The 61,685-nt window shown below is 43.2% G+C and overlaps 1 protein-coding gene across 1 annotated transcript; it reads right to left on the minus strand.

Moving 5' to 3' along the window:
* Nucleotides 1-1,326: 1,326 nt before the first annotated feature.
* On the minus strand, nucleotides 1,327-44,616 carry LOC120056266 (kinesin-like protein KIF1A). Its single transcript, XM_039004516.1, has 45 exons — nucleotides 44,511-44,616; nucleotides 42,218-42,291; nucleotides 41,899-42,081; nucleotides 40,929-40,997; nucleotides 40,119-40,297; nucleotides 39,871-39,982; nucleotides 39,180-39,257; nucleotides 38,896-38,961; nucleotides 38,770-38,787; nucleotides 38,514-38,592; nucleotides 37,885-37,963; nucleotides 32,301-32,443; nucleotides 30,869-30,999; nucleotides 30,500-30,579; nucleotides 30,339-30,414; nucleotides 30,082-30,161; nucleotides 29,709-29,815; nucleotides 28,506-28,589; nucleotides 27,168-27,348; nucleotides 26,980-27,052; nucleotides 25,007-25,103; nucleotides 24,714-24,862; nucleotides 24,219-24,397; nucleotides 23,739-23,876; nucleotides 23,103-23,221; nucleotides 22,817-22,902; nucleotides 22,560-22,695; nucleotides 22,149-22,317; nucleotides 18,176-18,266; nucleotides 17,864-17,982; nucleotides 17,712-17,767; nucleotides 14,833-14,941; nucleotides 12,426-12,577; nucleotides 12,162-12,267; nucleotides 11,395-11,509; nucleotides 11,148-11,281; nucleotides 10,927-10,988; nucleotides 10,554-10,699; nucleotides 9,856-10,044; nucleotides 9,588-9,659; nucleotides 8,654-8,760; nucleotides 8,331-8,453; nucleotides 7,772-7,964; nucleotides 1,523-1,641; nucleotides 1,327-1,366 (listed from the first exon to the last, which is right to left on the minus strand). The coding sequence occupies exons 1-45, from the start codon at nucleotides 44,614-44,616 to the stop codon at nucleotides 1,327-1,329; spliced, it is 5,004 nt and encodes a 1,667-aa protein (XP_038860444.1).
* Between the last annotated feature and the right edge of the window lie 17,069 nt (nucleotides 44,617-61,685).

The raw sequence follows: 61,685 nt of genomic DNA on the forward strand, positions 1-61,685 counted from the left end.
CATTAATATCTCTCTAAAACCTGGGAGCCATTTTGTCAAGTCTACACAACAGAGGATATCTTTACTATTTAAAATTGAGATTGGAATGCTTTGGTTTAAAGCAACTGAGTGATTAGGACAGACACCAACTCATGAAATAAAGTGTATGTAATGCAACAATAAAGTGCGACGTGACAAAACTGGTCAGTGATCCCATACAAAAAAAAATAACAAATAATGGTACATACACAAATAATACGGAAAAACACACAAGGTGAAAATAAGTCAAGGACACAACTGCTCTCCACTGTCAAGCAGCCTGCGTATTACATGCTTTATACTCTACTGTAGCAAACGTGTTACTATCAAATGTCAGCACAGCAAACTCACCATTATCCAAACATGGAAGCTAAAGAGTCATCCTATTGTCCTATCATATTCTATTCTGTCCATCGTAATATCCAACTATTACAATTCTATCCCACTGTATTCTGTCCAAAACATTGGATACAAAACATTGTCCTATTATGTCACTTTTCACCCTACACTGTCCAATGTACCTTCACAGCATCCCATCTATCACACTGTATATTGTCCAAAACCTTGCATACAAAACAGATGCAATGACAACGAGTTACAGTATGCGCCTGCAGCCCAGCAATTTTCAACATGAGGTAATATGGATATGCTGTTTTAACATGAGAAAGAGCATTGATAGGTACTGCTATCTTCCCTCCACTAAACACACACAGAAACAGAGATCTCTTATGAGAGGACTAGAAAAGGGAATATACAATTTTCCCATTATTCTTTTTCTTATTAGACTACAGTGTTTATAAGAAATACATGAGAGGTTTGGATATGGGGCATCATATACAAATAGAGGGTGGTAGTAGTAAGTTGCATGATATTGGAACTGATAACAACTTGGACTAAGACATTAACGTTATATTCTTTCTTTGTTTGGCTAAACCCTACAGGGACTGTAAGCCTGGAAGGTAAAGTCTACATACACATGACAATAGGGAGCATCACAGCCAGCGGAGGTAAGCCCCACTACTCAGGGTTGCGTTGTTAGCTACTCTTACAGTATATGGGTTTTAATGGTCTTTAATGGGTAGTTAATACCATGCATGATCCAGGTAACCAGGAAGAGGCGTCAAATAGGAGATCAGCTGGGATGGTTTTAAGTGCTGTTTGAGGAAGTATCAGCGACAGGATGGAGCACTGTTAGGGCGGAGAGCAGCGCAGGAGAAAGCTGTTTAGATAAGCTATATACAGCAGAGGGTCAGTGGAGATTTCAGATGTTTGTTTTTTTTGTTCCCCCCCACAGCGGGTGTTCCTTTCTCACATCCTCTGGCCTGACTTTCTTCTGGAGAGCTTAGACCTTGAAGAGGTAAGAGAGGGGAGGGTTAATCTTAAATAAGTGTTTACAAGGAGATTGAAGTAATCTGGTATTACACTAAAAATAAAGATTTGAGTTAAGGTTTTTATTAATGAACACATGAGGTAACAAGGTTGAGGCAGTGAGGGGTTACTATACCTGATGGTTCCGGCGAGCAAGGGGTTAAAAGCATACAGCCAGTCATGCATCTCCTTGTCGTTACTGGCCTGGAGGAGTATTCCACGATGCTCGGTGCACACTGCAAATGTGTTTGGAGTCTAAAAACAGAGAGCATATTCTGTGGTTACTAGGAGGATGACACATTGTAAATTAGCAACATTTGGAAAGATCCAGGATAACATTACGTAAGGGTATATGTATTATATATTTACAAATATATTGACAGAACTAATGTATATTCCAGCAAATATATTTGTGGAATATTGTGTTTGTGGTATATTTATAGTATATTTCTGAAAAATGTATGATGTATTTGCAATACATTAATGATATACAGTACCAGTCAAAAGTTTGCACACCTACTCATTCAAGGGGTTTTTCTCTATTTTTACTATTTTCTACATGTATAGTGAAGACATCAAAACTGTGAAATAACACATCATGTAGTAATCAAAAAAGTGTTACAAAGTAGCCACCATTTGCCTTGATGACAGCTTTGCACACTCTTGGCACTCTCCCTCTTGGTCAAATAGCCCTTACACAGCCTGGAGGTGTGATTTGGTCATTGTCCTGTTGAACAACAAATGATAGTGGGACTAACACGGAACCAAAACCGGCTGCGCGCGTGCACCATCGTGCATACATTAACTTTGTCCCCCCACACCAAAAGCGATCACGACACGCAGGTTAAAATATCAAAACAAACTCTGAACCAATTACATTAATTTGGGGACAGGTCGAAAAGCATGAAACATTTATGGTAATTTAGCTAGCTAGCTTGCACTTGCTAGCTAATTCGTCCTATTTAGCTAGCTTGCTGTTGCTAGCTAATTTGTCCTTGGATATAAAAGATTGAGTTGTGATTTTACCTGAAATGCACAAGGTCCTCTACTCCGACAATTAATCTACACATAAAACAGTCAACCGAATCATTTCTAGTCATCTCTCCTCCTTCTAGGCTTTTTATTCTCTGGACTTTATATTGCGATTGGCTACTTTCATAAATTAGGTGCATTACCGCCACCGACCTCGTTCGTCTTTCAGTCACCCATGTGGGTATAACCAATGAGGAGATGGCACGTGGGTACCTGCTTCTATAAACCAATGAGGAGATGGGAGAGGCAGGACTTGCAGCGAGATCTGCGTCACAAATAGAACTGACTTCTATTTTAGCGCCTGTCAACGCAGACGCTCGTTGGCGCGCGCGAGCAGTGTGGGTGCAATAATTGAATAATATAGATTTCTACATTTATTTTGCAACGCTAGCGCACACGACGCTAAATGACTATCGCCCAGTAGCACTCACTTCCGTCATCATGAAGTGCTTTGAGAGACTAGTCAAGGACCATATCACCTCCACCCTACCTGACACCCTAGACCCACTCCAATTTGCTTACCGCCCTAATAGGTCCACAGACGATGCAATCGCAATCACACTGCCCTAACCGATCTGGACAAGAGGAATACCTACGTAAGAATGCTGTTCATCGACAACAGCTCAGCATTTAACACCATAGTACCCTCCAAACTCGTCATTAAGCTCGAGACCCTGGGTCTCGACCCCGCCCTGTGCAACTGGGTCTTGGACTTCCTGTCAGTCCGCCCCCAGGTGGTGAGGGTAGGTAACAACATCTCCACCCCGCTGATCCTCAACACTGGTGCCCCACAACGGTGCGTTCTCAGCCCTCTCCAGTACTCCCTGTTCACCCATGACTGCGTGGCCATGCACGCCTCCAACTCAATCATCAAGTTTGCAGACGACACTACAGTGTTAGGCTTGATTACCAACAACGACGAGACGGCCTACAGGGAGGAGGTGAGGGCCCTCGGAGTGTGGTGTCAGGAAAATAACCTCACACTCAATGTCAACAAAACAAAGGAGATGATCGTGGACTTCAGGAAACAGCAGGGAGCAGCCTCTTTATCCACATCGACGGGACAGTAGTGGAGAAGGTGGAAAGTTTTAAGTTCCTCGGCGTACACATCACGGACAAACTGAAACGGTCCACCCACACAGACAGTGTGGTGAAGAAGGCGCAGCAGCGCCTCTTCAACCTCAGGAGGCTGAAGAAATTCGGCTTGTCACCAAAAACACTCAAACTTTTACAGATGCATCCTGTCGGGCTGTATCACCGCCTGGTACTGCAACTGCACAGTTGTACAGGTGCATCAAAGAGGGGACCGAGAGACTGAAAAACAGCTTCTATCTCAAGGCTATCAGACTTTTAAACAGCCATCACTAACATTGAGTGGCTGCTGCCAACATACTGACTCATCTCTAGCCACTTTAATAATGAAAAATTGATGTAATAAATGTATCACTAGCCACTTTAAACAATGCCACTTTATATAATGTTTACATACCCTACATTACTCATCTCATATGTATATACTGTACTCTATACCATGTACTGCATCTTGCCTATGCCGTTCGGCCATCGCTCATTCATATATTTTTATGTACATATTCTTATTAATTTCTTCACACTTGTGTGTATAAGGTAGTTGTTATGAAATTGTTAGGTTAGATTACTTGTTAGATATTACTGCATGGTCGGAACTAGAAGCACAAGCATTTCGCTACACTCACATTAACATCTGCTAAACATGTGTATGTGACAAATACATTTGATTTGATTTTTTTGATTTTGTGTAGTCAGCCTGTAAGTGCAAACCAGATGGGATGGCTTATCGCTGCAGAATGCTGTGGTAACCATGCTGGTTAAGTGTGCCTTGAATTCTAAATAAATCACTGACAGTGTCACCAGCAAAGCAGCCCCACACCATCACACCTCCTCCAATTTTTACACACAGTGGGAACCACACGTGGAGATCATCCGTTCACCTACTCTGCGTCGCACAAAGACACAGTGGTTGTAACCAAAAATCTCAAATTTCGACTCATCAGACCAAAGGACAGATTTCCACCGGTCTAATGTTCATCGCTTATGTTTCTTGGCCCAAGCAAGTCTTCTTCTTATTGGTGTCCTTTAGTAGTGGTTAATTTGCAGCAATTCGACCATGAAGGCCTGATTCACTCAGTCTCCTCTGAACAGTTAATGTTGAGATGTGTCTGTTACTTGAACTCGGTGAAGCATTTATTTGGGCTGCAATTTCTGAGGCTGGTAACTCTAATGAACTTATCCGCTGCAGCAGAGGTAACCGTGTGTCTTAATTTCCTGTGGTCGGTCCTCATGAGAGCCAGTTTCATCACAGGGCTTGAAGGTTTTTGCGACTGCACTTGAAGAAATTGTCAACGTTTTAGAAATTTTCCGGATTGACTGACCATGTCTTAAAGCAATGATGGATTGTCGTTTCACTTTGCTTATTTGCCATAATATGGACTTGGTCTGTTACCAAATAGGGCTATGTTCTGAATACCACCCCTACCTTGTCACAACACAACTGATTGTCTCAAACGCATTAAGGAAAAACATTTCACAAATTAACTTTTAACAAGACACACCTGTTAATTGAAACGCATTTCAGGTGACTACCTCATGAAGCTTGTTGAGAGAATGCCAAGAGTGTGCAAAGCTGTCATCAAGGCAAAGGATGGCTACTTTGAAGAATCTCAAATATAAAATTTTGTTTAACACTTTTTTGGGAGTACTACATGATTCCATATGTGTTATTTCATAGTTTTGATGTCTTCACTATTATTCTGCAATGTAGAAAATAGTAAAAATAAAGAAAAACCCTTGACTGGTACTGTACAATACATGACCAAATGTATGTGGACACCTGCTCATCTCATTCCAAAATCATGAGAATTAATATGGATTTGGTCCCCGCTTTACTGCTATTCTTCCATACCGATCTCGACAAACCATTTCTGTATGGACCTTGCTTTGTGCACGGGGGCATTGTCATGCTGAAACATGAAAGGGCCTTCCCAAACTGTTGCCACAAAGCTGGAAGCACAGAGTCGTCTGGAATGTAATTTTATGCTCTAGTGTTAATATTTCCCCTCAATGGAATTAAGGGGCTTAGCCCGAACAATAAAAAACAGCCCCAGACCATTAATCCTCAACCACGAAACATTACAGTTGGCACTATATATTGGGGCAGGTAGCGTTCTCCTGGCATCCACCAAACCCAGATTAGTTCGTCGGACTGTCAGATGGTGAAGTGTGACTCATCACTCCAGAGAACGCGTTTCCACTGCTCCAGAGTCCAATGGCAGAGAGCTTGACACCACTGATGCTTGGCATTGCGCATGGTGGTCTTAGGCTTGTGTGCGGCTGCTCGTCCATGGAAACACATTTCATGAAGCTCCCGATGAACAGTTATTGTGCTGACGTTACTTCCAGAGGCAGTTTGGAACTCGGTAGTGAGTGTTGCAACCGAGGGCAGACCATTTTTACACGCTACGCGCTTCAGCACTCGGCGGTCCCTTTCTGTGAGCTTGTGTGGCCTACCACTTCGCAGCTGAGCTGTTGTTGTTCCTAGACGTTTCCAATTCACAATAACAGCACTTACAGTTGACCAGGGAAGCTCTAGCAGAACAGAAATTTGACGAACTGACTTGTTGGAAGGGTGGCATCCTATGACGGTGCCACGTTGAAAGTCACTGAGCTCTTCATTAAGGCTATTTTACTGTCAATGTTTGTCTATGGAGATTGCATGGCTGTGGGCTCAAATTTTATACACCTGTCAGCATTGGGTGTGGCTGAAATAGCCGAATCCACTAATTTGGAGGGGTGTCCACATACTAGTGTATGTGTTACATATTTTTTCATTTGGACAATTGAAAATGAGATGGTGCATCTCAAGAGATTTCATTGTGTAAAAATTCTAATAAATAAACATATTTACAGTGCATTCGGAAAGTATTCAGACTCCTTGACTTTTTCCACATTTTGTTACGTTACAGCCTCATTCTAAAACGGCTTAAATAGATTTTTGTTCCTACCCCATAATGACAAAGTAAAAACAGTTTTTTTTTACATAAAATAAAAAATTGAAATATGACATTTACATAAGTATTCAGACCTTTTAATCAGTACTTTGTTGAAGCACCTTTGGCAGCGATTACAGTCTCGAGACTTTTTGGGTATGACGCTACAACCTTGCACACCTGTGTTTGGGGAGTTTCTCCCATTCTTCTCTGCAGATGCTCTCAAGCTGTCAGGTTGGATGGGGAGCGTCGGTGCACAGCTATTTTCAGGTCTCTCCAGAAATGTTAGATTGGGTTCAAGTCCGGGCTCTGGCTGGAAGGTGAACCTTCTCCCCAGTCTGGGGTCCTGAGCGCTCTACAGCAGGTTTTCATTAAGGATCTCTCTGTACTTTTCTCCGTTCATCTTTCCCTCGATTCTGACTAGTCTCCCAGTCCCTGCCGATGAAGAACATTCCCACAGCATGATGCTGCCACCACCATGCTTCACCGTAGGGATGGTATTGACCAGGTGATGAGCAGTGCCTGGTTTCCTCCAGGCGTGACGCTTGGCATTAAGGCCAAAGAGTTCAATCTCGGTTTCATCAGACCAGAGAATCTAAATGCCTGATTGGTGGAGTGCTGCAGAGATGGATGTCCTTCTGGATGGTTCTCCCATCTCCACAGAGGAACTCTGGAACGCTGTCAGAGTGACCATCGGGTTCTTGGTAACCTCCCTGACCAAGGCCTTTCTCACACCAATTGCTCAGTTTGGCCGGATGGCCAGCTCTAGGAAGAGTCTTGGTGGTTCCAAACTTCTTCCATTTAAGAATGATGGAGGCCACTGTGTTCTTGGGGACCTTCAATGCTGCAGAAATAGTTTTGTACCCTTCCCCACATCTGTGCCTCGACACAATCCTGTTTCGGAGCTCTGGCTTGGTTTTTGTTCTGACATGCACTGTCAACTGTGGGACCTTATATAGACAGACAGGTGTGTGCCTTTCCAAATCATGTCCAATCAATTTAATTTACCAGAGGTGGACTCCAATCAAGTTCTCAAGGATGATTAATGGAAACAGGACGCACCTGAGCTCAATTTCAAGTCGCATAGCAAAGGGTCTGAATACTTATGTAAACAAGGTACTTCTGTGTTTTCTTTTTAATACATTTGCAAAAAAGTTTTCAACTTGTCATTATGGGGTATTGTGTATAGATTGATGAGGTGGAAAAAACAATTTAATCCATTTTAGAATAAGGCTGTAGCGTAACAAAATGTGTAAAAAGTTGAGCGGTCTGAATATTTTCCAAATGCACTGTATGTTATATTTGAAAGTAGTTCTGGTCGGTCGTACCCGGAGCAGAGTCTGCTTGTCCTCGCTGTATTCCACCTGGGCGGAGGAAAGGTTGATGACGGAACGCTCCACGCTGTCCCTCTCGTTGCGGTACAGGTAGACGTAGGGCCGGCGCACCACTACATAGCGCTTCACCCAGCCACTGGTGTGGGGCTCCAGGAAGTGTAGGTAGCCTTTCTTAGACACGATGGGGCTGAAATAAACATCATTTCTATTTGATTATTTGTTGTTGATTTAGTAAAAAAAAAAAAAAAAAGCCCATTCAATACATTGATTATTATCCAAATAACTCAGGTGTTGTTTATATATTTTCCAACATTAAAGTGATTCTAAATAATTAATCTAGCATGGATACTGTCTATCATAATTCACCACAATATCATAGTGCATGACTCATCTGGTCTCTATGGAATCCTGTACAGTAGTCTTAGTTTAATCATATTTTTGATATATTCCTTTCCCTAATTTTGTCATTTAACTGTAAGATGTAAACATTGTGTTTTTTTATTCTACCTGGAGGCTTTTGCAATAGTGATAACCAAAAATGGTCTGGTCTCACCTGACGCGGATCTCCTGGATGTCAGGGACGAAGGTGCAGCCTCTACCCAGGGTCCTCTTCTTGTCCACAGGACTGAAGGGGTCCAGGTCTGGGGTGGAAGCGCCAGAGCTGGGCTCAATGTGTCTGCAGACCAGGGAAAAACACTCTCTCAGCTTTCTCAAAATATTCTCTGTGCTCTCTCAATGTTCTATCAATGCCCTATTAACAAGGTCCTCTCAACAAAGAGAACAAACTCATTTGCATATACTATTTGTCCAGGAGCAAGTCTTGGGTGAATAAAATGGGAGTAAGGGGTGACAGTTGAAAGGCGAAAGGCCACATACCTGATGTCATAATGTCCCTCCACCAATGAGGGGCAAGTAGAGGACGGAGTTAGAGTGCTCAGACTAGAAGAGGACGGAGACATCAGCGACGCTGACATCTCAGACAGCTGAAACACACACACACATACAAGCGCATACAGATAATCACACAGACACACACACACACACACAGAGATATGCACGTACACGAGAACAAACAAACACACAAAAACAAGCACACACAAACACACACATACAGTGACACCATTATACATAAATCAACAGCTCCCATGTACTGTATTGCACTTTGAAGGATCAGCAAGGTCTGATACTAATCAGGCAATGCGATGAGGTCATGAGAAGAGATAGGTTTCTGCCCCAGGCTTTTTGGTTAAACATGTTACAGACAACATGCTGTAGTAGGGACAAAGAAGCCTGCCATTCTCTGAGAGGGGGGGGTGAGAAAGGAGGGGGCTAGGGGTATGATCAAAAAAGGCTAGGTTAAGGAGGGTCTGGGTGAACGATTCCATAGGCCAGAGGTAAATCTACAGAGAATATGGGACCTTGGCTTAGGGGATGGGGTTTATGATTGATGATGAGGATATGAGCAAGTACACGTAATGAATGAAGGAACAGAGTGCGGTGAATCGTTTAGTTATTTTGTTTTTAGTTCAAGTACTTTGTTAGAATGCAATTCCTCGTTAGAATTCAGTCATTTGTTGGAATACTAAATTCTCGGAGAGGCTGAGTGTGTGAACGAGACAGGGGATCAGGAGGGGAAAGAACGAAGATGACAAGAATCTTGGGTGGGCTCAGTGACAATGGGCCGGAGTCTACAGGGGGCAAGTTTTTATGGGATGCTTTGGGCTAGGGCCTGGCTGGTTAAAAGTAGCCTGCATGGGGTACTAGAAGTGGGTTATAGAGGGGGTTAAAGGGCCTGGGGGCTGGGGCTCACCTTGCTCTCACTGGCACTGCTGCTCACCTGGCTGTACTCCCTGTTGAAGGTGTGCATGAGCAGCCGCAGACACTGAGACCCCAGGAGGAAAAGAGGAGGAGGAGGAGGAGGAAAAACAAAGAATATTATTACTCATAACAACTATCAATAAAAGTTACAATGCATTTTAATCCAACAAAGAGAGACAACCAAAAAGGTTGTGTTAGGCCTGGTTCAAAAAGCAAGTGTTAGGCCTGGTTCCTAACTGAAGCCAGGGACTGGTAGTCACCTTGGCAGCCAGCTCCCTCTGCCTCTGGCTGGGGCTCTCCAGGGCGGGGCTACCCCCGGGACAGTGGCTGAGGATGGGGCTCTTGGCAAAGTCGCTAATGTCACCACTCTTGCAGAGGGCGTCCTGCCCCACTGCCAGGGTGGCCTCCAGTTTCTCCCGCAGCAGCAGGTAGTGCCTGGTCTTCTCCACCTGTACAGACACAACCAGAGAAACCATTGACTTTGTTTTGGCACAAAATGGTTTGGGCTAGTGACTCCACGTCATTTCCTAGATTGTATATTAGAACTAAAGTGTGACTTTATATATATATATATATATATATGGGATTCAGAAGACAGCAGTGTGGACAGAAAACACCCCCTGGTTAAAGTGCTCACTAGTTAGTAATCATTAAAAGAAACAATCTTGTAGTCCTGGGTCACGTGCAATCTACTGAACACTGCATATAGAAATGTCACGAATAGAGAGGACATGATTCCTTATCCGCCATGCATCGTTCAGGTGAGTCACCTTCATTGTTGAGTATTAACTCTATTCAATAAAAGGTACTTTGAAAACAGCTACTGTATATGAATGCCAACCATGATGCATAATGTGTTCCTATTTATTGACCAACCAATTCTATCACACTTGACTCCACTACTCTGTGGAGTCTTCGCCCAAAACACCCTACAGACCCCACCAATGCCAGGCCTCACCTCCTGCAGCAGGCTGAGTTTCTCCAGCTCCCATTGGTGGTCCAGGATGAGGCTGTCGCTACGGGGCCTCCACCCAGCCAGGTTCTCTTCCCCACGGACGTATGCCACCGAGGTGTCCAAGACGCGCCTGCGCCGCCGCTGCATGCCTGAGGTGAACAAGAGGGCAACAGAGTGTTTTATATATGGCTGTAGAATAACAGATACATACTGCCAAGAGATCATTTGGTGATATGCCCTGTGGTTAAATCAAGGTTCTGATGCACACAGGATGACAGACATGCGGCATCCATGCTTGTGACAAATTGTGTAAGGGTGACAACATGGTGGAGCGTTCATTTTTCTCAAGCTTCAACTGTGTCATTCTTTAACTTACCGGGACTTCCGGCATCAGCGACATGGCAGAGACTGACTTCATACACTCCAGTGACACGATTACTGAGAGGGAGAGAGAGCGAGAGAGCGAGAGAGCGAGAGAGCGAGAGAGCGAGAGAGCGAGAGAGAGAGAGAGAGAGAGAGGAGAGAATGAGTTGTGTCTACTCTATAAACAACATAGAAATAAAGTTGAGATTCAGAGTTCCAGAAAGAAGGTCGAACCTCTCTGAGGGCCTGAGACAGCCGGTGCTGAAGAGGTTCCTGATGGAGCGTGAGGCGGGGAGCTTGGCGTCACGGGAGTAGAACACCATGCAGAAGTCTTTGGTGATCACTGTTGGTTGGGTGCAGTTCTCCATCTGAAGAAAGTTAGAACAAAATGTATCCAAATCAGAACTCACTTAATCCAAGCCGATATTACTTGGGTTACGGTTTAGATGTCATGTTTATGTTCGATTGTTGATGCGTTTACCTCTAGGTAAGCGGAGAGAGTGATGTAGATCTTTTCTCTATAGGGAGTGACACGGTTCAGGAGGAGGGAGTTGTGCATGGAGCTATCCCACGCCGCTTCAAATCGGTAAAAAGTCCTGTTCAGTCAACATACAGGCAAACGTTACAGGGGTTTTGTGTATAGAACTTGTTTTCATTTTGTCAATGGTGAATGAATGGAGACATGTAATATGATTTTTCTCCATCAGCATATCAGTGAAAAAAATGATTGAGTTGCGCAAGACCCTCAAAAACAAGGGACACTCAAACAAACTATATATACACATATTTACAAGGACAGAAACGAACACCTTTGAGTTCACCTTTTAGAGTGAAGTCAAATGAAATCATGAGGAAACAGACAACAACAACAACAGAAAGCGGATTCAGGGAACATACAATTGAGAAAAGAGAAGGAGAAAGGTTGTGTGTTATACCTATGTTCAACTCCCAGGGACACACTGCCATACAGCGAAGCGCGAAGAGAAAAGGGCGAGAAGTTATAAGCAAAGCAGCTTGGCTGTGGATTTTACAGTAACACAATAGAACATTGGGTAAAAATACATGTGGTCTTCAGCGCCAAAATACGGTAAAAAAAAGAGAATACGGTAAAAAAAGAGAAAAAGAGAACGAGAGAAAACAAACATACTCAAAACGTTCCATTATGGAAAAGGCCATTAATACACAACCATGTTATTAGGTGTTACAGTATGTACAGGAACTAGCTGGGAAAGAGGAGAGGGGACGTACTTGTCATTATATGAGGGCCAGATGTAGCCCGCAGATAGAATGTTGAGAGACAGGATGTTGGGATCGATGATGGTCTCATCAGCCTCTGGAGTATTCCGGATCCGCCCTGAGAGGTCAAAGGTCAGTGATGGATCTTTATGTGCTGTAAATATGAATCTATGCAATCTTTATGCACCGTAAAGACGGATCTATGGGATCTTTACGTGCGGTAAAGATGAATTTACTGTGCACATGTCATTGTCATCTACTTTCATCCGTACTCACCCACCACCAGCTCCTTGACCTCCTTCCACTCCACGTCATTTCCTGTCTCGTGCGCTATGGTGACTGTGATCCTCCGCTGGATGCCCTGATGAAGCAGGAAGGTTCCGTGGCAGGGCATGCCCCCTCTGTGGTCCACCACTGAAGGGATGTAGCTAAGGACAAAAAAATGACATATTCATCAATGACACACATCAATGCCCCTAAACTGTCAGTAACGCTTTATTTTGCAGTTCTATTACCACTGGTATTTACCATGTAATTACTTAATGAGAAAATGCAGCAATTTCAATGGCTAAAGGTGCAATGTGTAGAAATCAATCCATAATTTCCTGGTTGCAAAAACTCTAATAGTTTGCCTAATTTCGGTTGATGTGACAAAACAAGCAGTCATTGTGTAGAGAATCATTGTACCATCTAAACCGCAGTGAAATATATTTTCCATAACCAAAAATATTGTATTTTCAGCTGTTTGAAGCTGGTGTACAAAACCGAAAGTAAAATACAAAACTTAAGAATGGGAAGCATAGAAATAGTGCATGTATAAGAGATCTATCGCTTCTTAGACTTGCTTTCAATGAGAATGACAGCTCTATAACTCATATTTCTATGTGAATTTTGTTGGGTTGCCCAAAAAGTGACATATTGCAGCTTTAATGACCATGAAGAAGGGGAAATAGTTTTAAGGTGCTTTGGAGAGGACACTGATTGGGCTGCCTTGACAGAAGAGAATAAATGTTTTTTTATTTAACTAGGCAAGTCAGTTAAGAACAAGTTCTTATTTACAATGACGGCCTAGGAACAGTGGGTTAACTGCCTTGTTCAGGGGCAGAATGACAGATTTTTACCTTGTCAGCTTGGGGATTTGATCCAATGCTCTCCCAATGCTCTACACACTAGGCTACCTGCTGCCCCAAATAACAAACTTGGGGTTAAAATACTGTCATGAAGTTACCTTTCCCCCTTTTCTCTCCACTCTACAGAATGGATTATTGGAAAGCCCTTTGTGAACGTAGAGAATGTATGGTAACATCAAAAGGTTGGGGAATGGAACAATATTTCCCTTTCTCAACCAGTTGAAAGTGTCTGTTGGTACTTAAAGATTATGATGTCAGATCAGTTGTTGTCTGGGACATTATATCTGATGATAGGACAACATAAATTGTATCTTGGAAAGTCTACACATTCTAGTTATCAGATTCACATGGAATTGTTGTGCAATTTAAATGTTTAAATATGAAACTATTTGTGAAAATATTAAATGTAATTTTTGCCTCCTAAATAAGATCATTGTTTCATAGTAAAACGTAGGCCCAGTCAGTGGCCATATCCAAGTGAACAGACATTGGTTGAGAACTATGAAACACGCCCTTCTCTCCCCCAGTACAAAAGCCCGTTGACAGAAGTCAACGTCAGTTCCCGATGACGTGAGGACTGGTGTCCGTACATTTAAATGGCTGAATCTCAACGTGGAGGTGACAATCACAACGCTGAAATGGTGAATTTCGACTAGACCAGCCAGAATTCTCAACGAGCATTTATGGCAACTTGTTATGAACTATTATACACAAAGAAGAAGTGATACATCCTAGACATCGAGTTATCAGCTGCAGCTGTAAACGTACGTGGCCTAGGTGAGAACAGACATCTCCTAAGAACAACAGGGTACTTTAACGTATCCGCTCTACAACACTACGATCAGAAAGATTCTTCAAAGGACAATGGCGATCTCTGCTGGGTAAACCAGTCTTCCATCTTCGACCCATCTATCGAAGCGCAGCTCAGAGTAAATATATATCTTGCATTTTCCTTTTCCGAATGGGCGGTGATTAGAATGCATAAGATTCTGTATTTACGGTAGCAAAGCTTCTCAAGGTCCGATAGAGACCCAATCCCTTTGTCCCTCAGTCTTCCCGCTCTTTCATTCAAACCCAACCCCCTTCCTTTGTGTAAACAGCTGTCATATCGGGTTAGCCCACTAGGGGCTTTTCATGACATGATTAGTAATCGATGTGTGATCTATCCTGTGTGTATATATATGTAATTCTGTGTCATTATTTAGGTATTTAGTAAATAAATAATTAAGCCAATTTGTGTATTGCTGATTCAACTTGTTAGCTAGGGTTCGTGAAGATAACCAAGTACGTACGACAATCAGAACGAGACCGGTCAAGGTGACGATTAATAATTGACTGCTATTGATATAAAAGATCTTCAGATCTTTAAGAGAGTGGATTCGGGAGATAACCACTCTATATAAATTAATGCTTCCGTGGTGCCCCAGGTTATTAATGGTTTAATTGTTGCATGGTTTAATTCAATCACGTAATCAATTAAACGTTAGGTAATCGATTTGATAAAATAGCATGTCATATAATTTAATCATAGTCAGAGACACGACAATACTTACTCTCCATTGGCCTCCAGCTCACAGATCTCAAAGAAGGCCATGAGGTCATATTTGGAGTGGCATGGGCCAGCCGTGGAACGGGTCAGGGTATTCAGCTTGGTGGCTGGTACTGTGAAAGAGAAGGTCAGAAATGTGTCTGAATATTTGTGACACGCAAGCACAATGAGGTGGATGAAGGTAGGGATGCTTAAAAATATATATAAACTCTGCAAAAAATGAAACGCCCCTTTTTCAGGACCCTGTCTTTCAAAGATAATTCGTAAAAATCCAAATAACTTCACAGATCTTCAATGTAAAGGGTTTAAACACTGTTTTCCATGCTTGTTCAATGAACCATAAACAATTAATGAACATGCACCTGTGGAACGGTTGTTAAGACACTAACAGCTTACAGACGGTAGGCAATTAAGGCCACAGTTATGAAAACTTAGGACACTAAAGAGGCCTCTCTAATGACTCTGAAAAACACCAAAAGAAAGATGCCCAGGGTCCCTGCTCATCTGCGTGAACGTGCCTTAGGCATGCTGCAAGGAGGCATGAGGACTGCAGATGTGGCCAGGGCAATAAATTGTAATATCCGTACTGTGAGACGCCTAAGACAGCACTACAGGGAGACAGGACGGACAGCTGATCGTCCTCGCAGTGGCAGACCACGTGTAACAACACCTGCACAGGATCGGTACATCCGAACATCACACCTGCGGGACAGATACAGGATGGCAACAACAACTGCCCGAGTTACACCAGGAACGCACAATTTTTCTTAGAAGGAATGAGCGTTACACCGAGGCCTGTACTCTAGAGTGAGATCGATTTGGAGGTGGAGGGTCCGTCATGGTCTGGGGTGGTGTGTCACAGCATCATCGGACTGAGTGTGTTGTCATTGCAGGCAATCTCAACGCTGTGCGTTACAGGGAAGACATCCTCCTCCCTCATGTGGTACCCTTCCTGCAGGCTCATCCTGACATGACCATCCAGCAATGCCACCAGCCATACTGCTCGTTCTGTGAGTGATTTCCTATAAGACAGGAATGTCAGTGTTCTGCCATGGCCAGCGAAGAACCCGGATCTCAATCCCATTGAACATGTCTGGGACCTGTTGGATCGGAGGGTGAGGGCTAGAGCCATTCCCCCCAGAAATGTACAGGAACTTGCAGGTGCCTTGGTGGAAGAGTGGGGTAATATCTCACAGCAAGAACAGGCAAATCTGGTGCAGTCCATCAGGAGGAGATGCACTGCAGTACTTAATGCAGCTGGTGGCCACACCAGATACTGACTGTTACTTTTGATTTTGACCCCCCTTTGTTCAGGGACAAATTATTCCATTTCTGTTAGTCACATGTCTGTGGAACTTGTTCGGTTTATGTCTCAGTTGTTGAATCTTGTTATGTTCATACAAATATTGACACATGTTAAGTTTGATGAAAATATACCTCCCGGGTGGCGCAGTGGTCTAGGGCACTGCATCGCAGTGCTAGCTGCGCCACCAGAGTCTCTGGGTTCACGCCCAGGCTCTGTCGCAGCCGGCCGCAACCGGGAGGTCCGTGGGGCGACGCACAATTGGCATAGCGTCGTCCGGGTTAGGGAGGGTTTGGCCGGTAGGGATATCCTTGTCTCAGTATGTAAATGTAATAAAATGTATGCACTCTACTGTAAGTCGCTCTGGATAAGAGCGTCTGCTAAATGACTAAAATGTAAAATGTAAACGCAATTGACAGTGAGAGGACGTTTATTTTTTTGCTGAGTTGATATATAAAACATACACATTTTTTTCTCCAGTAATGCCTTCTTGAACAGATGCACAATCGAGAGCCTCCTGTCGTGCTGTATCACCGCCTGGTACGGTAACTGCTCCGCCCACAACCGTAAGGCTCTCCAGAGGGTAGTGAGGTCTGCACAACGCATCACCGGGGGCAAACTACCTGCCCTCCAGGACACCTACACCACCCGATGTCACAGGAAGGCCATAAAGATCATCAAGGACAACAACCACCCAAGCCACTGCCTGTTCACCCCGCTATCATCCAGAAGGCGAGGTCAGTACAGGTGCATCAAAGCAGGGACCGAGAGACTGAAAAACAGCTTCTATCTCAAGGCCATCAGACTGTTAAACAGCCACCACTAACATTGAGTGGCTGCTGCCAACATACTAACTCAACTCCAGCCACTTTAATAATGTAAAAATGTATGTAAAATGTATCACTAGCCACTTTAAACAATACCACTTTATATAATGTTTACATACCCTACATTACTCATCTCATATGTATATACTGTACTCTATACCATCTACTGCATCTTGCCTATGCCGTTCTGTACCATCACTCATTCATATATTTTTATGTACATATTCTTCATCCCTTTACACTTGTGTGTATAAGGTAGTTGTTGTGAAATTGTTAGGTTAGATTACTCGTTGGTTATTACTGCATGGTCGGAACCAGAAGCACAAGCATTTCGCTACACTCGCATTAACATCTGCTAACCATGTGTATGTGACAAATAAAATTTGATTTGATTTGATGTGATTTGATGTGAACTTTCATGTGCCTCAATTGCAAACTGGCATGGAATCTGTAAATATTAATACAAATATTAAATGATGAGTTTAGCCAAGGAGAAAGCACTGAGATAAATAGGGAGAAAGACAGGATCCTTTCTGATTGGCTGAGATAATGGAGGGGTTGACCATGCTGATGGTTGACCATAAGCATTTTTCGTCATAAGCCCCATTTGTGATGGGCCGTCACATTTGTACTACTAACCAATATCTGGTTAGCATTCTCGTACAAAATGGCTGCAGTGCCAACTTGCTCAGCTTGGTGGCTGGCACTTTCACAAAGATGTAGAAAGAGACACATACCAAACAAACCACTCACCTGGTTTAGACAAGGGCATGACCCTTGGGAACTGCCTCCTAGAAGGTCGAAGGGGACTGAAATAGAAGTGTGAACTTTTAAAATGGTCTACTTTAGCAAGACAGTGAAACGGGATCATTTGAAGAAGAAGAGGGCAAGTAGAGTTTTCTCACCTGATGAGGTCTTTGCAGAGGGGTGGGAATGGCTGTTTCTGGTAGTGGCCAAACACCTCAAAGACGATGGGCTGGGTCTTGATGTACTCCACAAACGACTTGGTAACCTCTACCGTGATCTAATAGATAATCAAAAGCGAGGTAGGCTATCAATAAAGTCCCTTAACAAGGCCAGCGACAATAGGATGATTACAAGGCAATACAACAACCATCTGTAATTCATGATTCCTTCATGGTAATATCATAGAAATAACACTTGTAGTAACCTATGAATAATAATGAATAGCAATGTTATTTCTGGTCAGCGCTTACATTCTGTACATGGTAGAATCCCAGCGGAGGTCCTCTGCCAGTGTTCTTGAGTGGCTCAGTGGAGAAAGCCTCATCATGTCGGTGGATGAAGCTGGAAGTAGGGAAACCACATTCAATCAATATGCGTACATATTCACTATACATATATATTAAAACTACGACACTGTTGCATTACTACTATGGACTATTGACTACTCTCAATATGCCGCACTGATTATGATCACATTTAGTGGACACTTGTCTTGCACCATCAGACGAGTCTACTTTAGGAATAACACTAACCATAAGAATTTTGTTTGTTTAAACCAAGAGAGGATGGAGTCGTTTCTGGGTGAAGAAAAGAGAGAAGTGAAAGGTCTTGAAAGACAAGGCTTTTGCATTTACATTTTAGTCATTTAGCAGATGCTCTTATTCAGAGAGAATTACAGTAGAAATTATGGGAAGGTGCTTTGCTTATGGGGCACAGACAGAATTTTCACCGAGTGAGCTCAGGGATTTGAGACAGCAACCTTTCAGTTACTGGCACAATGCTCTAAACCACTAGGCTACCTGCCGCCCTTTTCCATAGCATAGCTTTAAAATAGTTAACGTGTTAGATGTCTTCTAAAATGTAGATTCCTGCCTAAATAAAAATCGTTGTAAATTGCTGAGACAAACTCAAGTACATAGTCAAGACATGAAATAAAGTTGAGGAATAGGCCTTGAGATGACTCATTTGCTTTCTACACATAACAATCAAATCATAAATGACTAACTATAAGATTTCACCTTCGTTATAACTGTCAAATAGATGATCATATTTAGTGACAGTACAAAATTGGCACCATTTCATAGACTCTGCCTCCCTGCACCTAAACAAGCCGTCCTGGATTGTTTTCCCCACATCCTCATTACTCTGGCAGTGACGTGTTACTGTTGATGTCATGTCTACAGCGCTATCACCTCTCTTGCTTTGCTAGCCTTTCGGTTGGCATAGCAGTGAGCAAGACTCTCGCTTACCGACCTCTTCCGAGTGTCCATATGCGGCTTGCGGTGGTGCTTGGTCAAGTGACTGCCGCGGGGATTTCTGCTCTAACAATTCTATGGATGTAACTGGCACATTCAACACTGGACGTGGCTCTAATCGGGTACTTCTCCATTGAACACTATCAATTCCAATAGTTTCGCTATAAAGCCCCCCTTTCCCTCTGGCCTCGCCGTTATTAAAGGATTGTGAGTCGGGTTGGCTATTCTCAAAGTGGCTCATCACAGAAAATGCAATTGATGTCACGTGTTGGACTGAAACCTGGCAACAACCCTTATGAATGTTTGTCTTTTAACCTTGAGATCAGACCTCAAACTGGCTATAACTCAGGTACAGAATCTGACCTCATTTGAATGCCTAGCGCTCAAACTGTTTGGCCCAAAACCACCGCTCCTCATTTTGATATCCAGGCCTCCCATATTCTCCCTTTTCTTCCACTCAAGAGTTAAGGCATGAACATCTTCCTGCTCCATGTGCTGCTTGGGAACTTAAACGTTCGTGTACACTCCAGCATGTGAATTTTACAACGTATGTCAAAGGCTACAACCTGGACCTGGTGTGCTACACTGGCATAGATCCCTCCGACATGTGTGGCCTGAACCTCACCATTTCTGACCACGTGGCCATCCTATTTAATCTTTCCATCTCCCTCCCCAAGCCCCGTACCAAATGCACCATGACCCTCAGAAATGCAAAAACTCTCAACCCCCCTGATTGAACTGATTCAGTCCCATGAGAACCCTTGACACTCTCTACAAGGCCAAGTCTACCCACTACTCTAACATCAGTAAAGGTCATAACCTGAGAGCTCCCTTCTCCATGATCTAGAAGCTACTACTGCCACGTAACGACCCCCCCTCACTCTCCACCTTCTCCCCTGTTGATGCGGTGTTCATCTCTGGTCTAGACACCAAAGCCTCAACCTGCTCACTTGACCCTATGCCCAACTCCCACTCTTTCCCCTCATGGTTGACATTGTCAATGTGTCCCTCTGCTCTGGCTCTGTAACCCCTGAACTCAAACTGGCTGTTACCACACCCATTCTGAAAAAACAAGGACTTGACCCAACTAACCTCAACAACTCCCGGCCCATATCCAACCTTACCTTCCTGGCTAAAGTCATTGAGCGGTGCTGTAGGTTCCCAACTCCAGCCGCACATAACATCTTTGAGTCCCTTCAAATCAGGCATTTTAGGCTCAGTCTTAGGGCCACTCTTAATCATCATCTATATCGTACCATTCCGGCCAAATCCTCCGTCAACACAATCTGGAATTCCAATGTTACGCTGATGACACACAAATCTATGTTCACTCCAAACCCACCTCTGACACCCCCCCCCATCATCACTTGTCAACTGTCTAAAAAACATAAAAACATGGATGAGCTCGACGTCCGGAAGTTCAACGGCAATAAGACAGAAGCTATGTTGGTGGCACCCAGATCTCTCCTGAAGAAGGTTGAGGAGTTTGACCTTAACGTCGACGGCTGCTCGATCTGTCCTACCTCTCAGGTGAATAATCTGAGGGTCATCCTCGATTCCACACTCACCTTTGATGCCCACATTGAAACCATCACAAAAGCTGCCTTCTTCCAGAACATAGGCAGTCTCAGCCCCTCACTTACCGACTCGATTGCTGAAACCCTTATATATGCCTTCATTACCTCACGCCTGGACTATTGCAATGGACTCCCTGCCAGCTCCCTCAACAAACGTCAGTATATCTAGAACTCAGCTATAAGACTCCTCACCCGCACCAAACCCTGGGAGCACATCACACCCATACCTCTCTACCTCCACTGGCTTCCAATCAAATTCCTTCTCCTCACCTACACATCCATGCATGACTTGGCTCCCTTCTATCTTTCCAACATGTAACACATCTACACCCCCACCCGCAGCCTTCGATCATCTGTCTCTTGTCTACTGGTCACCCCCCTTCACCAGACTACACTCCATGGGGGATTGTGCCTTCAGCAATGCCCCCCCTACTCTCTGGAACGTTCTCACCCCTGAAGTCCTGGTGCGTTTTAAACCTTGGCCTAGCTGTTTTTTGGTCTTTTTAATATTCTTATCGTGTAAGGGATACAGAGATTGTCCAAGTAAGCCTCTCAATTGGAACTGCCTTGATGACTTTGTCGCTGTCGTTGCTGTTCTTTCTTTGTTGTCCATTTTTCGGGTGTCATGCGCCTTGCTTTTAGTATCGTCATGTTTATGTATTAGCAATTTTTTCTTACTCTGCAAGTGTCCTTGGGTATCTTGAAAGATGCAAATAAAATGTATTATTAATATCATTATAGCACTGACGGCAAAGAATGTTCCGCCATGTGACGCAGAGACGTTATAACTGCAGCTTTTCGTCAGTCTGTGCTCAAGAGAAAGGGGTCTTGTCTCAGTTCTATTCTTCAGTTCAATTTTTTTCATGTTGGGTCGGTTTAAATCCCAGTGTGAACATCATAGAGAGATTAAACTAGTAGTATGGGTGTTGGGTTTCAGGAAACCCCACGAGGGGTTGCGACATACTGATCTGGATAGGCCAAAACACGCAAGACATCGCTTGCCTGTGCTCTCAAGGTCGTACTGCCTTGGTTAGCGACCGGACTCACACATCCACCTATGGAGTTGAATGGTACGAAATTAAATGTTTTGTTTCTAAACAGTCCACAGACACATTTACAAGGTAAAAGCATATTCAGAACCGGTCCAATACCCATGGTACTCCCTGAATTCAGGGAGTTTACATTCTTAAAGTACCTGAACCACTGGCACTTGCAGATGTTCCTAAGGAGAGATTTTAGAAACAAATGCCTCTTTATGCATCATCTTGTCATCATCATCATTCAAAACACTTTTCCTCACTGACATCTTGTCAAGTCTCTCCCTAAAACCGTCCTGGTCAAAGCTAAAATACAACAAAATGAAAGGGCTTGAACGAATGGGAGGCACTTACTTGAACTGGCAGAAGATGTCAGCATACTCAGCGGAAATGCTGGAGGCCTGCAGCACTGTGACCCTGAAGGTGAAGGTGGAGCCTATGTGGAGGTGGGACAGGGCCTTCTCCAGGGGCAGTTCCAGACCCAGACCACCCTTCAGTGGGCTCCTGGGGACCTCTGGTGTGGCTGTGATGGGGGACAAGTCTGTGGTCATGGTAAGTACACATGATAAAGACAGTAAATGCCTGCAGTCCTGCACACGGTATGACAGGGAGACACAGTGCTTTACTCCTGCGCCATGACTTACACAAATTATAAGTACATGACCTTTCAGTTAAGTCTTCCCCTACTAAACAAATGTGTGCTGTCCATATCTACCGCCACAATTATGTAATCGAAAAACAATATGATTGGTAGGATCTCCTTACCTGCACAGGTGTTGTTGTTGACCTCGTCAGGGTCAGCTCCTATATCAGAGTTCTGTCCCTCCCCTTCCACGAAGCGTAGCTCTTCATGAGAGGTGTTAGAATGGGACATGCCGCCAGAACACGACTCTGTCTGGAACTGACCAGCCAAACACATGGCCTTTTAAATAATGACACAGCATTTTCATAATCTAGATACTGAATGCAGACAGCGATTTGGCAAGTATTCAAGTTCATGTATCATTTCTTACGGATTCTACCTTCTCAAACTGTTGGTCCTCAAAGGATATCTTGGCGGTTCCTGACTGCCTTACACCAGAACCATAGTCCGGGGCTTCTTCATCAGCTGGGGAGAGACAATAAACATTTTGTAACCTCGTCCTTTTTGAAGGGCATTTTTATCAAACAGCAATTCACTACTCTCTCAGCATCCACTTGGGTGTCCTTTACAAAACACTAAACATTTGTGTCTAATACTGTATGTTAACACAATTTATCGCACAATAAAAGGATAGAGCCATGACAATATGGCACAGTAGCTGGTACCTGAGATGGCCTGCACTGCCACCCTGAGGAAGCCCTTCACCTCTCCCTTTTCACTGACGATGGCCACGCGGTGCACAAGCGGCACGGGGTACAGCAGGTTACTCAGGTACACAAAGGCCCTGCGGACAAGGGAGGAATAGAAGGGGAGAAAGAGATAGAGAGGAATAGAGGGGGAGAGAGGAATAGAGGGGGAGAGAGGAATAGAGGAGGAGAGAGGAATAGATGGGGAGAGGGGAATAGAGGGGGAGAGAGGAATAGATGGGGAGAGGGGAATAGAGGGGGAGAGAGGAATAGAGGGGGAGAGAGGAATAGATGGGGAGAGGGGAATAGAGGGGGAGAGAGGGCGAGAGGAATAGAGAGGGAGAGATGGATAGATAGAGAGGAGGAGCTGTATCAGACACAGGGCAATCATTTCAGAGCAGAGGACCGTCGTAGAATGTTGAGGTAATCTCTAGTGGGGCAAGTCTACTGACCCTGCATCTGTTCAAATATTTATCATGTGCATCCTCCTATAAGTGTATTGTATCTGTTTCCATCCTTTTGCTCTTATTAGGAAACCACTGGCTACTTAGTGATTACCTCAAGAAAGGAAGAGAATGACACTTGAAAAGACTAGGAACTGGGACGGTGACTGACCTGCCAACCAGACGGAACCATGGGAAGCGGTCATAGAAGGGGTCTCCTCCAGTCAGGGCCTGGTCACAGTCCTCCACAGTGCTGCTAGGCACCTCCGCCGCACGGTCGTACATCTCCCTCATCAGGTCCAGCCTCTGTCTATAGGGGGCAGCAAAGACAACGCACACGATCAGGACAGAGCACATCAGAGCAACAGACACTGTAAAGTAGACGCAGACTGGGTAAGTCCATATAGGCCTACATACCAGGGCCTTGTGTGTACAGAGACACATATCATAATGTAAAGCCGTAGATAAATAACCAGAACAAATGCTTAGAGACACAAACGCACTCACACAGTCTAATGTCAAGGTCCTCACAAGAATAGTAATACTGTACACACACACACACACACACACACACACACACACACACACACACACACACACACACACACACACACACACACACACACACACACACACACACACACACACACACCGGAGTTTCTCCAAGGTCCAGCAGTGTGTGGCACCGTTCTTCTGGTCCTGGACCTCCACAGCTACGATGGTGCTGGGGAAGGGCCGTTTCTCCCGCTCCATGGCCACGCTGGGGGGCAGCAGGTCCGGGGGCAACGGGGAGTACAGTGTGTCTGTCAGCAGCACAAACTGGAACTGGACCTGTAAAGGAGAGGACCCTTTTAGCATTTTAGCATGTGAGCAGGTTAGCGACAAAAATCGTTGTTGTCAATTCAAATCTCATTTTGCGGACTCATCGAACCGATTCACAATAGAGCCGATCTGATTCAATGAATTTGCAGGGGCACTGTTTCGCAATACCAGTCTTTGCTGACTCATTGAATCGATTCATTGTTTTCTAAGAATAGACTCATTCGATGTACACTCATTTGGTAGATTGACTGAACTGACTGATACCACCCAGTTTCACCACTGAATCCTTGTTCTACTTTATAGATTGTATACAATGACAGTGTACCTTCTTCTTGAGCTCCACACTGATGGCGTTGGCTTCCTTGAGGAAGATGGCGTTTCCCCACAGCAGGTCCCTGAGGGAGGTGAACTGGTAGAAACGCCACTTACGGAACGCCCAGGATACAAGCTCCATCTCACGCTTTGTCCACGGAACTACGGGAAAAACTTAAAACATTCCATAATTCAGAAAATACTCCATTCTCTGGCCTTACCTCAGAAATAGATATTTGATTTCAAAATCATTGTAAACATTTGTAGAGGTTGTTCTAGATGGGTAACTGTCAATCAATGTCTCACCTTCCTCCTCAGGCTCCTCCTCTTCGTCTGGGGACTCCAGGTAACGGGAGTTTCTGTCCACCTGTTTCTGCAGGGCCTCCAGTTTACTCTCATAGTCCTGGGAGAGACCCCGGTACAGACACATCAAATCACATGACAGAATAACGGCCATATACACTCACTGGCTAGTTTAAAAATGGTCAAAGACTCCAGCCATCCTAGTCATAGACTGTTCTCTCTGCTACCGCACGAAAAGCGGTACCGGAGCGCCAAGCCTAGGTCCAAGAGGCCTCTAAACAGCGTCTACCCCCAAGCCATAAGACTCCTGAACATCTAATCAAATGGCTACCCAGACTATTTGCATTGCCCCCTGACTCTGTACCGGTACCACCCTGTATATAGTCTCGCTATTGTTATTTTACTGCTACTCTTTAATTGCTTGTTACTTTAATTTCTTATTCGTATTTTCTTAATATATATATATATATTTTTATTATTTTTGTATTTATTTATTTTGATTTGATTAGATTATTTTATTTAATTTATTTAACTGCATTGTTGGTTAGGGGCTCGTAAGTAAGCATTTCACTGTAAGGTCTACACCTGTTTTATTCGGCGCATGTGACTAATACAATTTGATTTGATTTGATTAGATACACCACCCCGTTCACGAAAAAGGTTCTCTCCCACAGACAGTGAGTCACGTGGCCATTGCTCGCTATATAAAGCAGGCAGACCGGCATCGAGGTATTCAGTTACTCTTCGATTCAACGTTAGAATGGGCAAAACTAATGTCCTAAGCGACTTTGAGCGTAGTATGATCGTCGGTGCCAGGCGCGCCGATTCTAGTATCTCAGAAACGGCCGGCCTCCTGGGCTTTTCACACACGACAGTGTCTAGAGTTTACTGAGAATGGTGAGACAAAAAACATCTAGTAAGTGGCAGTCCTAATAACAGTGGTGGGCAGAACCGCATCTTGGAACGCACAACACGTCGGTCCTTGTCACGGATGGGCTATTGCAGCAGACGACCACACCGGGTTCCACTCCTATCAGCTAAAAACAAGAAGAAGCGGCTCCAGTGGGCACGCGATCACCAACACTGGACAATTGAGGAGTGGAAAAACATTGCCTGGTCCGAGGAATCCCAGTTCCTGTTGCATCATGCTGATGTCAGAGTCAGGATTTGGTGTAAGCAGCATGAGTCCATGGTCCCATCCTGCCTGGTATCAATGGTACAGGCTGGTGGCGGTGGTGTAGGGAACGTTTTCCTGGCACATGTTAGATCCCTTGATACCAATTGAGCAACGTTTGAACGCCACACCTTGTATAATCCATGCCCACGAAGAATTCAGGATGTTATGGACGCAAACGAGGGGTCCGACCCGGTACTAGATGGGAGTACCTAATAAACTGGCCACTGAGTGTCTTCATATACAAGTAACTGCCAAAATAAAGGAAACACCCAAAAAAGTGTTTTAATAGGGCGCTGGGCCACCACGAGCAGCTAGAACAGCTTCAATGCGCCTTGGGCATAGATTCTACAAGTGTCTAGAACTCTATTGGAGGGATGTGACACCATTCTTCCATCATTTGGTGTTTTGTTGCTGGTGGTGGAAAACTGTATCAGGCGCCAATTCAGAATCTCCCATTAGTGTTCAATTGGGTTGAGATCTGGTGACAGACACAAACACCCTTTAAACCCCCTCCTTATGCTCATTTGAGACCCCTCTTTCAAAGTCACTGAGATGTCTTCTTCTAGCCATGGTATAGAAATTAATGGGCAACTGGGCATTTTTATACATGACCCTAGTCATGGGATGATAACTGCTTAATTAACACAGGAGCCACACCTGTGTGGAAGCAATTGCTTTCAATATACAGTACTTTGTGTCCCTCGTTTACTCAAGTGTTTCCTTTGTTTACGCAGTTACCTGTATTTATAAAAACTAAAGATTTGCTTTTTAAGGGGTATCTCTTAGTGGCCTGTCTTACCAGTCTCTGTTGTTCCAGAAGGTTACTGGCCTCCTCTCGTTCTCGGCGGTATTGATCTTCCAACTCTTGAAGCCTGCAAACAAAATTATTGCAAATCATTTTCAAGCAAAGTCATACAAAGTCATACAAAGGGATGATATGTTATTACAGCTGGTGCTTTGCCAAAGGCAGTCCATCTGTTATTGTACCTTGACTCCATCTCCTGCTTCATGTCGATGCCCTGTTTCTCCAGCAGCTCTCTCTGGGCGAAGGCCCAGTCCACGGGCTCCACGGGGGTCTCAGCGCAGGGGGTCCTCTCCCGCTCCTGCCGCGCCTGCTCCGGGTCATTGAAGCGGAACACATGGCTCTTCCCCATGATAATGCGATTTCCTGAGGTCAGGAGTCAGGTCAATCGCATCACACCTCAGTCATTTCATCAATGTCATAAACCTATTACAGTTTTTTACAATCGCTTACACACTAAAAGTGGTACTGGAGGCACACAGTGAAACCATTAACTCATGTACCTAAATTCAGACCAAGTCTGCAATACCGCAAGTACATTATCTGCTTTACACTCAGTTTGCAAATTGTAAAATACACTTTTTGCAAAACACTAAACACAGTTCTCTACAAGAGACACATCATTCAAAACTAACAGGTCTTGTGTTTCGTTTGGAAAACACTGCCATTCAAAATGCCACACTCATTTAGCGATTACCTACGCCCAGTGCTCACGTGTGAAAACACTTATAGCTAATTTCTTCACTTAGAAATCAGAGCTTGAGCACTGTAAATAGGTTTCAGGTTGTCTTGCTTGGTTTGGACAACAAAGGAGGCCAATTTTGGAGAGTTGGAGGAAGAGGAGTGAGATGAAGACGAGGACAAGGAGGAGGAGAATGAAAACACAATGTTTTGAGAAAGAAATACATTTTATTTTTTCCCTCCTTGCATTTCTGTTTATAGTGTGAATATATACTGAATATGCATACATACTGTATATATTTGTGCACATACATGTACGTGTGAGTGCTATGACAAACTGCCGTGGTCTCCGCTGAACATGCAAAAGACACAAGGCGGTAGTGTTTTACATTTGTCACATCCGTGTGTAGTCGGCGTGTATAAGAGCTAATTATTTGATGGTTTGTGTGTAAAGTTGTGATGCAAAAACACCACTTTGAGAAGAGTTCAAATCGTTTTGAATAAAGTGTTTGGTTTTGCAAGAGATGTGTGACGTTTTGCATGTTGTGCGTGTGTGTTTTGGGGTTTTGTGTGTAGAGTCTAGAGACGAGGAGCCATAGTTTCAGAAATCCTGTCTAAGCAATTGTCAAAAACTGTAATGATTTTAACCTTGGACTGTTCAAGTGTGAATCACCTATGGTGATTCTTTGTGTATTTATGATGTTGTATATGGAAGCAGATTCATGCCAAGACGAATACAAAATATTGAATTAAAATCAGTGTAGTGTTTTTCAGTATGTTTTGTGTCTGTTGTATATCTTTTCCCGTACTTAGTGGAAGATTCTGAGGGGTTTAAGCCTTACCTGAACGAAGCAGAGTAGGCGTGGTCACCAGTTTCCCGTTGACGTAGATCTCAGCCCCCTCGCAGGGCTCCAGGATGACGTTCCCTGTGTCATCATCATCAACAGACAAGAACCACCGGGGATGGTGAGCCTTTGGCCATTCTACAATGGCTCCCTTTCTTACTCTACATCAGGGCTGCCCAATTCCAGTCCTGGAGGACCAAAACACTTCTAGTTTTCATCCTCTCGTTCCAATCAGGGACTAATTCAGACCTGTCACACCAGGTGAGTGCAATTAACTACCGCATAGAAACAAAAACCAGACGTGTTTTGGCCCTCCGGGACCGGGAATTGGGCAGCCCTGATGTACATGTACTGAATGTATCATTTGCTTGCCCTTAATGAGCTGTGATCTACAAAGCCTGCATAGGTAAAGGCAAGAGGGTAAAAGGCAACTGGTCGGCTAACTATTGTCTTTTTCTGCTGTGATTACATAAGGGATAATCAACGAGGGGCTTTGCGTTCTTTGGAAAATAATGAATGAGGTGGAAGGTGTGTTCCACGACGCGCTAGCGGACCTTCCACGGTGTTACACGATTTTCCAGAGAACGCATAGAGGCCCGAGTTGATTATCTCTTTTGTACCATGATTATAATTGAACACATTTGCGCTAGAAATGTGTTCATTTGCCGGAAGAAACGTGTTCAACATTCACTGAAGTAGCTAGCAAGTTTACTAGATAGCTACAGTAGTTGCCATGCTAACCATTTTACATTGGTAACCAGTTTATAAAAGCAATAAGGCATGACATATCGCCGTGTGTTATATGGCGTTGCGTCGTGCCTAAGAACAGCCCTTAGCCGTGGTATATTGGCCATATACCACACCCCCCTCATGCCTTATTGCTTTTATAAACTGGTTACCAACGTAATTAGAGAAGTACAAATAAATGTTTTGTCATACCCATGGTATACGGTTTGATAAACTACGGCTGTCAGTCTATCAGCATTGAGGGCTCGAACCACCCAGTTTATAATTCACTATAACTACAGCCTCACTAGTCAAAGTCTCTTTAGTCCATAACCCAGTCTCACTAGTCCCAGTCTCTACAGACCCTATAACCTCTGGTGCACGCAAGCAAAATCTGCTGCTGATTTTTCCTCATAGAACTAGAACTAATAGAAACTATCATGGTTCGTCCACAGTTGGTCAGTTCAGTCTCACCTTCTCCCCCGGAGCCTGCGGTGCTACTGAAGGTGCAGTGCTCGTCTTGGATAAAATGGCCACTGAGCACGATGTCCTGGCGACTTCTGGCATCTTCACGTCCAACCCTGAGGGAAAGATGCATAGGATATGGAGTAGATCGATTTGCTTTACATAGATGTCTTTCTTGTTAAGAACACGGTTTCACTCTTCAAATTCTGAAGGAAATATCGTGGCCCACTTCACAGGACCATTTTTATCCTTGATATTCCAGGTAGTAAACTTAAACAGCTGACTCCCTACTCCAAATCCATCTGCACTGTACTACAGGACTGGAGGCCACTTCAATACAAAAGAGGTACACATTTCCTGCAGATTAAGGAGTAGTTCTCACTTGGTGGTCCCATCTTTGATGTAGTAGAGCAAGCACTCAGACATCAGTGGGTCCTCATTCAGGTTTACCAGGTGAGGGGTCTAAAAGAAGGACAAGAACATTGTGACTTTTCACCCACATATGTTGACATTTTGTGTTGAAATATTGTTGACGGGGGTTGTTGTAGCATGATGGAAATGGATATCATGTACAGAGGATTATGGGTACTGTAGTACATCTCACTACAGTTGCCATAAGGGGTGTACTGGGGTTCTGACCTTCTTGGGGGAGAACACGCCCACAGTGCCTCCATCTTCTCTCATGGCCACACCCATCTCAGCCAGTAGGGCCTCCCTACATATGGCACAGAACCACAGTTATTTGAGACAGATGGACTCAGATAAGGATAATGGTTCATGGTTAAATCCGTCTGACACACCTCTGCATCCGGATATCTTCAGTACGGCGCAGCTTCTCCTCCCATGTCTCATTGAGCTCCGCAATGATTTTCTCTGTTTCCTAGAGTGAAAAGAACGACAAATGTCTAAGTTGGCGTGGTACATACACGCCATAACACTATGGTTAGCCTCCATGACCCTTACCATCTATCTCTAACCTCCTGGTTCCCCTCCCTGATCTATTTCTCCATCTGTCCGCAGCTGTCTAACTATCCCTCTATCTCTCCACTGCCCTTCCTCTCCTCCTCTCTCTCTCCTTCCCACCCTGTCTCTTTCTCCTTCCATCTCGCTCGCTCGCTCACTCACTCACCACCTCTTAAGTTCACCCTCCCTCCCTTCCCCCTCCCTACCTTGAGTCTCTCTATGGCCTCCTCGGAGGCGGGGCTGAAGATGCGGTCATGCAGGTTTGCCATGGAGCCCGCACGGCTGGACAGGGCGGAGAGAGAGGGGGAAGGGCTCATCCCAGTCATGGCATTGGTCACTGTGGATAGATCACCCGTTTGATTGACAGCCTGGCGATTATTGACAAAGTTCTTGTAATCGCACAAGTCTGCCAGAAGAAGAGCGGGAGTGTGTGGGGGAGAGAAGGAAAGAGAGGGAGCAAACAGCAGGAAGGTGAGGAGGAGGAGACATTGGGGGGTGGAGAGAAAAACGCAGAGAAGTGGATATAAGGAGGAAAGGGGAAAGAAGGGAGGAGTAAAAACAGAAGAAGAGAGCTCAAAAAAAGATGTATCGTAGAAGCAGAGACCGGTGCTCACCAAAGGCATTGCAGAGAGAGCGAGAAAAGAGCAACTTACACTGATGGATATGCAAAGCATACGAGAAGTTAAGAGAGCAAACGCTTTTCTCTGCCGTTCATATGCAAAATACATACAGTAACAAGCTAAAAACAAGCAATGTCATATGATATATAGGGCAGCCAATCTAGAATAAATGTAGTTTAGTTCTTACTTGCAGCATAATCTCCAGGTTGAAAGGCTGTGAAAGTATTATTCAATTAAAGTCAATGCAATTCCCAAAAAATAAATGTATCCCGCAAGCGACAATTATGCAGGGCAAGCAGTGTGAATTAGAAGTAAGGCAGCAGAGCTCTAGAGCCCTAGCCAGAGCCCACATTAAGAACCTGGCATATCAAAGACCCTCTACAGAAGCAGAGCGTCCAATCAGATAGCTACACACCCAGAGATCCAGAGTGTAACACAGGCTGCATCCCAACAGTCTAAAATGGCTTCCTCCCCCCCCATCTTCATCTGCACTGATCTGAAAGGACTGGAAAGGGGAAAGTCTATTCTCTTAGAGGAGTCCACCATCTTGCTTTCACCTATCCCATGTTTGCAGATCAGTGCAGATGAAGAAAAAGGAGATGAGGAGAAGATGCCATGTTAGACTCTTGAGACGCATTCCAGTCCCCAAGAGGTGGACAGTAAAAATCGGAGTTTCTTTTCTTCAGTGTACTGGATTTATAGATTTTAGATGGGTTTTGGGTTGGAGTCCTTCCATATAGCTCTGGGGTGTTATAGGATTTTAGTATGGTAGAGGTTTAGCTTTGTTTTCAGTTAGCTGCAAAGCGGGGGGTTGCTAGAATATACACACTTTTCAAACCAGCTATCACAGGATCGGGACATCGATACGCTGAGAGGAAAGAGGAGAGAGAAGAGTGTGTGAGACACTCACACACACATCTGTATGGCTCTCATCCTGTGTGTGTGTGTGTGTGTGTGTGTGTGTGTGTGTGTGTGTGTGTGTGTGTGTGTGTGTGTGTGTGTGTGTGTGTGTACTCACTGTCTATGATGTCTCCCAGACCCTGGGCGTAGAGGAGGTCCTTGAGTCGGCACACCTCCTCCTTCAGCTCACGCACCAGACGGTTGTTGGGGTCCTCGTTGATGACGGCGTTACAGCGGATCTGTTTGGCGCGGTCAGCATACCTGGGAAGGATCAAAACCATTAAAAGGCAAGTTCGCCCCAAAATGTGTCCACTGTTTATATGATGGGAGAAACATCGTCATTGATAGGGACAACATAGGTTGAAGGTATCATTATTTGCAGTTCCTGGATTACTTCCTGGTTTAGTCTCTCAATGCATAAAAATGAGGGTTCCTCAAGGGTTCTTTGGGAAGGGTGATGGTTCTATGTGGACACATAATGACTCAAAGAACACTTTGAGCTCTTCAATTGTTCTTTGCAGTTCACAAAAGGGTCCTTTGCTCTTTTAGTGATAGTTAAAATGTAGGGGAGGAGGCTCGGCCTGGTTTGCTCACAGCTCTTTTTGTGTAACCGTGAGTGAGAGTGTCATTCCAGTTTATCTAATGTGTTGTGTTATGCTATTTTATATAACGACGGCCAGTGACGGTGTCTTGTGAAAGACTCACATATGGCCTGGTGCCAGTTGAGAACAGTTGACTAAATCAATCAGTGGTTCTCAATTATCTCCTCAGGGACCCCCAGCTGTTCCAGCGATATCTCAACTTGTCTATTAACACTTACATCATTTTAAATATAATATGGCTGACCACATTGAGAAAGGTTCTTTACAACCATTCTCTATAAAGGTGTCTTCAGAAAGTACAGCATTCATACCCCTAGACTTATTCAACATTTTGTTGTTTTACAGCCTGAATTAACAATGGATCAAATAGAAGCACCTTTGGCAGTGACTACAGCTATGAGTCTTTCTGGGTAAGTCTCTAAGAGCTTCCCACACCGGAATTGTACAGCAATTGCCCATTATTATTTTCAAAATTCTTCAAGCTCTGTCAAATTGGTTGTTGATCATTGCTAGACAACCATTTTCAGGTCTTGCCATAGATTTTCAAACAGATGTAACTCGGCCACTCAGGAGCATTCACTGTCTTCTTGTTAAGCAACTCCAGCGTAGATTTGGCCTTGTGTTTTAGATTATTTGCTGAAAGGTGAATTAATCTCCCAATGTCTGGTGAAAAGCAGAATGAACCAGGTTTTCCTATAGGATTTTGCCTGTGCTTAGCTCCATTCTGTTTCTTTTTTATCCTGAAAAACTCCCAAGTCCCGTTACAAGCATACCCATAACATGATGCAGCCACCACTATGCTTGAAAATATGGAGCGTGGTATTCAGTAATGTGTTGTATTAGATTTGCCCCAAACATAACACTTTGTATTGAGGACAAAAAGTTAATAGCTTTGCCACATTTGTTTCAGTATTTCTTTACTGCCTTGTTGCAAACGGCATCCATGTTTTGGAATATTTTTATTCTGTACAGGCTTCCTTCTTTTCACTCTGTCAATTAGGTTAGTACTGTGGAGTAACGACAATGTTGTTGATCCATCCTCAATTTCTCCTATCACAGCCATTAAACCCTAACTGCTTTAAAGTCATCATTGGCCTCATGGTGAAATCACTGAGTGGTTTCCTTCCTCTCCTGCAACTGAGTTAGGAAGGACACCTGTATCTTTGTAGTGACAGGGTGTATTGATACACCATCCAAAGTGGAATTAATAACTTCACCATGCTCAAAGGAATATTCAATGTCTATGCTTCTTTGTGAGGCCTTGGAAAACCTACCTGGTCTTTATCTGTCCTCGTGCTCCTAGACCTTAGTGCTGCCTTTGATACCATCGATCACCACATTCTTTTGGAGAGATTGGAAACCCAAATTGGTCTACACGGACAAGTTCTGGCCTGGTTTAGATCTTATCTGTCGGAAAGATATCAGTTTGTCTCTGTGGATGGTTTGTCCTCTGACAAATCAACTGTAAATGTTGGTGTTCCTCAAGGCTCTGTTTTAGGACCACTATTGTTTTCACTATATATTTTACCTCTTGGTGAGGTAAATTTTACCTCACTGCTATGCGGATGACACACAGCTGTACATTTCGATGAAACATGGTGAAGCCCCAAAATTGCCCTGCCTGGAAGCCTGTGTTTCTGACATAAAGAAGTGGATGGCGGCAAATGTTCTACTTTTAAACTCGGACAAAACAGAGATGCTTGTTCTAGGTCCCAAGAAACAAAGAGATCTTCTGTTGAATCTGACAATTAATCAAGATGGTTGTACAGTCGTCTCAAATAAAACTGTGAAGGACCTCGGCGTTACTCTGGACCCTGATCTCTCTTTGGACAAACAAATCAAGACTTTCAAGGACAGCTTTTTTCCATCTACGTAACATTGCAAAAATCTGAAACTTTCTGTCCAAAAGATTATGCAGAAAAATGTATCCATGCTTTTGTCACTTCTAGGTTAGACTACTGCAATGCTCTACTTTCCGGCAACCCGGATAAAGCACTAAATAAACTTCAGTTAGTGCTAAACACGGCGGCTAGAATCTTGACCGGAACCAAATTTTTTTATCATATTACTCCAGTGCTAGCCTCTCTACACTGGCTTCCTGTTAGGGCAAGGGCTGATTTCAAGGTTGTACTGCTAACCTACAAAGCATTACATGGGCTTGCTCCTACCCATCTTTCTGATTTGGTCCTGCCGTACATACCTACACGTAGGCTACGGTCACAAGACGCAGGCCTCCTTACTGTCCCTAGAATTTCTAAGCAAACAGCTGGAGGCAGGGCTTTCTCCTATAGAGCTCAATTTTATGGAATGGTCTGCCTATCCATGTGAGAGAAGTAGACTCGGTCTCAACCTTTAAGTCTTTATTGAAGACTCATCTCTTCAGTAGGTCCTATGATTGAGTGTAGTCTGGCCCAGGAGTGTGAAGCTGAACGGAAAGGCACTGGAGCAACGAACCGCCCTTGCTGTCTCTGCCTGGCCGGTTCCCATCTCTCCACTGGGATTCTCTGCCTCTAACCCTATTACAGGGGCTGAGTCACTGGTTTACTGGTGCTCTTCCCTGCCGTCCCTAGGAGGGGTGCGTCACTTAAGTGGGTTGAGTCACTGACGTGAGATTCCTGTCCGGGTTGGCGCCCCACCTTGGGTTGTGCCGTAGCGGAAAACATTGTGGACTATACTCGGCCTTGTCTCAGGATGGTAAGTTGGTGGTTGAAGATATCACTCTAGTGGTCTGGGTGCTGTGCTTTGGCAAAATGGGTGGGGTTATATCCTGCCTGTTTGGCCCTGTCCGGGGGTATCGTCGGACGGGGCCACAGTGTCTCCCAACCCCTCCTGTCTCAGCCTCCAGTATTTATACTGCAGTAGTTTATGTGTCGGGGGGATAGGGTCAGTCTGTTATAGCTGGAGTATTTCTCCTGTCTTACAGTAAGTATGCTCTCTCTAATTCTCTCTCTTTCTTTCTTTCTTTCTTTCTCTCTCTTGGAGGACCTGAGCCCGAGAACCATGCCTCAGGACTACCTGGCCTGATGACTCTTTGCTGTCCCCAGTCCACCTGGCCGTGCTGCTGCTCCAGTTTCAACTGTTCTGCCTGCAGCTATGGAACCCTGACCTGTTCACTGGACGTGCTACCTGTCCCAGACCTGCTGTTTTCAACTCTCTAGAGACAGCAGGAGCGGTAGAGATACTCTCAATGATCGGCTATGAAAAGCCAACTGACATTTACTCCTGAGGTGCTGACCTGCTGCAACCTCGACAACCACTGTGATTATTATTATTTGACCCTGCTGGTCATCTATGAACATCTTGGCCATGTTCTGTTATAATCTCCACCCAGCACAGCCAGAAGAGGACTGGCCACCCCTCATAGCCTGGTTCCTCTCTAGGTTTCTTCCTAGGCTCTGGCCTTTCTAGGAAGTTTTTCCTAGCCGCCGTGCTTCTACACCTGCATTGGTTGCTGTTTGGGGTTTAAGGCTGGGTTTCTGTAGAACACTTTGTGACATCAGCTGATGTAAGAAGGGCTTTATAAATACATTTGATTGATTTATGGTTGAATCTGTTTGAAATTCACTGCTCGACTGAGGGAACTTAGAGATAATTGTGTGGGGTACAGAGATGAGGTAGTCATTCAAAAAACATGTTCAACACTATTATTGCACACAGAGTGAGTTTATGCAACTTATTATGTGACTTGTTAAGCCTGAACTTATTTAGGCTTGCCATAACAAAGGGGTTGAATACTTACTGACTCAAGACATTTCATTTTTTCATTTTTAATTAAAAATAATAATAAATGGTGCTATATAGAACCTTTCTTAACCCTTTAACTGGCACACCAAGAAAAACGTATATATCTTTTTCTGTAAAAGATGTGTATTAGCCTCAGAACAGGCCATAATTGAAGGACTTTTCTTTGCAAGAGTTAAACTTTAAGAGATAATGCATTGCAAACATCTCAGCCGCGCGGTTGAGTTGCCCATTTAGAGTAAACTAGTTTTGTATCGGAATTTGCATAGACTTTTTAAAACATCCAAAAATGATACATGTATTTACATTATGTATGCTTCATTTACTTATAATGGAAGATATCCCTAGTTAAATGAGGACTTATATCAATTATTAATAAAATAGTATACATTTGTGTGTCGAAATATGAATATTGCAATGCATGTCAATTAATGTGTTTACAGTTTATATGCTTAGAATACCAGTGAAATGACATGTATTGAATGATATTGTGAAACATATAGAAGATAACAGGCAGACATTGAATCAGGATATGAATTTTAAAGGATTTTTGTATTTGCACAGACAAAGAAAGTCCCATAACAATATTTCTCCATTGTCGATTATCACTAGCTTTGACTAAATAGCATTCCTTTAATGGGCAACTCAACCGCCTGGTAGAGCATAGATTTCAAGAGTTCCTAAATTAGTAACAACAACACATTTGTAATTGAATCATTCTTAAATTATGTTTTAGAGGTCAACAACATTTTGCAACGTTGTAATTGTCCATTTTATACACAATTAGTTAAAAATTAAGAATAATAATTGGTAAATGAGGTTAGGTTTTGCTCACGTTCACTTGCTGGTTTTCAACCATCTTTGAATGCATGTTTTAAAAAATATGGGAGTCCAATATCGATAACCGCATGATCAATTTACTAAATTACATTGGATGAGATGATAAAATATGCCAAACAAAATGCATATGCTTAATTTCATTTAAAATTGGTTGTCAAAATTAGCTCAACCGCCCAGTTAAGCTGCCTGTTAATGGTTCTTTATAGAACCTTAGGAAATTATTATTTTTAGCACCATACAGGTTCCATTTAGAACCTGATGAGTATGGTTCTTTATTGAACCTTCAAACAAGGGTTCTATAAAGCACCAAAAATAACCCCTGTCTTGTACTATTTAGAACCACTTTTGTGTGTAGTCATTACACTTGTGTACATTACTTTATAAGGAGGCAGGTGGTTGGAACTAAAACTGCTCCTCACAGTGGATGACAGTGATACCGAAGTACTGTAGGGTCACAGAATAACTATGGATTTGAAAGTTTTTTAACCTGAGCATTTGACCTCAGAGCTGGGTTGTTACCTGAGGGTGCTCAGGGTCTCGTCATAGTTGATGTCAGCAGGGCTGAGGGCTGCCACCATGGCGGTGCGAGAGTTACCTCCTAATGGACAGAAAGGGGCAAAGAGGTTGATTGGGGATGAGGGCGAGAGGAGGAAGGATTATTTAAAGGGCATCTGCAGAGGAATTCAACAAAAGAGTAAACAGTGATAAGGATGCTACATTTGGCGTAGTCGGCAGGATCGGGGCTAGTAGGTGGAAAGGGGGGCTGGGGCTGGTCAGGTAGGTGAGGGAGGACTCGAAGGTAGGTTGGTAGGTCTTGTGTGCTTTGGATGTCTTATGTTTATTGATGTTTCAGGGTTTTGTTTGCTACAGCCCCCTGCAAAAGAATGGGGGGGCAGCGTTGGTTCCTAGAAACAACCAAACAGGTATTTGAAAACCAGTGGGATTTGAGTTGTAAGCTGCTTGGTTGGATATGGGCATCTAATATGTTTATAGACGTGTGAATTGTTCACCCTGGAAATGATGGAAAAGTTGAATAAAAGCTTTGAATCATCATCTGCAGGGGAATTAAATAAAATAGCAAACAGTGATAAGGACGCTACATTTGGCGTAGTCGGCAGGTTCTGGGCTAGTAGGTGGAAAGTACGTACCCAGGTTCTCTCTAAGAAGCCAGGTCAGCACTGAGTCTCTATAGGGGATGTGGTTCTCCACCTTCTTCTTCTTCTTGTTCTGTTAACAGTTCATTTTAACAATTAGGACAAGGATACTGCCTCAATAAAAGTGCATTTACCTATTGGGAAATATAAGAAGAAACGCTCGTGAATCATCTACGTCCCAATCTCTTAATACCATTTCCCCAAATATTTTCTGAAAACAAAAATGGAAGAAGTCATTGAAACTGTGTACCTTATTTGGTGCTGAGTCCTAGAAAAATAAGAAATTGACAGAACTTAATTAATTGGCAGTCTTACCAAAATTGCTTCAATGACCAAACAGACGAAGAGTTGTGTACTGAAAAGTACAGACTCTCACCACTTCAGCTAAAGCAGAGATGACTTTCCCCAGTGTGGTCAGAGATTTATTGATATTTGCTCCTTCCTGAAAATGAACAGACGTGGCATACTTAATCAAACGAAAAGCCTTGCGTGCAACACAAAAAACGACACACTCCACAATCTTGAGAAAGAGCCTAGAGGCTTTGTAAAGTTCATAGACATGTCAACTTGAAATGTTAACTTGAAATGGAGGAATTCATACATTGATATCACTGGGGGGTCGGATTCAGCTCATAAAGTTGACCCAAAATACCCTCTCACCTTCAGCCTGGTTCCTTTGGCTCCTGTAGAGTCTGCTCTCTCACTCCCAGCCAGATCCACCAGGCTGATCTTGCTCACCTGCAACAAGAAACTCTCTGTTATCATTTGTTTTGGCATGAATCTGCTTTGATACTCTGTATCACAGTGGGAAATGCCCAGATTCCAAATGCACAGTGGTAGCCCCAAGAAACTCTCTTTGAGGACTTATCTGTAATGAGTACTGTTATCATTAACTATAACACAGTGAATGTCCAGATAGCATAGCAATAGACCTCAATCATAGAGTTATAAACCATGCATGGGTCAAAGTGTAACAAAACCCTAGTGTGAGGCATCTAGAAGGATCTTAATTTGAGACAGTTTGCTACAGCAGGAAAATAATCCTGCAGCAAGAGGAAATGTGAGTTATTATGTGGATTATAATTAATGGATATTTTTTGTAGAGGTTGATACATTTTTCTTCAGGGCGAATCAAGTCCGATTTTTTTGTGTGGAAATTACAAACGTTAGAAGCCCTTTTAAACCTTGAATGTACTACAAATTTGCATTTCCTGCAATGCAGGAAATTTCACAGCAACAAGAGTGTTCAAATTAAGATCCTACATCTGTAGGGGTTTATAACTCCATGGCCTCAACCTATTGCAGTAGCTTGAATATGAGGTTGAACCTGGTTATTAAGGCTGCACAGTACCTTCTCAGATGTATTTTCTGAATCCATGTCGTGTTTCTTCTGAGTGAAGATGATGTTGAAGACAGCATGAGAGCGGCTGCTGGTCTCGTTCATGTTGGTGGCTGCCACCGTCCTGAAGGAAGAAAGAATTGAACCTTATGACATCAATCCATCCCTCATCCATCCATTTATTCATCCATCCACCTATTCATCCATCTATCCAGTCCATCCACCGACCCACCCACCCATCCATCCAAAGCCCCATTTACCTGGCCTTGTTGCCAGACTCCATGAGGTCCTGGATGTCATTGTAGGAGGTAACGGCCAGCTTGGACAAGTCCTCCACGTAGGGCCCCATCAGGGGGTGCTCTCTCACACGCAGGTTCCCCTTGTTCTTCGGGTTCAGCAGGTCACGCACACGCTCACAGTAGATCTCCATGTAGCTCACCTGTGGAGGTTGTCAATACTCTATAGAAGTGCCAATCAAGAGAACTAAGTGCCTATCAAATGTCTATTGAGCAGCACCACCTTGGGGCAGAGAAGACACTCTTATCTGAACTCTTTTCATATACACAGCAAAAATTAATGGTGTGCATTTAACTCGGAAATGTACACTAAAATGACATTGGAGGCGGCTTATGGTAGAGAAATCAACCTAAAATTATCTGGCAACAGCTCTGTTGGACATTGCTGCATTCAGCATGCCAATTGAGACATCTGTGGCATTGTGTTGTGTGACAAAAACTGCACTTTAGAGAGTGGCCTTTTATTTTCCCCAGCACAAGGTGCACCTGTGTAACGATCATGCTGTTTAATCAGCTTCTTGATATGCAAACACCTGTCAGGTGGATGGATTATCTTGGCAAAGGAGAAATGCTCACTAACAGGGATGTAAACAAATTTGTGCATACAGTATGGGATCTTTTCTGGTATCTTTGATTTGAGCTCATGAAAAATGGGACAAACACTTTTTTCGTTCAGTATGTATCACCCAGGAGGTAAAAGCCCTAACCCACTGAAAAGCAGTAGGCCTGTCCTGTATAGAAGCTCATTCTCAAACCACTAGAGGGAGCACTCACCTCCACGGAGTAGGACAAGCTGTTTTCCTTATTGCTGTCACTTATCTTGGTGAAGAGGTCCTCACACAGCTGACAGACATAGAACATGGAGAAGCATTGTTAGACTCGGATATCAACCAGGGTTGGGGTCAATTCCATTTCAATTCCATCCAATTAAGGAAATACATTGAAATTCCAATTCCAATTATCTTCAATGCTTTTCAGTTAGGAAAATGTGGAATTGGAATTTGTTTTAGTTTCAGAATTGACTGGAATTTAAATGGAATTTACCCCAACCCTGATATGAACACAGCACATGTATTATCAATAAAAGGCTTTGATGTTTCTGGCATAAAACTAAATGGGTTTCCAAAGATCCAGTATCTGACACGATGAAGTAACTTGACATTATATGATGTTTAACTACATTTTGTCGTTCATTCATTCATTCATCTATCCATCCATCCATCCACCCTTCTACCCATCCATCCTTCACCATTCCACCCACCCATCCATCCATCAACCCACCCTTCCATCCATCCACCCTTCTACCCATTAACCCATCACCCACCCACCCACCCATCCATCCATCCATCCATCCATCAACCCACCCTTCCATCAACCCACCCATCCATCATTCCATCCATCCACCTTTCCACCCATCCATCCATCCATCAACCCACCCTTCCATCAACCCACCCATCCATCATTCCATCCATCCACCTTTCCACCCACCCATCCATCCATCCATCCACCCTTCCACCCATTAACCCATCACCCACCCATCCATCCATCAACCCACCCTTCCATCAACCCACCCATCCATCATTCCATCCATCCACCTTTCCACCCATCCATCCATCCATCAACCTACCCTTCCATCAACCCACCCATCCATCATTCCATCCATCCACCTTTCCACCCATCCATCCATCAACCCACCCTTCCATCCATCCACCTTTCCACCCATCCATCCAGCCATCCAGATTACCAGAGGGATGATGCCTTCCTGGTCCTTCAAGTCCGGCTTGCCCATCATGGTGTAGGACTTCCCAGATCCGGTCTGGCCATAGGCAAAGATACAGACATTGTATCCCTCAAAGGCATGGAGCAGCATCTCCTCCCCAATGTCCTTGTACACCTGCTTCTGGGAATGATAGTTGATGTCCTCCGGCTGCAGAGAGAAATACAGAGTTTGAGTATGAATACACCGTTAGTTAGCTATTACGGAGTGAATGTAGAGCTCATGGCTTGCATGGTCTTGAAACGCATGATATTCAAGTCTTTCAGGTGTATGTGGTGAAACTCACTGTTGTGTGTGACCAGTAAGAGTAGTCGAAGTTATAGCTCTTGTTCTCCTTCGGCTGTTTGGGGTTTATGATTGCTAAAAGCACAGACAGGAAGTAAACAAAGGTTAGAGAAGTGCCCAGACCAAACCCATAAACTAGCAGAAAGTAAGCTATGGTGAAACACTGTGTAGTCCTCGGCTATGGCAGACCAAATGTAAATAACAACTAGAAAGAGTCTTTGGCTGGCTACATAGATATCATTAGTGGAAAATGCATTGTCATCATTTTAGGGATAATTGTAGACCTGGTGGAATCTGAAATTAGGCCAGGCGTTTGGGGAAAGCTGAGCAAGTGCCTCTCTGTGAAGGCTTGAATGGCCAAGGCACAAAAGTTGAGCATGCCCCTGGTAGCAGCTACTGTCTGTGGTCCATATACACTGAGTGTACAAATCATTCGGAACACCTTCCTAATATTGAGTTGCACCCCCTTTGACCTCAGAACAGCCTCAATTAGTCGGGGCGTGGACTCTACAAGGTGTAGCAAGCGTTCCACAGGGATGCTGGCCCATGTTGACTCCAATGCTTCCCACAGTTCTGTCAAGTTGGCTTGATGTCCTTTGCATGGTGGACCATTCTTGATACACATGGGAAACTGTTGAACAGGGAAAAATCCAGCTGCTTTGCAGTTCTTGACACACTCAAACCGGTGCGCCTGACACCTACTACCGTACCCTGTTCAAAGGTACTTAAATCTTTTGTCTTGCCCATTCACCCTCTGAATGGCACACATACACAATCCATGTCTCAAGGCTTAAAAATCCATCTTTAACCTGTCTCCTCCACTTAATCTACACTGATTGAAGAGGATGTAACAGGTGACATCAATAAGGGATCATAGTGTTTTTGTACACTCAGTGTAGGAACTGCAGTGATGCAGTGAGTGATGATGTTCCTCTGATTAATACAGCAGCATCATCAGTGGTGACTGACCTATGATGATGTCACTTATGCACTTCAATAGACTGGGTTTGTGGGTTATATATTGTATATCAGGTATTCATAGGGATATGTAATCAGCCAAATTGAAAGTCTTTGTTGTGTGTAACAGAATAATGTGGTTCAGTCCTCCTGAGACAGTTGCATCCAAGAGAGAGGGTAGGACAACTTGGCTAAATAAAAATATTCTAAAGTGGCTTCCTTTCCTATTTTCTAGTTCCTCATCCTTGTTCGCTTGTATTGACTGGAAAGGTGAAATTGAAGAGGATGGTTGATATTGCTATTGGCCATCCTCCCTATTACTTTCACGAATCCAGTACTTTCACACCAGTCAGGAAGAGGAAAGGAAACCATTTTTGAGTATTCCGAATCTGGGCCATGCTAAAGACTGTGGGAATGAGGTCATCATCAGACCGTTGACAGGCACAAAGAAGCAGAATATGACACACACACACACACACACACACATCATCTGACTTAGCGTCTCAGCTGAGACAGAAACAACGAGGCCTTTTGGACCCTCTGGGTCATGTGATGAGGGATGAGAAGCTCTAGAGGTCACCCCCACAAACACATACACACAGAGACAGGCTCTCAGTTCCCATTGGAGCCTATGTCTCATGTGTTGCACGCCTCACTACCCACCATCCTGTTGCTTTCAAGCATGTGTTCCGAGCACCAAGCAGAAAATGGCAGACGCGCAATGTTTCAGTGATTCTCTACAGTAGAGATGATCGGAATCCACCATGAAGGGTCTATGTTGTGAAGTGATGAATTTATTATAATAAGCTTGAGATGGTGTTAGATCGAATGTATAGCACCTCCAAAACCATTTAAAATGCCATATGAGGCTGTCTCCTAAAAGCCCAATCTAAAGCAGACCATATTAGTAAATATTTAATCAAATCAATTCATTATTGATGAGGACATCTTTGCCTGGAGTTATCAGACTGGAAAATGCTGTATATCCCAATGGAATGCCTTTCAAGGATTCATCAATACATATTCCAGAGATATTACTAGTATAGAACATTACCTACATAGACTCTAACATTTCCCCTAACAGTACTTAGGCAGGGCGGACCCCCAATCACCCAACCCCCAACTAAAATATTTTTAAATAGAAATGTTTTGTTTTGGTTGTGGTAGCCCAACCCTGGATAGGCCTTCTGATTCGGGGGCCAATTAACATCCAGCCCAGGTTAATCAAGAAGTAACCTACACCGAAAGAGCAAAGCTGAAGTCCTCAGGTCCATGTGTTTTCTTACACCAATAACATATAGTAGACATTTCTTATAATACAAATATGCAATACTCACTTGTGGTGTTCCCTGACATCTGGATGATGCACTTGCTGTCCTTCCCGATCTCTCGAGAGTTGAAGGGACGGACCCGGACGGCCACCTTCACTGAAGCCCCCGCCATGATGCCTGTCAGTGGGGGGGATGCGCCCGCGACTATAGAGGGGTTCAGTCAGGAGGGGCTTGTCACCGGGTAGATGCCTAACACCTGTGGAGAGGGAAGCCATAGTGAGATGGTGATTTGAATGAAGATCTAATTTGAACGAATTTGTAATGCCATCATCTAAGAAATGTTTTTTTAAATAAATATCTGAAAAGACTGCGCACGCACAAAATCATTGAGATGCATAAACTTGTCATACGTATACGCATGTTTCCCGTTATAAATCAGACATGTCGTGAAACTGTGAACGAGCATTATACACTCTTAGCAAAAAGGTGCTAAGTAGAACCATACAGGGTTCTTCGGTTTGTCCCCATAGGGGAACACTTTTTGGTGCTGGGTAGAACCCTTTGCAGAGGGTTCTATGTAGGGTTTTTCAAGAAACCCCATGCATAAAATATGGTTCTGCCTAGAGCCGTCTATGAAGGGTTCTACCAAGAACCATTTGATCATCTAAAGGTTCTTCCTAAACCATCTATGAAGGGTTCTAACGAGAGCCCATCAGCCTTATTATGACAATACATAATATTTACTGTATCAGAAGACCTTTCTTTAAGGGCCAAGTTATATCCTAACACAGTGGTGTTAAGAATCTCCTGGTTTACAAGTCACATAATGTTGGCTTGTAAAGTGATGTGTAATTCTTACTGCAATCCAGCCATAGTTAGGATATCCAACAAGTGGAATTTTTAATCACCCACAACCTGCATTCTGAATGACTGCCAAGGTAGGGAAGATTGAATATTGAGACTACCTCAAACATCTAAACTGTCTCAACCATCTCAGTAACGGGTGTCATAAATCCAATTACTAACAGAGTGGATTAGTTTAGAAAACTGTATGTTATTTATATGTGTGTAACATAAAATGTATCAACCAATCAATGTACATGCAAAAACATAGATATTACAGTAAAACAAACAATTCTGAAACGCTACCTGCAATAGAGCATGCTGGGTAAAAATTATATAATGGGTCTTTGTAGAACACTTCTTGCCTTCCAAAGAATCATCAAAGACTTCCAAAAACAGTTCATAGGATGTTAAAGGTTCTAGGTAGTTTTCCAAAAAGGGTTCTTCTGATCAAAACGGTTCTTGGTAGAATCCTATCCCTCCGCAAATAACCCCTTTTATAGTCACAATAACACCCTTGTTTTCTGTATACTGGGGAGGAATTGGAATTAGGCCAAGACAGTATCTAAGGAAATAGCATTGCATGGCGAACTTGATCAAATGTCTTTAGAGGTGTTGACAGAATATTTTCTTTTGCAGTGACATTTGCTGTATCTGACCGTTTCTGAAAGACAAAAACAAGTGCACATTGTTGTGAACCTGTAAACAGATTGTTTGAATTCAATAATGTTTTGTATTTACTTTTTCATGAACCTAAATATGCTGCACTGTCTGCCAATTCTGAAACATTTTCTACTTTCTAATCTAAACTAGCCTACAGTAGGCCCACATACAGTGGTAGCCTACACACATGAATGCAAAAGATCAACTGTCTGTTCACCTGTTAAATTCTACTGTATGTAGACTGCACTCTATTTCGGATATAAAAATGTGAAATTATAATATCGAATAGGCACAATGAGAGATGCGCACGATAATTTGTTATATGGCTACTTGGGGAATATGAACTCATCATGGCCATAAAAGGTGAGGAATATACTTTGCAATGGTTATGATATATGTATTATGTTTAAAAGTGAAATATTGTCTGCTCTGGAAATTTGACAATACAGTATTCAGACGTAGCCTTCAAACGTCAATGGAAAAGGTGAACCATCTCAGATCAAATAGAGCAAAATACTTTAAATAGCTTATCTATTTACTACTGTGAACTGGGTGCAATTAAATGAGAGATGGGACAAATGGTAACCTATCTTAACTTGTTGTAGGCCTATAGGCTATTTCGCAAATATGAAAACATCACAGTCAGAAAATGTGAGGAATTTATTCTGCTATGATTATGGAAATGAAATAAATCGTAGGAAATAGATGCCTATTTAGATGCCCACTCTCCCACTCCGGCGCACGACATAGCCGGTTTACTAAGTGCCAGTCCTGGCAACCCAGAATTACACACGCCGGGCAACCATCATTACGCACACCTGTGCCCCATCATTATACACACCTGGACTTCATCACTGCCTTGATTACTTCCCCTTTATCTAGCACTCTGTAGCCTCATTCAACAGACAGTATTGGTTCTGTTTTCTTGTCCAGACGCTGCTCTTGTTTTGTATCTCGCCACATTAGTTATTATTAAACTCACCAACTGCACCTGCTTCATGACTCCCTACGTCTCTGTTACAATAGATTTTCCCTTTTCTCACTAACAGCAAATTATTGAACCTTGCTATTATATTTATCTTCCTGGTTTTTTGTTATGAAAATGAGTGTCATCATACTGTATATCATTATTAATATACACCTAATGTGTGATAACTAGCAAATGAATTAGCTAACTAACGTCAGCCTGCCTAGCTGGAACTTCTGAAGAAGGAAAATGTTTTATTTGTACAATTTCCAAATAATAACCTAACAAAAACATTTACGAGACGTGTTTGTGCCGTCATTAGTAGCACAATTTCTAACTTATTTGCATTTATTTTTACTTACACTTGTATGTTGACTTCTCCATTGATGTTGTTTTTAAATTTTCGCAGATTTTCTTAGCGAATGTACAAAGGGAAAAAATCCTGTCATGTTTACAGTAAATTACTGGCAGCACAGAAACCAGTAAATCACTGTAGATTTACAGGCCCTTTACTGTAACACAAATGTACTGCATATTACTGGAACACCTGACTACAGTACCATTATGTATTTCTAGAATTTACAGTGCATTACAGGAAGCACAGTGGTTAGTAAACTGTTGAAGATTTTCAGCGCCAGTAGCTAGTGCCAACAACAGGCAGTATTTAGCAAAGTCATAGCAAGTAACCCGTTTCTGTAACCGTTACTGGGAATGTTGTTGTAGTTAAGGATACATTGGTCTTCAAATTAACCTGGATTTGTTACAAGATACCGTTCTGATGTATCTTTGCACATCTCTGGCTAGTGCAAAGCACATTGCTATGTTCACAGTAACTTGCCAATAGCGTCCTGTACGTTACTGTAAAATTCTGAGCAATGACAGCACCAACACTGTAAAAAAAGTAAACGCAACTGTAAGCATGTTAGCATTTGTATAGCACTTGCACTTCTAGAGGCCTACAAAGTCTTCCAAACTGGCTGTGATTACAGTGCAAAACAGATCAAAATGACACAGATAAATATTCGACCATTTGAAGTTTAAGACCTGCTGTCACTGACGTGTTCTTTATACACCTTACACAGCTAGAAAACTACTCCAACATATCAGTTCAATTGGTACACAGCATTCTCGATAACGGGTGCATCAAATATAGCCACTTACAAGGCACGCCTCAAAATAAGTTAATGAGCCAGTGATGCTTTCCCCTCCCACAACATTTTCATACAATACACTATCATTTAGAGAATGCTGCAGTAAATATACAGCAGACAGTACTTTATTGTTAAATGTTACTGTAATAAAATTACAGCAATTGCTAACAGCAAATAGGTAATTATATATATCAGCATACCAATTTGGTGTTTTATTTCACTTGAACTTGTCAAGTCACTGCCAGTTTAGACCTTGGTTATGGCAAGGTCTAAACCCAGGTCTAAACTGGCAGTGACTCCCAGGACAAAAAAGATCGAAAGGACATGGCTAAACACTCAATCATTAAAGGTTTGAAACTTGACGCCACTCTGATCTGTTCCCTATATACATTTAATTGTTAGGAAACTACTACCGCACATCAATTCAATGGGGTTTATTGGCATGGGTAACATATGTTTACATTGCCAAAGCAAGTGAACTAGACAATCAGAAATGAACAACCAACACTACACTCACAAACAGGCCAAAGGAATAGAAAGATTTGTCATATAGTGACTGTATACAGTCTTGTAACAATGTGCAAACACATTACTTTACAGCTTTACTCCAAAATGGATTACATCTTTTTTTCCCTCATCAATCTACACACATAACCCCACAATGACTAAGCAAAAACTGTTTTTTAGATTATTTTTGCTAATTTATTAAAAATAAAAACAGAAATACCTTATTTACATAAGTATTCAGACCCTTTGCTAGGAGACTCGAAATTGAGCTCTGGTGCATCCTGTTTCCATTGATCATTCTTGAGCTGTTTCTACAACATGATTGGAGTCCACCTGTGGGAAATTCAATTGATTGGACATGATTTGCCTATATAAGGTTCCACAGTTGACAGTACATGTCAGAGCAAAAACCAAGCCATGAGGTCGAAAGAATTGTCCGTAGAGACAGGATTGTGTCGAGGCACAGATCTGGGGAAGGGTAGGAAAAAATGGCTGTAGAATTGAATGTCCCCAACAACATAGTGGCCTCTACCAATCTTAAATGGAAGAAGTTCGGAACCACCAAGACTCTCCAGGGGCTGGCCGCCCGGCCAAACTGAGCAATTGGGGGAGAAGGGCCTTGTTGGTCAGGGAGGGTGACCAAGAACCTGATGGTCATTCTGACAGTTCCTATGTGGAGATGGGAGAACCTTCCAGAAGGACAACCATCTCTGCAGCACTCCACCAATCTGACCTTTATGGTAGAGTGGCGACACGGAAAACACTCCTAAGTAAAAGGCACACGACAGCCCGCTTGGAGTTAGCCATAAGGCATCTAAAGGACTCTTAGACCATGAGAAACAAGATTCTCTGGTCTCATGAAACCAAGATTGAGCTCTTTAGCCTGAATGCCAAGTGTCACGTCTGGAGGAAACCTGGCACCATCCCTACGGTGAAGCATGGTGGTGGCAGCATCATGCTGTGGGGATGTTTTTCAGCGGCAGGGACTGGGAAACTAGTCAGGATCGAGGGAAAGATTAACTGAGCAAAGTACAGGGAGATCCTTGATGAAAATCTGCTCCAGAGCGCTAAGGACCTCAAAATGGGGTGAAGGTTCACCTTCCAACAGGACAATGACCCTAAGCAAACAGCCAAGACAACGCTGGAGTGGCTTCGGGACAAGTCTCTGAATGTCCTTGAGTGGCCCAGCCAGAGCCCGGACTTGAACCCGATCGAACATCTCTGGAAAGACCTGAAAATAGCTGTGCAGCGACGCTCTCCATCAAACCTGACAGAGCTTGAGAGGACCTGCAGAGAAGAATGGGAGAAACTCCCCAAATACAGGTGTGCCAAGCTTCTAGTGTCATACCCAAGAAGCCTTGAGGCTGTAATCGCTGCCAAGGTGCTTCAACAAAGTACTGAGTAAAGGGTATGAATACTTATGTAAATGTGATATTTCTTTTTTTATATAAATTAGAAGAATTCCTAAAAAACTGTTTTTGCTTTGTCATTATGGGGTATTGTGTGTAGATTGATGAGGGGGGAAAACAATTGAATCCATTTTAGAATAAGGCTGTAACGTAACAAAATGTGGAAACAGTCAAGCGGTCTGAATACTTTCCGAATGCACTGTATATTGTTACATTTTTAAGCTAGGACAGGCGGGGGAGGCATTGGGCGCTCCAGTACAGTAGGTGGCGTTAATGCACAATAGCGTTGGATGCCGATAAACCCCAGAGAAGAAGGGGAGGGGGCGACAACGGTAGTTAGCTAACCCTTCACCAGTAGACAGTGTCCTTTGTCCTCGCCTGTCAGTCGCTGTTTTCTCGCAGTTCTGTTAAGGATGGCAAGGGCAGGTGTTCAACAGGCTAGAGCGAAGGACACTATGTGCTAGCTTAGCCAGCTAGTCTGGTAGTCCGGGAGGCGGTGGCAACACCGTGTGCTCGCTAGCTAACTAACTAGCTAGCTAGCACATGGTGTCCCTAACGAGCAAGTTAGCTCGTTAGCACACCGTGTCCCTAACGAGCTAGTTAGTTAGCTAGTTAGCTACATAGTGTCACCCCAGCCTCAGGTGCTAGCGGGGGGCTGTTCATGAAGGAACCAATGGAATGCTTGAGGGGGAATGCCCACATACAGGAATGCCCCAAATTGCGGGCTGCAGCTGCCCATTATTGAAATGTGTTATTGGGCCACAACAATACCATGAACCCGCAAAAGGCTTTTGGCACTCCAAAATTACAGTATGGTACTATATTATGTTGGAGGAGTACTGAATTACAGTAAATTACTGTAGCTTTACAGAGAAAGGTTTTTAAATTCCCAAAACACAGTTTGTCACTGTATTCTGTGGGTGGTACTGTGTTTCAGTACATTTCTAACAGTACAGTAGCCAGTGTGTTACTGTAGATATACAGAACAAATATATACATATTTCTATATATTGGTATGTAGCCTACTGTATTATGTGGGGTACAGCATTCTAACTAATGGGTGCAAGAAAATATAGCCTTTTACAAGGCGCACCTCAAAATATGTTAATGAGCCAGAGATTATTTCTCAACCCACATTTTCCCACAATGCATCATAATTCACAGTATGCTGCTGTAAATATACAGCTAAAATAGATAATACAGTATTTTAATACAGTATTTTAATTTGTCAATTTAAAGCAATGTGTAGCACTACATAGCCTGCTTGCTAGCACCAACATGAGGGCAAAGCTAGCGTGGCTATCTGTACAATCGATCACTGCTCTTATTTCTCTTCATTCTCGATGGGTATTTAAATATGTTCCGTCTACAACGCTGCAGCTGACAATGCCAATATGTAGCCTAATTAGGGCCTGCGTCGGTAGGCCTATTGACCAAATAATGTCCCATCCATTACAAAATAGTTTGGCTTGTTACATTTCATGATTTCCTTGATTCTACAGAAAGCAATAGGCTATCAACCCAACGTGGTTGCGAAAAATCTCCCCAGTCATATCTTTCATGTGCACACCGTCAGAACACATATTTTTGCCAGCATCACAAAACATACAGCCCGCAAAAAAAAATAACGTAATAAGTACATAAATTACATAATCGACAAGGATATTAAAGTGACAAATATTATGCACCGACCTAGTTCGTGGTTTTCTGTTTGCACTCGAAAAGACCCGACATAACGTAAATATTGTCTTCTCCAACATCTTGCACTGCCGCACCTCAATGCAAACGCACTGTCAAAGCAATAGGCTACTGGCCATCACTCCATTTGGTGCTATGCTATTCGCCCACTGTAAATATCGATGTCATTGAATTCATCCGGCCATAAATTCATCCCTGCGACACATGAGCAAATCCAGGATTATCATATGTAGTTGTTTATTTTGACTGTGAATCAGATTGAATTAAATAGGCTATTGACAAGGTTATTCTGTAAACCTGTAAAAACAATTGTTTCAACCCTGAGAAAGAGCGGAGCACCACCCTTGGTTCCCCACTGCGTCAACCCAAGGCCATGATCAAAAAACAACATCTCATCAGAAAATAACACATCTCAATCGTTTTACCTAACCACCTCGAATTCGACGACCGCAGTGGGTTCCTCCTTGATCTTTTTTCCTCCCGTCGATATCAGCTAACAGCCTCCCTCAGTGTATCCATGCAGGGAGTATCCGCCCCGAGCAATAGAAAGAGACACAGAGCTAGACCACCCCAGTCAGGGCTATGGGTGAATGGGTTCTAACAACAGGGCCTGGTACACAGTAGCGCGTCAGTTTGTCTGCCAGCCAGCCAGACATGGGTAGGGTAGGGGAGTAGACAGGGAGGAGAGAGGAGAGGAATTAGGCTAGAGCTAGATGGACGCAGGAGGCGAGCTCAGAAGAGAACGACCTTTGGTTGGTCCACAGAAAAATGGCTCAGGTGCCTCAGCCAAGGCTGCTGGGAGTCAGTGATGACATCAGCATCATCGTAGTGGGAGCAGGCAGTAGAGATCAGTTATTTAAGAAAGAAAAAAATGTATTGCAACAATAATAAAAATAATTACACATCAATACAGGGACATTCCTGTGAATACAATGGGGGGAAAAATGAAATAATAGCACACCAGGCGAACCCAGTGATGCAACACAGAGAAGGGAGGAGGGAGGGGGGAACTGAGGGAGAAAGCAAACGGAATGAAAAGGCTGGGATGGATAGGAAATGGCTAGGGATCCATGTGTTGCCGCCATTATACAAAGAACAGATACAGTACTTTGAGGTGGGGTAGATCTCATTGGTGTCTCACTAAGCTAAACAGAAGAGAGTAACGTTGTACTTCTATCCCGGGTCAATGCATGTACACATACAGTACTACACCAAACATGCATCCACTGGCTGTTCAGTGAATGAAGTCTTTGTTGTTCGAGTTCAAGTATTCAGCTGTGTGGACACTAGTCAACAATTTGGGTCATTGTTTCTGGCAAATATGGTTTCTTTGTCTAGTGACACAAAGGATTTGTGTTATTATACTGGACTGCAACGCTGTTACAGAGTAGAGAGCAGAGATATGTTAGAAATACTCTAAGAAGTCACAATGTAATTCCTTGTATTTGTATTTTCGTGAGTGATCTCTGTGAAGTAAATATATGAATGGGATTTTCCTCCCTTCAAGATACTGTAGTTCTCTTCCCGAGATATTCTAATGAAGCTCTTTCTCAGATCAATTTACAAAGTCATCATTTTGAATAGACAATATCCTTGGATCATATTCTCTATCAGAGCCTGGTCTTAGAGGCTGTATCACAACCGGCCGTGATTGAGAGTCCCATAGGGCGGTGCACAATTGGCCCAGCGTCGTCCGGGTTTGGCCGGTGTAGGCTGTCATTGTAAATAAGAATTTGTTCTTAACTGACTTGCCTAGTTAAATGAAGGTTAAATAATAAAAAATATAAAAAATAAAAAATAGAGGAAGCTGAGGAGGGTAATAGAAGCTCAATGTTTCAACCCCATCTGCTGGACAGCTGTCACTATTACATAAAGCTGGCGTAGATAATCAAATCAAATCAAAATATCACAATAAAATAACAATACCGAGGCTATATACAGGGGGTACCAGTACCGAGTCCATGTGAGGGGGTACAGGTTAGTCGAGGTAATTTGTACATGTAGGTAGAGGTAAAGTGACTTTGCATAGATGATAAACAGCAAGTAGCAGCAGTGTAAAAACAAAGGGGGGTGTCAATGTAAATAGTCCAGGTGGCCATTTGATTAATTGTTCAGCAGTCTTATGGCTTGAGGGTAGTAGCTGTTAAGGAGCCTTTTGGACCTAGACTTGGCACTCCGATAACGCTTGCCGTGTGGAAACAGAGAGAACAGTCTATGACTTGGGTGACTGGAGTCTGACAATTTTTTGGGCCTTCCTCTGACACCGCCTAGTATATAGGTCCTGGATGGCAGGAAGCTTGGCCCCAGTTATGTACTGGGCCGTACGCACTACCCTCTGTAGCGCCTTACGGTCGGGTGCCGAGCAGTTGCCATACCAGGCGTTGATGCAACCGGTCAGGATGCTCTCGATGGTGTAGCTGTAGAACTTTTTGAGGATCTGGGGACCCATGCCAAATCTTTTCAGTCTCCTGAGGGGAAAATGTGTTGTTGTGCCCTCTTCACGACTGTGTTGGTGTGTTTGGATCAGGATAGTTTGTTGATGATGTGGACACCAAGGAACTTGAAACTCTCGACCTGCTCCACTACGTCAATGTGAATGGGGGCGTGTTCGGCCCGCCTTTTCCTGTAGTCCACGATCATATCCTTTGTCTTGCTCACGTTGAGGGAGAGGTTGTTGTCCTGGCACCACACTGCCAGGTCTCTGACCTTCTCCCTATAAGCTGTCTCATCATTGTCATTGTCAATGTTGTGTTGTCAGCAAACTTAATGATGGTGGTGGAGTTGTGGGTGAACAGGAAGTACAGGAGGGGACTAAGCACGCACCCTTGAGAGGCCCCCATGTTGAGGATCAGCTTGGTAGATGTGTTGCTTCCTATCCATACGACCACGGGGGTGGCCTGTTAGGAAGTCCAGGATCCAGTTGCAGAGGGAGGCTTTTAGTCCCAGGTCCTTAGCTTAGTGATGAGGTTTGTGGTCACTATGATGTTGAACGCTGAGCTGTAGTCAATGAACAGCATTCTCACATAGGTGTTCCTTTTGTCCAAGTGTGCAAGGGCAGTGTAGTGTGCGATTGAGATTGTGTCATCTGTGGGGCGGTATACCAATTGGAGTGGGTCTATGGTTTCTGGGATGATGGTATTGATGTGAGCCATGACCAGCCTTTCAAAGCCCTTCATGGCTACCGATGTGAGTGCCATGGGGCAGTAGTCATTTAGGCATGTTACCTTTGGTTTCTTGGGCACAGGGACTATGGAGGTCTGCTTGAAACATGTAGGTATTACAGACTGGGTCAGGGAGAGGTTGAAAATGTCAGTGAAGACACTTGCCAGTTGATCTGCGCATGCTCTGAGCACGTCCTGGTAATCCGTCTGGCCCGCGGCCTTGTGAATGTTTACCTGTTTAAAGGTCTTGCTCACATCGGCTGTGATCACACAGTCATCCGGAACAGCTGGTGCTCTCATGCATGCTTCAGTGCTGCTTGCCTCGAAGCTAGTATAAAAGGCATTTAGCTCGTCTGGTAGGCTCGCGTCACTGGGCAGCTCGCGGCTGTGTTTCCCTTTGTAGTTCATAATAGTTTGCAAGCCCTGACACATCTGAGTGTCAGAGCCGGTGTAGTAGGATTCAATCTTAGTCCTGTATTGATGCTTTGCCTGTTTAATTGTTAGTCTGAGGGGATAGCGGGATTTCTTATAAGCGTCCGGATTAGTGTCCCGCTCCTTGAAAGTGGCAGCTCTAGCCTCTAGTTCGGTGTGGAAGTTGCCTGTAATCCATGGCTTCTGGTTGGGATATGTACGTACGGTCACTGTGGGGACGATGTTGTTAATGCACTTATTGTTGAAGCTGGTGACTGAGTTGGTATACTCCTCAATGCCATTGGATGAATCCCAGAACATATTCCAGTCTGTGCTAGCAAAACAGTCCTGTTGTAACGCTCATCGTTAGGTGGAAGAGAGGAGGACCAAGGCGCAGCATGGTAAATGTTCATGATGCTGAATTTTAATGACGATCCAACAAAACAGAACACTGACAAAATACAAAAACAACAAAACGACGTGAACAGACCTGAACTTGAGAACATATAAAACATGAACGCACGAACAGGAACAAACGAACGAAAACAGTACCGTGTGGTGAACAAACACAGACACGGCAACAATCACCCACAAACAAACAGTGAAAACAGTCAACCTTAATATGGTTCCCAATCAGAGACAATGACAAACACCTGCCCCTGATTGAGAACCATATTAGGCCAAACAATGAACCCAACATAGAAACACATAACATAGAATGCCCACCCAGCTCACGTCCTGACCAACTAAACAATACTGAACAAAGGAAATAAGGTCAGGAACGTGACACCTGTAGCGTAGTATCCACGTCATCTGATGACTTCCATATTGAGCGAGTCACTGATACTTCCTGCTTTAGTTTTTGCTTGTAAGCAGGAATCAGGAGGATAGAATTATGGTCAGATTTTCCAAATGGAGGGCGAGCTTTGTATGCGTCTCTGTGTGTGGAGTAAATGTGGTCTAGAGTTATTTTTTTCTCTGGTTGCACGTGACATGCTGGTAGAATTTAAGTTTGCCTGCATTAAAGTCCCCGGCAACTAGGAGCACCGCTTCTGGATCAGTATTTTCTTGTTTGCTTATGGCCTTATACAGCTAATTGAGTGCGGTCTTAGTGCCAGCATCGGTTTGTGGTGCTAAATAGATGCCCACGAAAAATATAGATGAAAACTCTCTTGGTAGATGGTGTGGTCTACAGCTTATCATGAGGTACTCTACCTCAGGCGAGCAATACCGAGACCTCCTTAATATTAGACAACGCGCACCAGCTGTTATTTATAAATAGACACACACCACCACCACCCGTCCTACCAGACGTATCTGTTCTGTCCTGTCAATGCACGGAAAACCCACAGAAACCCCGCCAACTGAATATTATTCGTGTTGTCGTTCAGCCACGACTCAGTGAAATGTAAGATATTACAGTTTTTAATGTCCCGCTGGTAGGATAGTCTCGAGCGGAGATCATCCATTTTATTCTCCAGTGATTTCACGTTGGCCAATAGAACGGATAGTAGAGGCGGGTTACCCACTCGCCAACGAATTCTCACAAGGCACCCCGCTCTCCGCCCCCTGTATTTCCGTCTTCTCTTCACGCAAATGACGGGGATTCGGGCCTGGTCTTGGAGGAGCAGTATATCCTTTGCGTCGGACTCATTAAAGAAAAATCTTCGTCCAGTTCGAGGTGAGTACTCGCTGTTCTGATATCCAGAAGCTATTTTTGGTCATAAGAGACGGTAGCAGCAACATTATGTACAAAATAGGTTACAAACAATGAGAAAAAACACACAAAATAGCACAGTTGGTTAGGAGACCGTCAAATCCTTTATGATGTGGTTACAATGCATTGTAAGATCTGCCATAAGAACCTATGACCATCTTATCATGTCTCATTTTCCTCTCATGATATAGTAATGATTCTGACTACCTAACATCTTTAGTCATTTGAAAATGTGCTACATAGAGACAAAAGATATTAAAGACTAATACATGCTTATAAAAATAATAAAATGTTTGAAGGTCACTATTTTGTGAATCTGTTTTGTAGTATTGACCTGTGCAGGGATCACAAAATTTGTATGCTCGGTTTGTGATGGACAACAGTGACAAACTGATAGCCTGACAGATGTCACTTCTGCTCTTCTGTTCATCAGATAAGGAAAGACATGATTTAGGCAGGACAAACAGTGTTAAGCTGGCACGTTATTTGGACATGTGGGGCAAGTACATTTAGATTCAGTACAGGTATCCTGACAGTGCTCATGATCATGCCAAATTTGATTTCCCCTTTTTCGCTTTGCCCAAACCAAATCAATATACCCTTTCTCTTCCTCTCCCTCTCTGTCTCTTTCTCGCTTCCTCTTACCCCCTTCTCACCCCCTCTCTATCTATCTATCTCTCTCTCTCTCTCTCTCTCTCTTCCTCTCACCCCATTCTCTCGCTTTCTCTCTCTCTCTCTCTCTCTCTCTCTCTTCCTCTCACCCCCTCTCTATCTCTCTCTCTCTCTCTCTCTCTCTTCCTCTCACCCCATTCTCTCGTGCTCTCTCTCTCTCTCTCTCTTCCTCTCACCCCATTCTCTCTCTCTCTCTCTCTCTCTCTCTCTAGCGCAAAGGCCACAGAGATAAACAGTATGTCTAATTATCGACCACGTGGGACATCAGATGGAGGCACACGGATTGTTCAAGATCCTGTTGTAACATAATAGCTAAACCAGACTCGACAAACTTGAAGCCAATTGAACTGCCCCCTACTTCGAGAAACTCACAGCTTTGTTTCATCAAGCGAGGAAAATTCTAAATTATTAATCCTGTCCACTACACATTCATTCACAATTGTTATACTGTGTTATTGTTATAATATGTTTCTGCATGGATTTCTCAAAATAGAGTTCTGGCTATCACATTGGATTCTCATTCAATCGATCAATTTATGGTGTGAATCAAATGTATATTATAGTACTCCTTCAAGTAACTCCTTTAATTTAACTTACTCCTTCCTTCCTTGAACTCCTTTAAGTTGACAAGTTGGTCAAAACTCCCATCCTGAATGACTTCACTGTACTCAAAGTCAATGAAAAGTCATTATTACTTAAAATATTTATGTGATACTGACTCAAATCTATACTAAAAATAAATATAAACACAACATGTAAAGTGTTGGTCCTAATGTTCATGAGCTGAAATAAAAGATCCCAGAAATGTTCCATACGCACATACTCTCAAATTTTGTGCACAAAATTGTTTACATCCCTGTTAGTGAGTATTTCTCCTTTGCCAAGATAATTCATCCACCTGACAGGTGTGGGTTATCAAGAAGCTGATTAAACAGCATGATCATTACACAGGGGCACCTTGTGCTGGGGACAATAAAAGGCCACTCTAAAATGTGCAGTTTTGTCACACAACACAATGCCACAGATGTCTCAAGTTTTGAGGGAGTGTGCAATTGGCATGCTGACTGCAGGAATGTCCAACAGGGCTATCAGAGAATTGAATGTTAATTTCTCTACCATAAGCCGCCTCCAACACCATTTTAGAGAATTTGGCAGTACATCCAAGCGGCCTCACAACCCCAGGGGTGTAACGGCTGTCGTCGGTGGAAGAAGGTGAGGACCAAGGTGCAGCGTGGTAAGTGTTCATGATATTTAATAATAATCAAAACTGAACACTGAATAACAAAACAACAAAGAAACAACCGAAAACAGTTATGTCTGGTGCAGACACACAAAGACTGAAAATAACCACCCACAAAACCCAACAGAAAACAGGCTACCTAAATATGGTTCCCAATCAGGGACAACGATTGACAGCTGCCTCTGATTGAGAACCATATCAGGCCAAACACAGAAATAGAAAATCATAGAAAAACTAACATAGACAACCCACCCAACTCACGCCCTGACCATACTAAAACAAAAGACAAAACAAAGGAACTAAGGTCAGAACGTGACAGGGGGCCCTTTTGTTGGAAAAAACGCATTCTGATTGGCTGGACCTGGCTCCCAAGTGGGTGGGCCTATGTCCTCCCAGGCCCACCCATGGCTGCACCCCTGCCTAGTCATGTGAAACAATAAATTAGGGCTTAATTTATTTCAATTGACTGATTTCCTTCTTTGAACTGTAACTCAGTTTAACTCAGTAAAGTCTGAAAGTGTTGCATGCTGCGTTTATATTTTTGTTTAGTGTAAATGAAAATCACACCAACTCTATTTTTGTAAGTTGTGATAACAAATGACCTTTTTTCCCAGCATGCTCTACTGCAGATAGATTTTTTAAAATAGTTTTTAATTTCTGTGTTTTTGCATGTACATTGTTTGATTGATTGATTAAATGTTATGCTATAAAAAATATATATCTGTCACGTTCCTGACCTGTTTTCTGTTAGTTTTGTATGTGTTAGTTGGTCAGGACGTGAGTTTGGGTGGGCAGTCTATGTTTTCTGTTTCTATGTTGGTTTAAAGGGTGACCTAATATGGCTCTCAATTAGAGGCAGGTGGTTTTCATTTCCTCTGATTGAGAGTCATATTAAGGTAGGTGTTTTCACACTGTTTGTTTGTGGGTGGTTGTTTCCTGTGTCAGTGTTTGTTGCACCATACAGGACTGTTTCGTTCGTTCATCGTTTTATGTAGTCATTTTTCCTGTTGTGCGTTCTTCGTGTTTTATGTAAGTTCGTATGTTCAGGTTTGTCTACATTCGTTTTGTTATTTTGTTTATTCTCAAGTATAGTTCGTTTTTCGTCTTGTTTGAATAAATATCAGGTCATTTCACAACGCTGCAGTTTGGTTCAATCCCTGCTCCTCCTCTTCGGATGAAGAGGAGGAGGAACGCCGTTACAATATCATTTTCTAAACTAATGCAATCATTGCAGTTTTGCAATGTTACTGAAATGGTTGTTCCCGTTTAAATGTCTTAGGTAGTTTCTGCCCACTCTTCTTAACCTTGGCAGTCATTATGAATGCAGGTTGTGGGTGAATACAAATGTCAACTGTTGGATAGCCTAATGCTGGCTAGATTCCTTTAAGAATTGCTCATCACTTTCCAAGCCAACGTAATGTGAAGAGTTCAGGTTTCAGAATTCTAGTAAGTTTTCCAGAAACCCTGGTTGGATGATTACTGGGAAAGTATTTACAGAGTTTTGCAACCTTTCTTGCAGGCCTGATGTGGCCTGTACAACAACGAGTTTCAGGCCAATGTATAAGGCCTTATGATATATGTAATGGTTCAAGCATGATAATAGTATTCAGCTAGGAACTCACTTGATGTAGGCCACAAGAATGACAATGAAGGAATTCAACAACTATGTCTCTAACAAATACAGTCATGTGTAGTAACTCTACAATTCAATCGAAAAGACAAGGTACACTGGGAAATTATTTGAGGTGTGGCTTAGTGGGGACATTACATTTAAGTACAGTGTACTCAAAAAAAACTGCATTTGTATTACTCATATGAAAGTAGCACTGCTGTATTCAGTTTTTTAGGTTTCTTAACTTTTTTTTTTAGGTAATCGGTTTCCTCAAAATGTTTGAGTAGCCATGACTTATCCGGTTTTACAGTATAGAACGCGTGCTTCTTGGAACCGAAGAAAGTTCTCTCTGTGACGTTGAGATTTGCTTCACTGAAAGAGCTGGTTACAGCTAGCAAGCCTCTGCTTTTATACAATGAATGAATGAATGAATTAACACATTTGATTTTGAGTATGAGCTGTATGAAGTTGTTCTATTACTTTTTCTTGACACAGGAATCAGTGGGAAATGTTACTGTGGGTTGTTTTTCAATCATGGCCAACTCAAATTCCATTTTAAATAATGATCCATTAACCACAAAAGCCTGTGTTAACTCACTTTTCGAGGAAAGGGCTCTAGACAGACGAGTGAAATATTGATTTAATTTGGTACACATGAAAGTGAATGTGCACTCTCTCTATCGCATGTGTGTGTAGGCACATGCCTCTTTGTTTGTCCTCTGTTCAGCCAATCCTCTCACTTTAAAAGGGTAGACTCCTCTAAAATCCCGAGCGAATGCAGCACAAGGGGTGGGAAAGATCAACAGAGCATGCACCTCCTGCAACAACTCAAAACCAAACTCAACTGGATCCAAGCATGCCTATTTCCAAACTGTGCCAAGTGCAAGTCTTCACTTCTCTCATGATAGACATGCTAGTTATTTATACTATGCGTATTTGAAATACATGTAATTATGCTTCTTGACGTTTCAATTGATAAGTGGATATTTAGTGAACATTGTATAGCAAAAATGAGTTCGCAAAATATTCCATATAACAGGTGTTTGAGAAAACGTTCAGGTAGGCCTAACTCCTGATGTCATGACCTAGGAGAAAACATTTCACATGTAAAATATCCTCTAATTACCAATAAAGGCATTCCATTGCCTCTTAACAAATGAGTAAATATTGGTAATAGTTTAAACCCCCTC

Source organism: Salvelinus namaycush, chromosome 11 (genome assembly GCF_016432855.1).
Source record: "Salvelinus namaycush isolate Seneca chromosome 11, SaNama_1.0, whole genome shotgun sequence".
Lineage (NCBI taxonomy): Eukaryota > Metazoa > Chordata > Actinopteri > Salmoniformes > Salmonidae > Salvelinus > Salvelinus namaycush.

What these genes read in the sequence shown, in the direction of transcription:
- LOC120056266 (XM_039004516.1), bottom strand. Translation starts at nt 44,616, where the DNA reads ATGGCGGGGGCTTCAGTGAAGGTGGCCGTCCGGGTCCGTCCCTTCAAC. An exon ending in GCTTCTTAGAGAGAACCTGG is followed by an intron (nt 37,964 to 38,513) that starts GTACGTACTTTC and finishes TCTGTCCATTAG; the next exon opens with GAGGTAACTCTCGCACCGCC. An exon ending in ATCCAGGAGATCCGCGTCAG is followed by an intron (nt 7,965 to 8,330) that starts GTGAGACCAGAC and finishes TGTTTATTTCAG; the next exon opens with CCCCATCGTGTCTAAGAAAG.